General features: G+C 44.1%; 8 protein-coding genes and 1 long non-coding RNA gene across 18 annotated transcripts in view; 5 read left to right on the top strand and 4 right to left on the bottom strand.

The window, feature by feature from the left end:
• Positions 1-1,253, top strand: part of LOC124469987 (transcription factor 24-like) — a 2,351-nt gene extending 1,098 nt beyond the window's left edge. For both annotated transcript variants that reach the window (XM_047023601.1, XM_047023600.1), the window contains 2 exons: positions 1-196; positions 613-1,253. The exon at positions 1-196 is cut by the window's left edge and continues 238 nt beyond it. In XM_047023601.1, the coding sequence (XP_046879557.1) occupies positions 1-196; positions 613-720 (304 nt within the window). In that variant the 3' untranslated portion in view covers positions 721-1,253. The remainder of the gene's footprint in view (positions 197-612) is intronic.
• A 706-nt stretch (positions 1,254-1,959) lies between these two features.
• Positions 1,960-4,677, top strand: LOC124469993. Of its 6 annotated transcripts, none has more exons than XR_006956357.1 (7): positions 1,960-2,078; positions 3,112-3,148; positions 3,283-3,436; positions 3,650-3,692; positions 3,904-3,967; positions 4,196-4,226; positions 4,463-4,677. It is a non-coding gene; the product is annotated as an uncharacterized LOC124469993 (long non-coding RNA). The 6 variants fall into 6 exon arrangements; XR_006956354.1 differs by having other exon boundaries at positions 1,963-2,078; positions 3,351-3,436; XR_006956356.1 differs by lacking the exon at positions 3,112-3,148 and having other exon boundaries at positions 1,964-2,078; positions 3,283-3,350; positions 3,385-3,436.
• A 70-nt stretch (positions 4,678-4,747) lies between these two features.
• mcmdc2 (minichromosome maintenance domain containing 2) lies at positions 4,748-10,685 on the bottom strand. The gene is made up of 14 exons (XM_047023549.1): positions 10,589-10,685; positions 10,245-10,375; positions 10,091-10,150; positions 9,801-9,996; positions 9,414-9,536; positions 9,105-9,206; positions 8,253-8,381; positions 7,789-8,026; positions 7,453-7,658; positions 6,952-7,121; positions 6,537-6,716; positions 5,916-6,058; positions 5,262-5,371; positions 4,748-4,984 (listed from the first exon to the last, which is right to left on the bottom strand). The coding sequence occupies exons 1-14, from the start codon at positions 10,683-10,685 to the stop codon at positions 4,818-4,820; spliced, it is 2,052 nt and encodes a 683-aa protein (XP_046879505.1). The 3' UTR covers positions 4,748-4,817.
• Positions 10,686-10,916: 231 nt separating this feature from the next.
• On the bottom strand, positions 10,917-21,534 carry sgk3 (serum/glucocorticoid regulated kinase family member 3). Its single transcript, XM_047023556.1, has 17 exons — positions 21,334-21,534; positions 17,392-17,602; positions 17,140-17,223; positions 16,835-16,907; positions 16,673-16,748; positions 16,292-16,367; positions 16,076-16,125; positions 15,903-15,960; positions 15,508-15,591; positions 15,268-15,399; positions 14,241-14,353; positions 13,696-13,732; positions 13,251-13,337; positions 12,874-12,969; positions 12,543-12,698; positions 12,092-12,181; positions 10,917-11,910 (listed from the first exon to the last, which is right to left on the bottom strand). Exons 2-17 carry the CDS (start codon positions 17,467-17,469, stop codon positions 11,740-11,742), a joined length of 1,461 nt encoding a protein of 486 aa, XP_046879512.1. The 5' UTR covers positions 17,470-17,602; positions 21,334-21,534; the 3' UTR covers positions 10,917-11,739.
• Positions 17,508-21,414, top strand: LOC124470315 (epsin-1-like). Its single transcript, XM_047024154.1, has 2 exons — positions 17,508-17,535; positions 17,814-21,414. The coding sequence occupies exons 1-2, from the start codon at positions 17,508-17,510 to the stop codon at positions 18,761-18,763; spliced, it is 978 nt and encodes a 325-aa protein (XP_046880110.1). The 3' UTR covers positions 18,764-21,414.
• Positions 21,535-22,577: 1,043 nt separating the features above from the next.
• mybl1 (v-myb avian myeloblastosis viral oncogene homolog-like 1) lies at positions 22,578-33,985 on the top strand. 4 transcript variants are annotated; one of them, XM_047023544.1, is made up of 16 exons: positions 22,578-23,007; positions 25,554-25,653; positions 26,015-26,086; positions 26,220-26,312; positions 27,029-27,249; positions 27,381-27,579; positions 27,722-27,796; positions 28,092-28,202; positions 28,657-28,887; positions 29,104-29,460; positions 29,710-29,846; positions 30,016-30,130; positions 30,253-30,369; positions 30,561-30,665; positions 30,776-30,955; positions 31,237-33,985. In XM_047023544.1, the coding sequence occupies exons 1-16, from the start codon at positions 22,985-22,987 to the stop codon at positions 31,369-31,371; spliced, it is 2,271 nt and encodes a 756-aa protein (XP_046879500.1). In that variant the 5' UTR covers positions 22,578-22,984; the 3' UTR covers positions 31,372-33,985. The 4 variants fall into 4 exon arrangements, with proteins under 4 accessions (XP_046879500.1, XP_046879499.1, XP_046879498.1 ...); XM_047023543.1 differs by having other exon boundaries at positions 29,086-29,460; positions 30,564-30,665; XM_047023542.1 differs by having other exon boundaries at positions 29,086-29,460.
• Positions 33,986-42,370: 8,385 nt separating this feature from the next.
• Positions 42,371-43,819, bottom strand: rrs1 (ribosome biogenesis regulator 1 homolog). Its single transcript, XM_047023569.1, has one exon. It carries the CDS (start codon positions 43,784-43,786, stop codon positions 42,698-42,700), a length of 1,089 nt encoding a protein of 362 aa, XP_046879525.1. The 5' UTR covers positions 43,787-43,819; the 3' UTR covers positions 42,371-42,697.
• Positions 43,820-59,526: 15,707 nt separating this feature from the next.
• Positions 59,527-60,210, top strand: crhb (corticotropin releasing hormone b). Its single transcript, XM_047023604.1, has one exon. The coding sequence runs from the start codon at positions 59,542-59,544 to the stop codon at positions 60,040-60,042; it is 501 nt and encodes a 166-aa protein (XP_046879560.1). The 5' UTR covers positions 59,527-59,541; the 3' UTR covers positions 60,043-60,210.
• Positions 60,211-62,274: 2,064 nt separating this feature from the next.
• Positions 62,275-67,412, bottom strand: trim55b (tripartite motif containing 55b). Its single transcript, XM_047023568.1, has 8 exons — positions 67,106-67,412; positions 66,651-66,820; positions 65,126-65,315; positions 64,749-64,844; positions 63,885-64,118; positions 63,574-63,596; positions 63,344-63,468; positions 62,275-62,831 (listed from the first exon to the last, which is right to left on the bottom strand). Exons 1-8 carry the CDS (start codon positions 67,223-67,225, stop codon positions 62,701-62,703), a joined length of 1,089 nt encoding a protein of 362 aa, XP_046879524.1. The 5' UTR covers positions 67,226-67,412; the 3' UTR covers positions 62,275-62,700.
• Positions 67,413-69,015: the final 1,603 nt, after the last annotated feature.

Here is a 69,015-nt window from a genome sequence, read left to right as displayed (position 1 = left end):
GGAACTACAGCGGACGCTTCCATCGGTACCACCGGATACCAAACTATCTAAACTCGATGTGTTGATTTTGGCTACCACGTACATTGCCCATCTCACCCGAACACTGCAAGAAGAGGGCATGGAGGAGGGAGAGAGCACAAAACAAACAGAAGCATTAAAGTCCCTGAAAGGTGATGGATACCTGCATCCTGTCAAAGTAAGTAGCCTTACATGACCTGATAGCCAACATGCCACGAAACTGACATTAAACATCCATAGGCAATATAGGCCTATACCTCTACCGTTTGGCTATTGACTTAGGCCGATGAATTGTCTTAATTAGCCTAAGCATAATATTATTAAATAGTGATGATTGCAACGAATTGTATATTCTATGTGATTTCAATAGATTTGAAAAGTGTTTTCCTTCACATATGAATTACCTACAAACACATCAAACTGATTAGAAAATGCTAATGTTGATTCATCTCATTTTTGCAGATGCTATAGGCGGCCAACACGTCACAATAAATAGGCCAAAAAAACTACATTTTTAACAAGTAGGCTAGGCCTAGCCCTAATGTGCACGATTTAGCCGCATTAATTTATATTTTCCCCGTTTTGTTTTTACAGAAGTGGCCAATGAGATCCAGATTATACATCGGCGCAACCGGTCAGTTCTTGAACAATTCAAATCAATCGGAGAATCAAGGAGCATCATCGTCGACCTCTCACTCATAGATATTCGAAAAATCTCATCTCATCTAAGGCTTTTTTATGAATGGGCTTTTCCGCATAGCCTCTGGTAATAAAGCAACTGGAGATCTGTCCAATAATTAAAGTAGCCTACCATTACTTTTCAATAGAACGATGGCCACATTCTGTAAACTGTGGTTAATGCATTTCCCAACTCTAGAACACGTTGTAAATTAATATATTATGTGATTATGTAGATATAATTATAAAATGATTGTTGTGTTTCTCTGCATTTTGGCCGGTACATTTCTTCTCTGCATTGTGTAGTTCTATAGCCTATACTTGTTCGAGGTATTACTTTTAGAAATTCGTTGGGTAATGACCCGTCATGCTTGAGTTGATGGCTATGCACTTTTTTTGTTAAAACATTTGCACTAAATGCATGTGTGAATAACTTAACATCTGTCATGTGAAGTGGTCTGTCAGAATTTCAACAATGGTAGTCTCTTCATCTCCTGTTCTCTATGTGGATGGTTGTTGACGTGTTTGTGGAAATAAAGACTTCTGTTGTACATGAACACGTGGAGACGTAGCCTACATCTATAGCCTGAATATGTTCTCATTGCAGAATAGATTTACTAAGCATCTATTTAACTTAAATATATTATATAGACGCCAAATTAGCAACGCTAAGGAAATAGGTTTAGTGGTCTTCATTTGCATAAATAGGTTGTGGAATGGTCATGTTGGATTTGAAATAAAACTATTAAATAGAGGGGCTTATCCTAAAAGCATTATACCACCAGATGCTTTATTGTTAAATAAAAGCTTTCAATTGAAAGAAAATCAGACTAGTATAACGTTTGCTTGACCCTTTGAAATTCTGACATTGGTCATTTAGGCCTAGGCTGTCTACGTTGACAATATAACTCTAAAACTCAACAACAACAAAAAGTTTAATTAACTACTAAATTAGGCTACATAGGCTACAACTAGCCTTGACAGTAGACCAACTTTAGTCTAGGCCTTTAACATATTGTATAATATCTCAAATATAAATGTATTCTCAATCTGCCAATCTTTTCTTGATGGAAAAAAAAAAATTGCTCGTAAAAGGAAAGGTCCTATACAGTAAAAAAAATAGTTTAAAATGTATTCAAAAATGATTCCATCCAAATATTTTGGGAAAACATTTATTTTACAGATCGAGTAGACAGCCCATGTTGCAATTTTAGATCAGGCAATAGTCAAGCACGTCCGAGAGCAGTGCGCATGACAACAAAATCAGGAACGCTACATCTTTTCCTTCTCTCTGTCCATGCTGTTGAAGGGTGAAGACATGCGCGTCCTCTCTGATCACGATTACTTTTCTAACCATAATGCAGAGTTCTCATTTACAAATGGTAGGTTAACATATAATAAGTGTGCTGTGTAGGCCTTTGTGGCGTATTATAGATACTTTTTTGCACATTTGCAACGTTCTTGAAAAGATGAGTGAAAACGAAAGCCTTTGGTAAATAGCTACAATAGCGTTACGATTTAACACTAAACCAGCTCGCTAACTGGTATCATGTTTGTGTTTTACTTGTAGTTTGAATGGTACGTAGCTAATCTTTCAGCCTTTGTTTGCCATATGTTAATTAGTACCTCTGTTGTCCAAGAACTTATAAGGCCAGGAAATGCAGCCAACGAGCTAATTAGCTAGCTAGCACGTAACACGTGGTATGTCCTGATAGCCGAATCGAATGCTGCATTATTTGTAGTCAGTTTTCGATGCAGCTAAAGGGCTAAATTAATCAATTACAACAACGTGTATTTACGCAAATGATAGGAATGCAATTGCCATTCAATATGATAAAACCAGAACTCGTTTAATCTATGTTTTGCTAAACGTCCCCCCCGTAATGTCATAAATCATGTTTGGCAGATTCTTGTCACTACTTACCGATGATAAATTACATTGTCCTTTTACCGAGCTTGCTAGAATCATTGCTGTGTTCAGATCAGGGCTAACTAGTTATCAAAGGTGATAGTGGTTAGGGAATTGTCTTCCCAATTACTTACATGAGCAAACCAGGGCGTCGAGCCCCTCAAGAGTAAAGGCCATGGTATAGGTCGTGACCTGATGTTGAACCTGGTTGAAGAGACTGCAGCAGTGTCGACAGTGCCTCCAAGCTGTGTCGCATGTGCCCTCTGCTGACCTCAACTTAATCAGTCATCCTCAGTGGACACATTGGTGAACCCTTCAGTACAGCTTATTCATGCGACATGGAAATCAATAGATCCATGCTTCAATGGTCAATCAGTTGGATACAGGCTGCTGACGCGAAGCACTTATAAGCATCTATCACTTTGTGAAGGGTTGAACATGTACCGTGAAAATTATTCCTAACTTTGCTTTTATGTGATTTATCTTCTGATTGCAATGGCTAAAAGTGATCTCAACAAGGATTCCTGATGTGGTTCTATCAAGGTATGATCTGAAAAACCAAAAAGTGTTCATGGTGAATGAATTCCAACATATTCAGGGAAATTAGTATTAAATTAGAATTGTGAGCAAAGCCTCTTATTTGGTCTTGTGAATAACTGAAACCTTCCCCTCTGCAGGTTTGATGAATAACTGAAACCTTCCCCTCTGCAGGTTTGATGAATAACTGAAACCTTCCCCTCTGCAGGTTTGATGAATAACTGAAACCTTCCCCTCTGCAGGTTTGATGGACTGAAAATGAGAAGGTGAAGATGTACACATCTTCTGTACCAAGTGAGTAATTGCACAGTGCTCTGCCAGTCATTGACAATAGTGGAGTAGTGATGATACACGTTAAAGCCGTTTACCCATCAGACTATTATGGGATGCTGAGACTGTGACTAACTGAATCTCCAACTGTAGATACTGACTATCTAGTGTTCTCAGCCAGACCCTACTGATTACACTGGCCTTTTTCATGTTGAATAATTTTCTTCCCCTTCACAGGTCTTGTGAGTCCAGCAGGGATGGGTGGTGCTGTATCTACGAGGTCAGTACACCCCAACCAGTCATGTCGTCTGTTAGTGCTGTTCCTACTGACTGCTGGATCAATGATGATCTCACATTTGCCGTTTACCCGTCTGATTAAAACAAGGTGTTGAGACTGTGACTACCTGAATGACCAGCGTCATGGCAACCAGGCACTAACATCGCGATCTCTTAAGTAGCCAAAGATAGTTACCAAGTGTACTTTCTTCTAGACGCGAGTAGTGGTTGCATCACGGAGGTCTTCATCACGGAGGTTCTGATGCGACATCCAGTCTGGTGAGTGCACCTGAAGTTTGGTGACTGATGTATTATTAACTCTGGTGATGTAAGACTAGTGTTCCTTGAGTTATGATGATTTCACATTTGCCGTTTACCCATCTGACCAAAAATTGGGGTGCTGAGATTGTGACTACCTGAACTAACTGCTAAACTACTGGCAAAGGTCTGTGGTTGTATTATCCTGAAACTATGTTCAATGTATTATTATTTTTTTCTCTCTCCAAGGTTGGAACTGACTAAGGAAACTTTAACCATGGTGAGTGCATATTTTTCGTTAGGTCATTCCTACAGATGTACACTTAAGTGTGATCATTATGACCACAGCATGTGTCCACTGTTCTGGAACAATGATGAGATCATTTTTGCCGTTTACCCATCAGACTGCAAGTGCTGAGAATGTGACTTCCTGAGATTCCAATTGACCGCTTCATGTACATTCTTTTTGCATTAGAATTCCAAAGGTAATTTCCCCCCCCCTTTTATTCCACACAGGACAATCTAGCCTGAAGTGAAGCTATCCATATGGCAATCCCCCTGGTCACCCCTATCGATGTTACTGGCAGCTTGAAGGAACGACCTGGAAGTTACAATCTGCTAATTTCTTCTCCCTTTATATTTGCTGGTCAATTACACTAATGTACAATTATGTTTCTCACACAACCACTATAATGAACTTGTATGAGTAAATAAAAGACTTGCTAAAGCCACAACTACATTGTCTACTTTACTCTAGATTTGTGTTGAAAATGGTTTTCTATCGTGCATTGAGCTTGGCCTGTCCAGCCTGGGGTTTGAACCTGCCTGCCGTGGTCCTGCTGTCGTATGACGGCACACCTACAGGAGCCTGCTACTCCTCTGTGATGTAGCTGTCGGCCCCGGGGGCGTGGGCGTAGATGAAGTGCAGGATGTCCTGGTGGAGCTGCTGCAAGGCTGCGTCTCTCTGCTGCAGGGCCTCCAGATCACCCAGGTCACAGGGAAAGGCTGCGTCAGGTGGGATAACGAGCGCTGAGGTCCCTGTGGGAGACCTCCAAGGTTACGGTACTGGCCTATAAGCCAAATGACCTTGTGTGCCCTTTGCAGTGGTACAGTATGATTGGTAGTGGTGGTGGTACAATTGTTGACTAGTTAACTACTCTTGCCATCGAACACTTATCACTCAGTAAAGGTATGAACCCCAGAACATGTTTGAACATTTTGAAGTGGTTACAAAGGGTAAAATGATGCAAAACCATGAGATCCAAAGTCTAATCTACCAGTGTCTTATGTTTTATAGATTCACTATATTAACTACCATGCCGAAGGATGATGGCGTTTTCACAGAGCAGGACAGCGATCACAGCATCCTCCTCCAACACGCTGCTTCTCAGAGACAGTTTACTGTGGGCCTCAGCCAGAGAGATCCTGGGGAAGAAATGTAGGTTATTATTGAGAATGGACAGTGAAGGCACTGGATGAAAAGTAAAGGCACTGAATTGTAATTATTTTACTGGTGGGTCCTCCAAATGTGTCTCCCATGTTAACATCTAATATGTTAAATTAGTAAGAAAAAGTCTACTTTGTAACATTTCTATTGCAGTAAGGAACATAAGAGTTGTATTTTAAAAGCACATTTAATTGAGAGGCAGAGTTGACTGTATATAGGACTGGCACAGCTCCTTCATCTGTCTCTGTTACACCGTAGTATAGAGTCAATTTGCCTTTTAAATGTTGTGGCCTAATGTTTATTTTAACAGTTCATTGTGACACCACATTTGACACTACACTGAAAGGATTTCTTAAACATTTGGACAAACGACATGACTAATTGTCTTCTGGGGTAAGGTTTGCAGTTACAGTGATAAATCAGGAAGTGTGCGCCACCTTGTGGTCAAAATAATATTACTTCTCCAGTTGCATGACATCCGTTTGGATGAGTGGTTTCAAGGTAGTGTGCTGGAGCTCTTACAGGAGTTTCATGGAGGCCACAGACACCTTGGCCCCGTGGGCAGTGTCTGAGCGGACCCTGCGGCTGGCCATGTAGTACCCATGAATCATCTTCTCAGCTCCAGGGCTCATCTCCACCTGCAAGGTCTGCGCATGGGCCAGGAGCTGGGGGAGGAAGGGGAATCATCGCCATGGCTACGACAAACATTCTCATGTCCGTATAAGCATTTCCCAAATGATGTAAACAAGTTTGAAAGCTCGGGATTTTCCCCCCAGGATCACAATGATTCTTATTGAGAGACTTGTTGCTCTGGTTGGTTTGTTGTAATTATCTTAAAATTATTGTACTCGCTGTGAAATATATTATAGTTGCCTGCTTTTTCCACAGGTACACTATTGCACTTTTGAGGTTCTTGCTGTTTAATTTTAACTTGTCCAACTACATGCTCTTATTGCTCTTCCCTTTGGGACTTATTTGGTTTCACAATGTAGGCTTCATGTTTGGCTATCCACAATGTTTGGGGCTATCTCGTTGTTATGATCAGTGACCTGTGCTCTTTTGTAAACCTCTCTCTTGGAAGTCGCTTTGGATAAAAAGCGTCTGCTAAATGCATAAATGTAAATGTAAGTTTGCGGCGTGTACCTCTTGGTAGTCCTGTGTGGTGAACTGCATGCAGGAAGGGTAGAGGGGCTCTCCAGGCTGCACCGCCTGCCTCAGAGTGTGCACCGTCTGGGCCAGCAGGGCTTGTTCCCCCCCTGCCTCCCTACACTGGATCACCAGGCCAAAGGCCTCCGCTAGCTGCATGGGGACTGGGCCCATCTCCTGCCCTCGTGGTTAACAGACACAGCAGCTGACATTATGAGGCATGAGGTGTTTTCTCCAGAGAGATAAAACTGGATATTAATACTATATTTCCGTTCATAAAATATTTTTATAGGTTGTCATTATGCCGCCTATGTGCACAAAATGAAAACAGTCCAGTCCATTAACATAAGGTCTGAACCACGTGACAACAGTGAGTCTGAATAGTTCCAGAAGCTGCTGTATATGAACCCACCACTGTCCCCAACAGCACAGCACTGTCCCCCCTGGTGGGCTTCCTGGAGGGGGCCGTGGAGTCGGCCAGGGCCCAGAAGCTGCACTGAAGCGGGAATGAGAGTGTCTGGGGGGCGTCCTCTCCGTACTTCTTCCCCGGTACAAACACAGACACCACCCGGCTCTCCAGGGCTGAGGGAGAATGTCAGGTGGCTGAGCGGTTAGGGAATCGGGCTATTAATTAGAAGGTTGCCGGTTTGATTCCTGGCCGTGCTAAATGACGTTGTGTCCTACTTGCCTCGGGGGGAATGTCCCTGTACTTACTGTTCTGGATAAGAGCATCTGCTAAATGACTAAATGTAAGTAGAGCGAAGCAGCTTATATAAACACTGAGAACTCCGCGCTACGGCCGACACACAAACAATTCTGTGTCATATTATTCTAGTATGGATATCAGTGAGGTCAGGCAGCTAAAATAAGTAGGTGGTTATCCGATAACAAGACTAGGATCCTTACTGCTCACCTGACTGAACGGCGTCCATCTTGTCTCTCCTGTAGCCCCCCAGGTCTCCCAGCATGCAGATTCCCCCTGTGGCCAGCAGGGCGGAGCCAGCATGGACGTTGGCGGTGCCTGCCCCGTGCTCGTCTCGGGACAGGGATGCAAACATCTCCCCCGTGGCCTGGTGTCTGACGCCACGTCCAGCCAGGCCCAGGCTGTAGGTCATCAACCTAACACACACACACATAACCCAGACCATGTGGGTGTACTCAGATAAACTGTGTTCACTAGGATTTAGTGAGGACTTTAAATAACCCAAACAATCCATACTAATGCTCCATTGTGAAGCTGACGATGTACCTTTCTATAATGAGTGTGTCTGTGGTCAGGGACAACAGGTCCAGACACTGCAGGGAGTCTGGTTCCTCTGACCTGGTCTGGACCAAGCTGAGGAGCAGGCCCAGCTTTAGGGTGCTGTACAGGCCTGGGGGAACCACGGCCGACCCAAACGAGTTAGCAACAACGGCCGAGAACCTCCAGGGAGAGCAGGCTGTGGCCGTCAGCAGCGCCTGGAAGTTAGTGCTGATTTGATGTGAATCTGTGGAAGTGGAGAGTAGGCCTTTGTGTTGATAATCTGGTGATGTATTAACTCTTCCCCATGTAGGAGTGACACACAGTCTGTATTCAAGCTAGACTCAGAAAGAACAAAAGATTGTGTACATAGTGTACAGTTGAACATCCTGTTCAGTGTGATTCCAGAAAACTGCTGTAAAAAAAGCCTGATAGGCAAGTTAGATCAGAGGTAGGATTGATTGCGTCCTTACACGCTGGCTTCCATGGTTGAACACTGTTGGCTTCCACGCTCCAAGTGACTTTAGGCCACTGGTGCACATGCGCAGGTATGCCCAGAACCCTGTACAGCCGGCCAATCCTCATCGAGTTACACAGTTCATCTAAACGCTCGGGAAATAAAACAATAACACTTAAGAAAGGTTGTTCTCTCCTGTCTGCTGATTACTGAAGAAAACATGCATGCCACCTACAGGGCACGGCCAAGAGCAACACAGAGCAAGACCTGCAGAACAAAGCTCCTAGTGTTAGTGTACCGTGTGACCAGCTAATGAGTGTTCCTTACACATATTAACATATATGTTTAGTAACCAGAGCCCAGTGTATGGAATTCCTCTGTAAGACTGGGTCAACAGAATATGCTAATGCTGGCACTGAGAATCACTGGTGTCTCAGGGGGTAATGGGTGAACAATGTTATTGAAGGGGACAGGAACAGCTAATATCGCACCTGGGGGAACAGTGCATGGCAGACTACTAGAAACTCTGTTTATTTGAACTCTCCCCCATTGACTTGGTTCTCCAAAATGTTTCATTACAAAAGTAAGGAGAAAATGTCAAACTTTGAATACCTATATGATTGGATATTTTCTAAACATAGATCACATTGGGGTATTGGTATTAAGGGCCTTAGCCTACTTTATTAAATTATCCCAAGTAACTATGTGAAGTGTGTAAGACAGTATTATTTCCAAAAGATCCCATTTGAACTACAGTTCCGTATACCAGTTCAAGCTTTTTGGTTAAACGGTTTCTGGGGCCTGTTTCCTCTTAGAGCTTGAATGTTAAAGTTATAATTGTATTTGCAAATCACAGATGTGAGCTTACCTCTGAGAAACAGGCTGACAGACTGGTATCTGAGGGAGCTGTGTGGATGAACACTCAGCACAGCGAGAGCTCTGACATGAATCAGCTCCACCAGCTGCTTGTCTGTTTCAGTGAAGTTACAACACACACACACACACACACACACACAAAGACACACAAACGCACATACCACTTGTTGGTGTCAAAAGGACCCTTTAACTGTATTGTTCAATAGATCTAACTTACATACATCCTCTGTGATCATAAGTGGTCTTAGCTGAGCCGAGCAACGTGTTGTCGTCAGCGACGGCCCAGGCAGGCTTCACTCACCTCCAAGCACTCTGAATTTGACGTCCTCTATGAGGGGAGAGGAACAGAGAGGGCAGGTGAAGTCTCTCCTCACTGTGGCAGACTCAGTGGCCCCGGGGGCGTGTACTCTGATATGATGGAACCCTGGAGGACACATCATAGAACTACATGGAGTTCTGATCATAGAACTAGATCTTGTAGTTCTATGATCAGAATCTATATATCACTATAACTCTACTAGTGAGGAGTCTCCTCACTCTACTGAGTGAGGAGACTGGGTGTAGGGGATTCTAGAATCTTGTTAAAAGCCAAAACGAACCAGCACACTGGATGCTTTGAAAACGAAGGGAAGGCAAAACTAACAGAGAGGAGGGAAAGTTAACCTTGCTGTTGACGTGGTAACAGTACCTGTTGAGCAGGGGCAGCCGTCCTCCGTACAGAGGAATCTGGCCCCCTGAGTGTACTTGGTGACCCTCGTCATGGCAATGACGAGGCCCTCCATGGCAACGGGCCTCATGGGGCCATACCCACGGGGGAACTCACAGAGGTCCAGACAGTATTCAGGAAATGGAGGCAGGTGAGTCAGCTTCAGGATCACATTAACCTCAAGGAGACCAGAGATTACAGTCTAAAACAAACGATATTTCCCTAAGGGTGAGTAATAGGACACATGAACAAACCACTAGTGATATTCATACCTGATTCTCTGTGTGTATCTTCTCTATCAGGGAAAGGGTCTTTATTGATAGAAAACAAACCTGATATAGGCATAACAAAACAAACATATTATCTTATTTCATTCAGACACCTTGGGAAACTGGAACTGGAGACCTGATGATTATTTGGACTCACAGACTGAAAGAGGGCGGTCGCTTTCAGCGGGCTGTGTAGAATACAGTCGCCCAACACGGGGTCCAGCTCTACCAGGTCAGAAGGATTCACACTAATGCAAAACCTATACACTGCCTCACTCTGCTGGGGGTCTGGAGATAGAATCAGTCACTATCCAAGGTAGTTTAAGCCTCCACAAAAGTGTTAGCAACTAGTGTTGTCAAAATGAAAGAAATTCATACTTGTCATCCCTGTAGGCTACTTTTAACGTTCTTGGGTGTAGGCCTATCCTCAACTCCTTAGGCATGTTCTAACCTACTTACGACCACTTTCACTTGGGAAGTTTCATCACTTTAAAAACTTACCATTGAAAGTCTTGCAGTCTTCGGCGAGTTTAAGAAGACCACCACTTCTGTCTAAATAATATAATACGGATTCTTTTAGCGATAAAACATCGTCCATTTTGAGAACGTTAATTTAAAGGAACCATACAAGCGCGCCAACTTTGTAACACTTGACCGCGCGCCAAACATTGGAATGCGTTCGTGCCAGCTGCCTCAAGAATAAAGTTGGTTTGTGCGACACAGAATCCCCTTTTCTATCTCCAAAGTATGATATTACTGTATGTTGCCTCATAGCCGGCAACGTCGATTAATGATTGTAATTATTATAAGGTATAAAAACACACATGGGTTTGTTCAAAGTTCAACGAATTTATATTTTTGCTTTTATTTTACAGTACAGTACTGATACAATGTTGAGCCGGGGCATTATACAGTTGAGTGGAGTCTGTAAAAGATACATTTTAAGTTTTTCTGTTAAAACTATATTTGTGTTAATTAAGGCACGAGAGAGAATAAGCAAATATACATGCAGGAAAACTAACAAATATGCAAACATTTTTTTCTGACATAACCATACAGAAAATCTGTATCACAAAGTATAGACGCATTAAAATGACCTGTCGACATATGGCGATTGTAAGTGACCTCAAGTATTTCCAATTTCAACTCCCCAGCAAAAGACACTAATTCACCACTGAAAGTTGAATCAATGATCGTAGTGGGAAAACAGAACTAGTCCACATATTATAATTCTGGGCAAATGAGGAAAATAATAACGTTTCAGTGTTTTTAGTTCAACTTTTGAAGTACACAACTTTGTAAACCTTGTCTACTGCAAAGAGGAATGTTCTTTTATAAGCATTAGCTCATTTTTCTGTTATCAATAAATACATTTTGGGTCAGTTTTTCCAGGATAAACAAGGGAGCGGAAACCAAAATGCATATCACGAATGATGGCACACATTTCTTAAAAATAGAATCTGTTATATAAATAGAATAAGGTAAAAATAAAGGTTACTGGACACCCAAAATCACCCATCAAATGCGAACTCATCTTAAATTCTTGCTTTGGCTTCTCATAATGGGTTCATCCACATGATGAATTCTTCCCTTTTATTCAAACGAATCAAGACAGGATAAGGCAAGGTGATAGATCGCTGGAACCGTGTGTTTTACAAGAATGAGTCATCTGAAGGCGGGGCATAAGAGAATCCCAGGAATGCATCGTCGGCCTCCATGACGCTGGCATTGACTATGGAATAGTCAGTAGAGTGGCAAACTGAGTTTGGAACAGTTTCATCCGTGAACTCTGGATCAAAGTTTGTAATGTCATAAGGAGAATTCTGCAAGACAAGGAAACAAATTCATGACATGACAACCATAGCAACGCCATATCAAACATTCCAATTACATGACGGTGTTTATATACCAGGGGTTTGGGTTTGTATGATATTGTGAAATACAACACGATGCATAAAACGTGTGTACCAGCTTTAACAACCAGAATCCCCAACATATATTTACCACGTTGGGTGTGAAGGGAGGTGGAATCTTCCTCTGTTCCAGGTCGTCCCAGTTGATGGAAAAAAAGAAGTCATGCGCTTTGATCTCAATCTGCAAAAATGAAAATATAGTTTGCTCAACATGAACATATTTAGGTACAGTGAGTTTAAAGAGGGGTTTACTGCTTGCGAAGAAGAGACTTCATGTGACTTGAACCAAACAGAAACACCGTTTGTCCACCAGAGGGAGTCTAAACGTTGACGAGCTGTTCTGCTGTGCTTATGTAAAAAGAATGGTGTCTGAACAGTTTCTACAGTGATATGAATACTCATGCTGCATGTTGTCGCTAAAACAACAGTCAAAAGCTCAAAATAACAATTTTATCCTGTATTGTACTACCTGGAAAGAGATATAGGACTGTTCTGGACCCAGTAACACTCACTGATACCCAAAAAAACAAACAGCCACTTACAAAGTCATCTCTGGAGCCCAGTCTCTTGGCACCATCCTTCTCTAGCAGGGCCTGTAGCAGGGACCAAGCGGTGTTTGAAGCCCCAGGGCGCATCAACAGAGGCTTGTGGAGGATGTTATCGTACATCTCGTGTGTATCTCTGCTATAGAATGGCGGCTGTGACAGAGAGGAAAGTAAGTTAGCTCTTCCGCTCTCAATATAACGCACGAGAAAAGAGAAGTCTGTCTCTAATTATCGTCCGTAAATAGACACTTGTAGGCGCTGTATGCTTTATCCTGTAAAAAGATCAATAACAATCTGGCAACTGCTGTACAGCAAATGATAAACTCACCAGGCCAAAAAGCATCTCATACAGCACCGAGCCCAAACACCACCAGTCCACGGTGTTATCATACGGCTGCTTCCTCAGTACCTCTGGAGCCAGATACTGAACACACAAAACCACGGGGTAAACCTTTAGCAAACAAGTTCATTTCAAACTTCAAGAAGACAGTGACTAGAAGGACTACAGTACTTGACACTCGCCTTGACAACCTGACCCTGAGCCTAGACTTGCCAAATGATTAACCACCTCATTTAGACACTTTCACACTGCAAATCCTCCCGTGGTTACTGATTAGGAGCTGGACACAGGATATCTCTCAGGATTCACCACATGGGTGCAGGGGAACAGAACGACGTAATGCTTAACTGCTGCGCACACATTACCTCGGGTGTCCCGCAGAAGGTGGATGTGGTCTCGGCTTGGGAGATGCCCTCCTTGCACAGACCAAAGTCTGTCAACACAATGTGTCCCTTTAAAGAGCGGAGACAGAGACATGTTTAGACGGTGTGCACTGCACACAAGCAGCTCATTATCCTATATCAGGACTGAGGAATCTATTGTTGCTCTGGAATGCCTAGTAGTGCCCACTACCCCGATTCAGTAAACTCACAATTTCCTCACTTTCTCAATAAAGCCAGACAGGAAACGCATGTGTAAAACATAACTCAATAACTGGCAGTCTCTTTGGTTAGGATTGCACAGTCTATGGGATATTGGAAAAGTAGGAAGTTTATGGAACCTAAGAATCAGGTCTGGATAATTTGTGGACAGTTCTAGGAAACCAAATTTAGAACTTAAAAGTACATTTTATGAATTGGTCAGACTTACTTCAAAGTCAAGAAGGATATTTTCTGGCTTCAAATCCCTGCAAGAAACAATAATATCATTATAAAGTTGCTAATTGGAAAATGTAATTGTCCTAAAAACTAGTTGGTTCGTCACGGTCAGTAGTAGAATGTGGTGAAACAATGAGCTACTGAGTTAAGATTGTCTCATGTCTCAATCTAAATTTAATTGGGATCTATTCCCCCAAGTCCATTTGACACACTAAGGTTTTAGCTAACATCATATGAAGCAGCACAGTCTAGTAAAGAAAATTGCACTCACATGTCAGTTAATCTACAATTATACACAAGCAAGCATGACCGCACTAAAAACTTAACTTGAAAGCTGCAAATAGAAAGTGTTTATTATACACCAAGCTTTGAACATTCTTGGACCGTCACAAAAATCCCATGTTTAGTGGGACTTTCCAACCAATTGAGATGCGCTCAACAAATAAGAAATGCCTAATGAACGTACATGAAAACAGGTATCCAAACTCTACCACCAACCCAGACAACCACCAATCTGGATTCCTCTACACACATTACCTGTAAACAATGTCAAGTGAATGCAGGTATCCCAGTGCACTGGCCATTTCAGCAATGTAGAATTTCACCCTGGGTTCTGTGAAAGTCCGCTCTTTTTGAAGATGAAAGAAAAGCTAAGATTGAACAGAACACAGAGAGTGTGAAAGTTACTGGATATTGTTGAAGGGGCCAACACTTCAAACTCTCACAGCTAAAAAATGCAAACTCCCATTTCCTGATTTAAATTCATTCATGCATGCTGAAGAGACTAAACACACAATTCCAGCAGTAGTATCAGAACAATCTTAGGAGATAAAAGAAAAACAGGTGAGGAAATCAAGTCTTGATATGTTCATAGTACCATTGGCTTATGCTGCACAAGCGGTCAGGATGCATTAATTCTACAAAGAAGGAATCCAGCCCCGAGCCATCGTTTTCACCATGGTAACAACGCGATGTTTTAAATAGATCTAGTAGTGAACTTTGCCACCACCATTATACCCCACAAAAGCCTTTTGATATAGCTCTTTATGCGTTACACAATTGATTGAGAAAAAACGACAGCATCATGACCAACTCATCTACACAAACGAGGAAAATCCTCAACTTCTTTACCAGGAACAGAAATCTAGCTCACAAAAGATTGGTGTGAGTGAGGTCACACTGTGTCCAGATAGAGCTGACCCAGACCGGCAAACACTGGGATTGGTGTTGGGGAAAATCAGTATAAGCAGCCTGTATGTAGAAATGTTTAGAAGTATACAATATATGGTTTCAAAAACATGTTTTAAACCATATATTTTAAACCTGAAATCAGGCATTCATCGTGACCGTGGTATAATGGTTGTTCATTCATGGACACAGCCTTAAGTGGCTTCATTGTGTTTCCAAGGTCAACAGAGATACGAGAGAGAGAGAGAGAGAGAGAGAGAGAGAGAGAGAGAGAGTATACAGTGTAGCACACTTGCTGTGCCAATACTATCCTGGGTTCCAATTGGCCCACTGACTCAGCACTAGGAACTATATTCATAACAGTGATCCTACTCACTTCTCCACCATTGACAAAATCCAAGACAAAGTACAGCTTGTCTGTCGTCTGAAAGGAATAATGAAGCCCGACTAGGAAGGGGTGTCTCACGTTCTTCAGCAGCACGTTGCGCTCGGCCATGATGTGTTTTTGCTGGTAACAAACACAAGAGGTGTTTCAGTGCAGTAAACCCCCTAAACATACAGTGCTTCTTTAAAGACCAAAGGGGATCTGATATGATAAAATCGCAGCCAGAACTACCTCTCTCCTGTTGAGAATGACTCTTTTCTGCAGGACCTTGATTGCGTAATACTTCCCGTCCAGGGTCCGTTTAGCCAGAAGAACCTTAACAAGGGAGAGAAAGTATGTTAGCTAGCCTCAAGCTCCATCTCTGAGACAATAGTAACCAACACAATGAGGCAGTGAAATTCCAGTGGAACTGAGAGACTCTCACTTCCTATGTGTAAAGGCCACTCGGTGTTCCATGCAGAAGTAAAACTGTATCCTTTACTACACAGAGTAGCTGTTTCAAAAGATGATGTGGTGGCCAGTTTCTCATTTTTGAAGGACTGACTAAACCACAAAACATACAATGTGTCTTAAAGACACATAGCATATGACTATTATAAATGTCGTTTTTTCTTCTGATGACATACCTTTCCAAAGCTCCCTTTGCCTATGACTTTCAGGAAGTCAAAGTCTGTGGGTTTCGCCCTGGGGAAAAAACAAAACAAGTAAATTACATTTACATCAATGACTCATGTACATTTTCACTACAAGTGTTATAAAAAAAATATTTTCCTATATGTGAATAATTTGTGGAACGCACTGTGGATTTCCAGATGGTCCCAGGTTAATATTTCTGGAGCCAGAGCTGTTCTGTAAACCAATGAGAAAACACGTCATCTCAACTAACCAAACAGAAAACACGTCATCTCAACTAACCAATGAGAAAACACCATCATCTCAACTGGGGTGAATGTTTAAATGAAGCCATGGTCTCATACAACGGCCTGTCTGTTAAAGACCATCACCAGGGGCTAACCTTGTCATCCTCATCCTCAGAAGCATCAGAGAAGTTCTGTGATTTGTCCATCTGCAGGAACGCTCTGACATCAGGGCTGTGTGACAGAGAGGGCCAGGGCATCGAAGGGTTAAATAAACACACAATGACACTGTTGTTAGGGGAATCTACTTCCTCCATTTTATAACCCATGGGTCAGGAGATGTCACCATGACAAAACAGGGTGAAAAATGGGAAAGCATGACAAATGGAAAAAGGCTGATATCCATTTCCCTCCTGAACTTGTAATGATGAAGATAAAGATATATGGCACGTGCAACAAGCATCAATCGATTAAAATAATACTTTCATTCTTAGCAACACAGTAACTTAAACACATACTGTAATATTAGTGCTACTCACTGGTTGCTGAGTTGAGTGTGGGAGACAAGTCTCTGGATGAACTCGTGTAACCCTGTTCTTCGTTGCTTAATAAACTCTAGAGAAGGAATGAAAATAACCTTAGTTAAATTAGTAGACTGGAGACTCGTGATGTAATATAGCATGCCCAGCACAATACCTTACCTGGATCAAAATTATCTCCGAATATTCTCTTAGCAGGGATTTTCAAGTTTAATGATGGAAACTGTTTCCGCAGCTGTATTAAAAGAGAAGATATGATATAAGCATTTGAAGCATTGATATTTAATGTAGGCTGGCAGTTCATTTACTTATGTACTTATTACTCAGAAGGACAGTCACAAGAGCTGAATCATCTGAATTTGGAAATGTCAACTTTGCTTTACATAAATGTCCAGCCTAAATATAGACTAGCCTGCATATTGAATAAGGTGATTCAGCATGCGTATCTCATTGTGGCACACACTCACCGTATTGTAGAGCTTGTCAAACTCAGCATACCGTCTAAAGACAAACCACTCATGTCTTCCAACGCTGACCATCACTTTGTATACCTGGAAGAACACGATCTAGTTCAGTTTGAGATCCACACGGCTAATGCTGCGAATGTAACAATGCTTTGGCACTGCAACGATGACACTGCACACAAAACTGTCTCCAAGGAATGCTAGCCCCAGTCACTTCCTGTTGACCAGCTGTCACCATGGCGACGGTTTACTCACGGTGTAGCGTTTCTTCTTGTCCCTCTGCTCGTTGTAGCAGGGGATGCTGACGTTTGGGCAACTGGACTGCTCCTCCATCCTGACGCCACGACGACGACGGGGGGGGGGGGGTTGAGATGTTGGTCAGAGATCAAGTTTTGAAGTGCAACCTTCAGAGGGACCAAGAAACACTTCAGGTCAACAGCTGACCCTTCCCCATCCTGATTCACTGCTGTGGAGGAGAAACAAACAGATATACATAAATAAAATAAAAAAAGCAATTGTAATATTTAGAAACTCTCAGGAATAGAAGTTCTTGTACTTAAAAATAGTATAGTAGTGTCCGTTGTCTACCAGACACTTTTATCTGACAAGTGCACATTTTTTCTTAGCTAACGTTTAAGGTGTAGCCATCTTAGAGTTGCTTCCAACCCTTTGTGGAGATTTTGTTTTTGGAGTGGGGGGTTGTGCTGCAACAGCAGAAACCCCCACTGGGGTCAGTGATCTACCCCACACTGGGGTCAGTGAGCTGCCCCACACTGGGGTCAGTGAGCCGCCCCACACTGGGGTCAGTGATCTGCCTCACACTGGGGTCAGTGAGCCGCCCCACACTGGGGTCAGTGATCTGCCTCACACTGGGGTCAATGAGCCGCCCCACACTGGGGTCAGTGAGCCGCCCCACACTGGGGTCAGTGATCTGCCCCACACTGGGGTCAGTGATCTTCCCCACACTGGGGTCAGTGAGCTGCCTCACACTGGGGTCAGTGAGCCGCCCCACACTGGGGTCAGTGATCCGCCTCACACTGGGGTCAATGAGCCGCCCCACACTGGGGTCAGTGAGCCGCCCCACACTGGGGTCAGTGAGCCGCCCCACACTGGGGTCAGTGATCTGCCCCACACTGGGGTCAGTGATCTTCCCCACACTGGGGTCAGTGAGCTGCCTCACACTGGGGTCAGTGAGCCGCCCCACACTGGGGTCAGTGAGCTGCCTCACACTGGGGTCAATGAGCCGCCCCACACTGGGGTCAGTGAGCCGCCCCACACTGGGGTCAGTGATCTGCCCCACACTGGGGTCAGTGATCTGCCCCACACTGGGGTAAGTGAGCCGCCCCACACTGGGGTCAGTGATCTGCCCCACACTGGGGTCAGTGATCTGCCTCACACTGAGGTCAATGAGCCGCCCCACACTGGGGTCAGTGAGCCGCCCCACTCATCCCTCCATCCAAGCCCTCCACACTCCTCTGCCCCCCCCCCCCTGGTGTGTCCATCCATTGTGCCCACAGTGCTCCAACACCCACTCTCTGTGATCTTTCCATACATAACATCTATCTCTCTTCTATCTTTCCGTACAGTACCTTTTCACTACACGTCTCTCTTCAAACCACAACCTTGACTGAACATCCTTTCCTTTCTTCCCCGTTCACTCCATGGCATCTACCATCTCCTAACAGGACCATTTGTGTTTATGCTATCCTTTCCTTTTCATACGTCACGCCACTGTCCTTACAAATGAGTCTTTCCTGTCCACACCTCACCCCTCACCCCTCTTGCCACAACCCTCACCCCTCTCGACACATTCCCAACAGGAGGGCAGTCTCCAACCATCTCCTCTTCCTCCATCTCACCCATCCAGGTCACTCTCTCACCCACACGCTGGGCCTCTGACATTCTGCCTGGCTTCTGTCAATGTGGGGGTATTTTTAGATAACCTTCCGTAGTTCTTTGAAGTAGCAGGAACACATACACATACAGTTCTTTCTGATGCTTGTGTTGACAAGTGCTCGGCTAATGTTTTACACAGTTAGGCCAATAAAAAGTCACTGAACCCTCTTGAGCAAGCAAACTACAACCAAACTAGCAGACCTATCCTTTTCTCATGCTAATGACAGAACATTTATCCAGTGGTTATGTCATGTCTGTTTTTTTGTGTGTTTTTTTTCATGCTATAACAAAGCTCTTTGTCCACTGCAAAAGCTTGTCCATTGTGTTTGATTGTGAGGTCAGCCAGCATGTTAAGTCATTTCTTTCAGACCATGCCACGGCTCTCTGCTCAGCGCACTCAGTTAACGGTGGAGACCTGAATGTCCTGACAGCCATCTCTCATTCAACTCACGTCATGGTAAAGGAAACATCAAGAAAGACAGAGCCTTTTTAAAATGCAGGAGTGCAATCTGAGGGACTATCAGCCCCCCAATGCCCACCCCTTTCAACCAAACACACTTCACCTCCTGTCTACACACATACACACTCTTGTGCTTTACTGGACACTAAACCTTATAAAAACACAGTCTACCACATTATCCATATGCTTGTTTCACAAATAACTGAGTCATTAGTAGAACTCACTTGTTAACATTCCAGAAATACTTTTGTCAAAAGAGAAATAAACGATAGTACTATAGCAACTGACACTTTTAAACTAGGCAACTCCTTCACATGGAATGTTGAACATCCTAAATGTTGGCCAAATCTACTAAACTAAAAAATTAAAGTAAAAGTAGCCTTTTTTAGAGGGAGAGAGTATTAAATGAACTCATTGAAACCAGGAGGATCATGTAACAACATGTTGAAAAGACACACATAGATCACAGTAGATTCCAACATACTGTATGGCACAGGGCTTGTGTCGACTCGACAGGCACAACAATTCTACAACACAGAATCAAAAATAGCAGCTCTTCCTGGTTTGTTCAAACACATCTACATCCTTGCCGGCAGACTGAACTTCCTCTGAGGATATTCCAGTTTTTCTTCAAGGTAGCACTTGTAGCAGAGCTGTGTCTGTTTTTGACCATCACGGAAGTGAAAGCTCACACTGATAAATTGCCTCACTGGTAAACAAGAAGAACCCCAAAACGGCTACACGAAACAGACCATGAGTGGAGATCACCTTCCGTAGGCTAGCTTACTTATTTATGAATGAATGCGCTTCCACTACGCCCAATCTAAAAGTAAAAACGAGCTCAACTTGATATCAATAGGTTTGATAAGTAGCCATACGAAGATAAGCATTATTACCCTAAACAATGGGGGGAAAAGATAGGGTTTGTAATGAACTCAGTCACCCAAACGTGTACGAGGAAATGTGCATCTGGAATAATGGTTAACACAGAATACAGATGACTGCGAACTCCCCGGTTTGTACACACAACACGGGCTGGAGCCTAGCTGAAGTAGCGACCGCTGTTTCTCTGTTTCTTGCTACGCTGCTTCTCATACACAGGACACCTAGTCTGGGCCGAGAGAAAGTTGTCTGGAGAGTCTGTATGTACCACAGGTACCTGATTATTGGCATAGTACAGACATTTTCTGAATCTCCTGGTCCTAATATTGGTGTGATTAGAACGCAGGATATGTCACAAGTTTTGACAGCTGTATAATGAATCGTCAATGAGCCATAATGGGGTCATTCAGACTTATCTTGACATAAGTCTGTGACACAGACTGTGTTATTGTAGAGCTAATTTGTGCTCTTCTCACAGTTGCTGGTAATAATCATCTTTAACGGTAAAATAACCAGTTTCAGCAATAGGCTTAATAATCATAATTTACAGTGCGAAAAATATTTATCACAGCAATTGCCTTCTCTGCACATTCCAGAAAGCAAGTGGATACAGTCCCCTGAATTTGAACTGTGGCAGTAGGTAGCACCCCTTACAATCCTTAGAGAAACTGATGTCTTGGTCGAGGATCACGAGTACAAGGGCTTGCCTTTCAAAGTCACTGAACAAAATGTATATGAATGTATACATTCAGAGGTCTAAGCCAAGCCAAACAAAACTTGGTTACGTAATTTCGCGATTCTTTAAAAGTTGAGAAATGAATTACTTCTAATATACCTAATCAAATGACTATAGGCAACATAACTCGCGGATGTAACATTATCTTTACGAACGCAGTTAGCAACTATATTAACTAGCAGTAGCAATTCAGCCAGAACTTCCACAGAATGTACGAATTTACCTTGAATGTTGTTGGGTTTCTCATCCAATTAGATCCAATAAGGTGTTGGTATGAAAGAATAATGAACGTTGGTTGCAAAAATGAAACAAATCCAGCCTTCTAACTAGAGTAATGTGTTATGTTTTCAAAAGTCACAGTCTGTACTTTCTACCACCACGGTCTTCTGACAAGTGGCAGTGCAAAGCAGGAAAAACCGAAACATAGTCCTGCAAGTTCAAATGAAATATCACGGGACTACACCACACTTTCAGGAAGCATGACTGACATGGAAAAAATGAGACAACACTACCACCTAGCGGTAGACAGAAGATTAGCCCAAAATGGCAACTGGAAACGTCCACAAGTAAAACATTTGTTTTATTAAGGTATTTAAATGTGTTTACAAACTTTGTACGCAGAGGTAGACTATACAAAACCAAGAACAATGACCAAAGGCTTCACATATTGTATATTTCGGGTTTGTTTCGCTTTACAATTGTTTTTAATTTTGCAGACCAAATGTAATTTGGTTCTACTTTAAGTATCACAAAACGCACACGTTTCTTCAATGTCAGCGACCGATCTGGACTGGACGGAACCAGGTTAACAGGATCAATGACATCAAATCCTTAAAGACACATCCTGAACAATGTTGACCATATCATACTTTTTCCTTAAACTCCCCACTCATCCATATTTAGGCTTGCAGTGTCTATTTCTGAACTTTCAACTCTTGTTACCGATGTAAATATTAGTGCATTTTATTTATTAAATGATTATTAATAAATTATCATTGTGGATGGTGGTCCGCAAGTGCTGCTCACCCACTAAATACGTCCATTCAATCGTTTGTTAAAAATATTTGTCCACCAGATGTCAGCATAACACTACTCAGGTACATTGGGTATGTTGTGTTGTTATGTAGCATACTTGAAAAACAATGATTTGTCTTTCCACCCTGTAAGAAAATAAAAACACCTAAAATCAAATTAACTAGCTTTAAATCCATGTTATTTATTGGTTATCATAGGTTATCGTTCATAACCATAATAAGACATTATTCTAATATCTAATCATTTTCTTCTTTGAAACAGTGTGAACTAGTTGGCCATGATGACTCCACGACCCTGCCCATACTGCAGCAGCAGTGTGCACGGGCGCTCATACTGTACATGCGCTTTATCTGTATGAGGGACTGAGCTTCCACATTTCTGACCTATCAGGCGCGAGGCCGCCTGCGCAGATTCAAACACCCTTCTGGAAGGAGGCTGGGCGCGAGATTCGGCGGGATGGACAAAAATCGGACTGCCAAAATAATAAAATAGAGGTGCTGGGGAGTGTGGGACGTAACGGACAGTTAGAGACACACCAATAGTATGTTCTTTTCTGCAGGATAAGGCATTGACATTGTATTTAACTACGCAACCAGCTAAATAAGTCGCCGGTATTGTACCAGTTGTATGATTACGTTGTTGAATTTACAACACAGCGGAGCATGACGTGAAACCATACCTTGGGAACTGCAAGACAAGACTGCCTGTATTTTGCGCTAAATACTGGACTATGGCTGGAAGCGGCTTACATAAATAACTGTTTACAGCTGACCAAATTGAATGGATTCTAGAGCAACAAATTATTTTGTGAAGCATTGATCAACTTGCCAGCTGTCATTATGGACAACATGAAGTCGCGCAGGTGGGTGATGGTTCTATTGTAGCAAGCTAGCTACTTGCTAAAATTAGACTACAGTAAGGGTAGCTAATGACTAGCTACCTAGCTTTTTTAAATATTGAGAAAATATGTATGCTATTTACTAAACTTAAAGTAACCAGACGGTACTGTTAAGATAGCAAGATATCTAGGCTGCTTGATCTTTGACACAACATGTGCACCTGCTCACTATCACACACTGGATTAACGCTACTCGGTGAATGAATAGCTACAATAATTTGAACAGTAGAGTAAAAAGCAGACTATATAGTTCTATTTGAAGGAAAGAAAAAACAGAGAAGCACTTGAATTTGGAATGAATAAGAATATAACTATATCGGTATGCTAATAACCAAACTATCAAAGCGCTTTAGCGTCTCACTTTTTTGCAAGTTTCAAATTCGATTTGGCTTCTTCCGTACTCTGCACTGATGACGGAGGGGGCTATGGCATTGTGTGTCAAATTGTATATGATATTTGGCAATAATAATGTGAGGATTTGCTCTTATGATCACCGCGCGGAACCTTATGCTTACAAACTCCTCGGTCAGTGATGTCAATTTGCTTCCTTTGACAGTGGACCTGATCTGTACAGGGTCCTTTCCGATTATGTGAGCAATGCCTTAGTGTGATCTCATCCAAGTCCCATGCATGGAAAATAAACGTGATATATGGGTCTATGTGTCACTTTTGTAAAATAACAGTAGATTTTGTTCTGTATTTCGCAAGTAATCAATGCATAGATAGACAAACCAACTGTATTGCCTTAATTTAGAATTCATCCGAATGGTTTAGCATTCATAAATTCTCCATGTGAAAGCGCAAATTAAGTATTGACTGGTGGGCTGACTGGTGGCAGATGATTGCCCACAAACATGACAGTGATGTAACTTCCGTGAGATGAACAGCTCAGTGGTGTGTGTCCCCTACTCCGCACCCACCCACTCCCCCTCTGTGTGCCCCATCTGTGTTGAGCTGGAGGGGGATGAAGGGGGGGGGGGGCGACAGGGGGGCAGAGCGGGAGAAGAGGGGGTTCTTGGTGATTTTCACTTACCACATGCAAAAGTGAACTTGTGGACTGGAAATGTGGAGCAAGAGAACGCCTGACTAGGTTATCGATGTTCAGAACCGCCTTACTCATTCTTTTTTTTTATAAGTGAGAAATCTTGGGATGATGAAAGCTATGTTTACATTGGCTTTTCTAGTATGTCTTTTGTTTTTAACCAGTGATCCATAAAACATCATCGGTTCTGTTATTAATTAATTTGGAAGTTGTCCTACGCTTCCAAAAGTTTGCCTGTATTTGAATGTTCAGCGGTTGACCGTTAGGGTCTTGTCATTAGCTTGGCCACACCCCGGTACACTTCCTACTCCTGCCCAGCGACACACAGACACACACACACCTCCACTGCTCCTGAAGAGAAAGAGCTTGTTGATGAGAGTGTAACCCTCACCCCCTCATCCCCCCCTCCTCACCCCCACACACAGTCTCCCTCCCAGCTGAAGGCCCACAGCCCTCCTCTACCTCTTTCCCTTACTGGACTCGGGGATTTAGCTGCACTGAAATTCAATTGGTGTGTCCCAGTCACTGCTGAAGAGCCTCTTTCATCACAGGTTAGATGTACAGAAGAACCCGGGGAGGGCCTGTTTTCCCTGCGTGTGTTTGTGTGTGTGTGTAAGGTTAGCTTTTAGCTTTTATTGAAACTCCCTAGAATGGGTCTGTTCATGGTTTTTTGCAGTGTAGACATAGACCCTCAGGTTTGCTCTACGGTAACCCTTGGCAACAGCGATCTTCAATCCTCCACCCTGTTTATTAAATGTTCTATCCTGGCACAGCGTGACCCCATGGAGGAAGTGTTGCCCAGCAACAAGACATTTCTATAGACAGAGAATCGCACAACCGCACTTTTCCATGCATAGCACAGACTGGGGAAGGCTAACTGTGAGTTTGTGTGGAATGGAATTCAGACTAGACCAGTGAGTCTTGATTTACTTACACAAGACTACTTTTTGTGGAATGTGGAAGTGGACCCAGGAAGGCCATTACAACCTTGCCCACCTTTTGTGCATGAAGGCACAGACTGACCAGCAAAGCAAGATTTGAAGGAAAAGCTAGTCTAATTATGGTCAGGAATGTCCTGTTTAGTACCAAGACTTCCCTCTGCAATCACTGATGGTGGCTTCATCTTGTGCCAGTGCTGTCTGACAATCTATTCACCATTCATTCATTACAGTAATTATAATATCATGCCAGTCAAGATACTTACTGTGGGCTGTGAGGGATTCTGGTCTAGTCCTTTTTAGGTCTGAATGCCTCTCTCTCTCTCTCTTTTTTTTTCTTCTTTTTTTGCAATGATCTCATGATTCCATGAGTCAACTCTGAATTACTACTTGCTCATAATGTCAACATTCAGCTTACAGTAAGCTTTTGATACCTGAATAAAAGATAATTTGTCTCATTTGCAATAGGCCTCACTTTAGTCTTATTTGTCAAAAAACCAATGTTCTCCCTCCCTCTCTCCTATGTTCAGTGAAGACGAAGATGAAGAACTACATTCTACAGACCCAGAGAATAAGGATAGAAGCAAAGACAAGAAGACTCTGTTCAAGGTCAAGTGGTCTCGGGATGAGGTAAGTTAATAATTGGCACGAGATTGAGTCATTTAAAAAAAGTTAAAGTCTTTGTCTTTAACGCATGGCTCTTGAACGCATGGCTTTTTGTATGCTTCAAAGAGTTTTTTACCCCCCATAACTCCTATTATCACAGTGTCATAAAACATTATCAGTTGGAACTACTGTAACCTTTGCTGTGTACAGTTTACTTCTTTTAAAAGCTGGAAAGGTCTGACGTGTCATTTGTGAAAAGAAAGTGCTTAATGACTCAACCTCCTTATATAAAGAAAGCTTGTCAAGAAGGTTGGCTCCTCACTGTCTGTCTTTTTCTCTCTCTCTTTCTCTCTCTTTTTCTCTCTCTCTTTTACTCTGTTTTTAGGATGAGAGGCTGAAAAAGTTAGTTGAGCAGCATGGAACAGACTCCTGGAAGTCAGTTGCCAATTACTTCCCTGTAAGTACAACATGCACCCCCTCGCTAAACATGCTGCACAGCAACACTCATCCTAGTAATGAACGTGTGTGAGAGGAGTGTGATGGGTGTGTAAAGGTGTGGTGTTGTAATGAGGTGTGTGTGTGTGTCGCAGGGGAGGACAGATGGCCAGTGCCAGCACCGCTGGCAGAAGGTGCTCAACCCGGAGCTGGTGAAAGGACCCTGGACAAAAGAGGAGGATCAGAAGGTAAGAAGAGACGGCCGTCCCCCGTCCTGGGGGGAGCGGGGAGGGCGGGAGCGGGAAATAAAGATGGAGGGGGGGTGTGGAGGGAGAGAGAGAAAGGACATGTGGAGGTGTTCAGAACCAGGGATTGGCCAGGTGTGTGTGTAGACTAGAGGGATGGTTTGTGTGCAAACCGGCAAAAAAAAATATATAATCCCAATCCTTATTAAACCCCGTCATTACATCTGATATTAACTCCAGTGTTGCTGCTTTGATGATTACGTCTACAGCGCAGAAGGAGAACTCATATATTGACTATCACTGGTCGTGCTTTTGACTGCAGACTTCTCCCCTAAAATAGCCTGAACCTTCCCCACCTCCCTGGCTCTGCGCCCAGCGTCTCCTCAGACCTCCTGCAAAGACTGCTAATCTTTCTCCTCGCTGAAACACCAACAATGCATTCCTCACATACAGCTTACATGATGTCTTGACTGCAGGGATGGCAGGAATGTGGCCCCAGCCTTCCAAAATATTGCTTTTCCGACTCCTATCTAGAGTCGGATTGTTCTGGTTACCCACGGAGACATAACAGAGATGACATTACTAGATTTCTGCCTGAAACAGCCGAACAGCTTTACTCGTAAAGCTGCATTCTGAACATTCAGGACCTTTAGGAATCTTGGCTCTAATGCCCCTTATGTGTGTGTGTGTGTCTGTGTGTGTGTGTGTGTGTAATGCAGGTTATCGACCTCGTACACAAGTACGGTCCCAAGCGATGGTCGGTGATCGCTAAGCACCTGCAGGGCCGGATCGGTAAGCAGTGCCGCGAGCGCTGGCACAACCACCTGAACCCCGAGGTCAAGAAGTCATCCTGGACGCAGGAGGAAGACCGCATCATCTACGATGCACACAAGCGTCTGGGGAACCGCTGGGCCGAGATCTCCAAACTGCTGCCGGGAAGGTAAGACCCACACGCACGGCATTCTGGGAGCTTTCTAGAGAGGAGGCGGAACGGCAACAACTGCTGTGACTGCTCACTGACCCAACCAGCTGTTTGGGATTGTCATTCCCCTTTCCCCTCCCCCACAACAGGACAGACAACTCCATCAAGAACCACTGGAACTCCACCATGAGGAGGAAGGTGGAGCACGAGGGCTACCTCCAGGACAGCTGCAGGGCCTTTGGCTCTGCGTCCGGCGGGGTGAGGAGACGGCACCATAGGACCTGTGCTCCCCCCCCAGAATCCCCCCACCCTGACCACAGCCCCCTGGCCCTGACCACACCGGCGCAGGTCAGTGGGATTTGATAACACACAAACAGACCTTTTGGGGGGTATTATTTCAGGGACCAAAACCATTAGGTCATGCTTTTTTTGTTCTGGTGAGACTTTTGCCGTGATATATACTTCTTGGTTCTTTCCTGTGTGTTTTCAGCTTGGTGGCTACAGGCATTACGGCCCTTCCAGTGGACACCTCATTGACAGCCTTCATGACTCCAGCTTCTTATCAGTGAGTGAAGTGATTCTCCTCCCCGCCTTCCGTTTCGTCCTCTTCCTAAACTCCTCTCTGATCTCCGGTTAATCACTTTCTAAATCAAAGAACTGAACGACTTTCTTTTATATCAACTAACATGTGGGTCTGAATGAGGTGTTTTCTGGGCCAGGGCAAAGGGTCCACCTTCAGTAATTTGTGAGTTAAACATTTGTCTCTCCTTCTTTCCCTACCTTCCTTCCCACACTCCCTCCGTCCTCTCCCGGTCTCCTCTTCTCCTCCTCTCTTCCTCCCTGATGTGCGTCTCCTCCAGCCGTCCGGCCCTGACGACCCAGACAAAGAGCAGAGAATTAAGGAGCTTGAATTGCTGCTTATGTCAGCAGAGAGCGAAGTCCGAAGACAGGCGCAGTGCAGAGGCCCATGTGTAAGGAGAACACACCGTAGGAGTGTGTTTTGTGTTAGCCCGTAGCATAGCCCACATGTATGTGCGAGGGCCATCCCACATACATGTGTGATTGTGTTTTCGTGAGCGTAGGCCGCGGATATGAATGTGCGTGAGCATGCTTTCCAGTTTGACCTGCTGCAGTAGCTTCCATCTCATCCCCCTCCTCTAGTTCCTCTCATCGCCTCACTGCCCATCAGCTGTGCTTCATTGACCCCCCACCCCTACTCCTGCCCCTAAGCACCTCACCTCATTCAAATGTTTGGTGTGGAACAACCTTTGCCCCCCCTCCCGCCCGCCCGCCCTGTTTTTGTACCTCGTATGGTACCACATGTCTTCCTCACTTCTCTGTATTCATCCCGTTGCTCCACCTCTGTGGTGTCCCCTCCTGGTGTCCCGCTGGACCCGCCTAACGCCCCGTCTCCTGTCCCTGCAGAGCGCCGACCGCTACGCCAGCTGGTCCGCCAGCGTGTCCGACGACACCCTGACCACCAGCAGCAGCAGCCTGGAGGAGCAGGAGGGCTGGAGGGGGCCCGAGGAGGCAGAGGGGTCCCAGGGCCAGCTCGACGTCTCCCCCAGTAAGTTCCTGGCTGTGGAGGCCAGCACCGTGCTCTCCGCCCTGCAGACCATCCCCGAGTTTGCTGAGACGATGGAACTCATCGATTCGGTGAGTGGGGTGTGAAAATGCAGTCCGTGTGCATGTAACTGTTTGTTGTTTTTGCCTGAGTTCATTTTTTGTTGCTGTAGCGTGTGATGAAGAGAAGGATTCACTGGCGTGAGTGTGCGCCAGTGAATCCACGTACTACCACGCAAACTGGTGGTAGTACCAGACCTAGAACATGGATGTATTGAAAATCTACTGTAGATGTGTTTGGCTTTGCAGGACCCTGTAGCATGGAGCGAGATGGCCAGCTTCGACCTGTCTGAAGTAGGGACCCCCCAGAAGCACAGCCAGGGGGGCTACGCCCTCCCGGAGAGGACAATTGAGGGGCTGGGTTACCATGTGAACCCGCCCAACGCCATCTCTGGCCTGGGTAAACACTGTGCCCCGTTTGGTCTGGGCAAGCCCAGCCCCCCTCATCAGACCAGTGCGCCCAGACCCAGCCTTCCGTCTGTGGGGAGGAGGAAGAGGAGAAACAGGGTGGAGTCGTCTCATGTGTGCGGACAATCCTTCATAGACACCAGCACCGACTCTCCCAAGAAGACCCCCTCGAAAACGCTGCCCTTCTCACCGTCTCGGGTACATCACACAATCATCCCTATGGAAGCAAATCAGTGACACAATGTTTAAAAGGAGAGCCGAATGTTTCCCCAAAAAAATCTCCCTCATATTTTATCGCCTCAAATATTTTCACCATTTCCCATTTTTTGGGATCAGAATTTCAAAAAGAATTTAGAGATTTTTTCGGTTCTATTTTTACTCAAAATCAGCACTCCAGATGTCGTGTGGAGCTTGATCGCCCCTCTGATGGTTGGTCTTCTGTTTTAGTTCTTCAACGTGTCAGGGGGCGAGCACCTGAGCCTGGACACCCCCGCCCTCACCTCCACCCCTGTGTGTGGACACAAGTTCTTCAACACGCCTCTGCAGAAGGAGACCACACCCAAGCACCAGAAGGAGAACGCTGGGTAAGGTTACCACAGCTACGCTAGTGCTGCTACTTCTGCTCAGGTCATATTCATGTCTGTTTGGATTGTTTGTTTGACAAATTTGACCTATAAATGTTTTGTTTTTGTTTTTATTTTATACCTCCTCTTTTATGTTCTCTTTCACTCCGGCTGTTTTTCCGTTGTGCAGTTTCAGGACTCCTAAGATCCGTAAGGCCATCTTGGGCCCAACGCCAAGGACTCCAACACCTTTTAAAAACGCTCTCGCCTTCCAGGAGAAGATGCATGGCCCTCTAAAGATGGTGGTCAGTGTGTTTTCAGGCTTTACCTGCTTTTACGTTGTGTGTGTGTGTGTGTGCTCACGGGTGTGTGTGTGTGTGTGCTCACGGGTGTGTGTGTGTGCTCACGGGTGTGTTGTCTGTTCCAGTCCCAGCCCCTGGCTTATCTAGAGGAGGACATCAGGGAGGTGTTGAAGGAGGAGACGGGAGCTGACATCTTCACCAGAGCAGACCACCAACCAGACTTCAGGACCTGGAAACATGACGTACGTCTGCTTGAGAACATGATCCAAAGTTCTTTTGGCAACCTCTGGAGAAGCCTTGGGTTTTTTATCCAGAACCATATTGCCTCTTGGCTTCAAAAACGACTTGTATACTTCTCAGCAAGCAAAAGTAACAAACAAAATCTCCCTCGAACATGTCATGTTGATCATGGTTGTTCGTTGGTGGCCCACAGCAGGATGGCCCTGCCAGAAAGGTGCGCAAGTCTCTGGTCCTGGACCCCTGGGAGAAAGACTGCCTCAACGTCCAGCACTTCCAGGATCAGCTCAACAACGCACAGGTGGGTTGCTCTGGCAACACTCCTAATATGAAGGAACGCTGCTCACATGAACATGCCAGTGATCGGTTTCCCCCCCCCCCCCCCATCTCCCTCCACCTCTGTCCCCGTAGGTCCAAGATGACAGCCTCCTGACCAGCTCCCTGCTGATGACCCCCATCCCCGAACGGGAGGAGCGCGACCGCCGCCTGTCACCAGAGCCCTCCTGCCCCCCCCACCGACACCTCCCCAGCCCCCGCAAGAAAAAGCCTCACCCCCCTCTGAGGACGCTACCTCACCCCGCACCTGGTCAGGTACACGTAGACCTCTCCTTCACACAACCACACGCCGTTTGTGGCTATTCCAGTAGGCTCCGATGAAATGGATGATAAAACCCCCTCTCCTGTACCTGAAGGGAGGCTGACCCCCCTCTCCTGGGAGGCTAACCCCCTCTCCTTGGAGGCTAACCAGCTCTGCTTGGAGGCTAACCCCCTCTCCTTGGAGGCTAACCCTCTCTCCTTGGAGGCTAACCCCCTCTCCTTGGAGGCTAACCCCCCTCTCCTTGGAGGCTGACCCCCTCTCCTGTACCCTACAGGTGAAGAACGAGTGGGAAACAGTGGTTTATGGGAAGACGGAGGACCAGATGCTCATGACAGAGCAGGCGCGCCAGTACCTCAGCACCACCACCTACCCCTCCTCCAGCTCCTCCTCCAGGGCTCTCGTCCTTTGAATGGCCCCCCTCACTCCTCCATCCATCCCTCCATGCCTCCATCCATCCCTCCATGCCTCCATCCATCACTCCCTCCCAGAAACACACTACACCCGACCTGTTTAAGGGGGTTGCCAAGGTAACCAAGATTGCCTGAGACTCGATTGATATTTTTAAGTTGACCGTCTGGCGTACGCAACAACAACAAAAAAAGCTGTGTGAATTAAAAATAATGACTGAACTCTGCCTAAAGAGTAAGATGTGACTGCTGTTCTGGTTGTCATGGTATTTCTTGGACACTGCCTTAGTTCTTACTTGATATTCACACTATTTTTTTTTAACCATTGGCTTGGTTTGTCTTTTTGAATTCATGAGATGTTGTACTAGCCATGTAGCTGACAGTTTTGTACCGATGAGAAATGCTAGATTCTGCACTAGATAATAATGTTGGAACGGCCTGCACATACAGGACACTGTACAAATAGAATGTTTATTATTACAGGCAGTGGCTGCTTCTGAGTTACATATTGTTAATATATATTGCTTAAACAAAAGGAAACAAAAAATATGTTTTATGAAGTATTGTAACTTTACTCATATACAGTATGTATAATCTTCATCTTGTTTGTAGACCTGCCCTCTTATCATTGACAAAGCATAACCTTTTGATGATAAGTTTTAAGAGTATCTGTGAGAAAGCTGTCAGTATTGCACTACTGAGTTTGGTTTGCTACAGGGGGATATGTAGTGTTATGGGGTCACTGGATAGCACTTGCGGCATCATGACGGCATAAAGTTGCAGTTCCTAGGCCATACTTTACCATTAACAGTTTCAAGTTGAAACAATTATTGAATGTATTTTGTAGCATAAAACTGCAAAGAAACTGAAAACGGAAGGTACCTTTTTGTTCATTTATTATTTTTTTCGTATTTATTTTTTGCTCTAAAACTTAGATATTAATATAAATGTCAATCGCACAGCATGAAAGGTTCAGTGAGACTGTCGACTATACAGCTGTTTCACTTAAGCTTTGATCTACAGTCAGTTCAACTGTTTTCTTTTTTCGAGTGAAACGTAGTCAAGAAAACAACACATGACAAATGACTATCATTATTGATTTATAACATACAGCTCTGGCAATAAACTGTATCAAAATACACAATATAAATTCAGTATGTATGGCTCTTGAGCTGACTACAATTCCAATTTCTCGAGTGTTCTAGAACAAGCGTGTAGTTGAGAAGGATGTGCTGTTTGTGTGAAAGCTGTAGGTTCTATTTATTAAATATCTACTAATTTATTTATTTCTAAAAAACAATTTAATGACATTATTGAACAATTATATTTTCTTTCTATCAACAAGGATTTGGCTACCTTTCACATTCATGTCTACAGATCAGAAGTAAACAGACTGCCAGAAATGTCATTCATTCATCATATTTCGTTTTTTGGATCAGATGAGAACTGTCCAATTGTGTAGCAATGTTGATAATGTTAGGCCAATCTTCCTCGGAATGAGAGTTAGTTCATTAGGTAGCTGGATTCCATCCAACCTCTAATCATAGACAAATTGCACTTTTCTCATTGTGTAAGTGTTGGTTCGTTTGTTTTGTGTGTCCTGATGAAGATGTAGATTTTGTTTATCTTTATTTCGAAAGCTTCAGTGCCGTTAAATGAATGTGTCACTACATGTGACAACAGAACACGCTGATAGAAGAAGAAGAAGAAGGCTCTATGTTTGGTTTCTTGGCCTCTGATGATGTTGAGTGCTGGTGAATGGCTAGCTGCTACTTGTACCAGGCAGAAGCAGAGAAGTGAGGCCAGACACAAGAGCACTGCAATAACAATCTACACATGGTTTTGGAAGCCAAAGGACTGTTGTTCTATTGAACTGTAAATATAAACTGTGCCCCATTCCTAAACAATCGCATGTTTGAGTGACCAGGTTTATGAATACTACATTTGTTATGAAGGAATTTGAACTGAATTTGTGATCATCATTTGTAATTTTCTTAATTGCTTTGGTATTTTAACTCTCTGCAAACCCTTAAATATTAATACTATTGTATAGAACACCAGTGGTGTGTCAATGATGTCACTTGTGGGTTTTCCATAATCTGGATTATCCAGCATTAAGCATGTATGTGAGACTAAGAAGGGAATCTTGTCAGGAGATCAAGTGGAAAGATCAGACGTGTTGGTGTCGCTCAGTCCCAGAGCTACAACGATCATGCTATGGTTCACTGCATACATTGTCAAACCGACTGGTCTTATCCAACAGCTAAATCTGTAAATATGTTTGTTCCGTGTTCCGTTTGGTTTTTTTTTAGAATCTTTGGAGTGTATGTTTTGTTTGTAGGTTGTGATATGTAACACATGCATGTTAACATTTTGCTATCTAACCCATAGGTTTTGAGGGAATTAAGTACAAGCGTAGGAGCAGGTGTTTTCATCTTTACACGACACAATACGATGTGCTGTCATGTTCAAGCAAAACTCATAGCATAATTCACTGGTGTATCACAATGCTTTATTTTACAATATTTCTCTGCTGATGTCATATCTAAGGTACCATAGAACTCCTACCTATTGGTTTTGTAGCCATTTACTTAATATGGAATAATAAAATGCTATCGCATTGAATTTCTGAAGCCTTTTGTGTTTTGTTTTTCTGTATTGATTTAAACAATACCCAATCTTTACTATGCTTTCAGAGTGACACACACCCACCCCAGTCTCCAACTGCTGTCTTAGCATATGGAGCCTTTAACATGAGATCTTGGGTCCCCACCTAATTCATGTCCTCCGGTACCTACTACAGTGTAAACGTCCTGCCTGCAGATCCTGCATGTCTCTTCAGGCGTGTGAAGCCGGCCAGGTGGATGTGGCAGTGAGGCAGGTGGTTCTGTAGGGTAGGGATGGAGACTGACTATCTGGGGTTGAATACAGGGGGCTGACCTGACCCCCATTTCTTGTCACATTGTGTGAGACGCGTGGGGGTGTGTGTGGAGTCAGGTGGCTGAGCGGTTAGGGAATCGGGCTAGTAATCTGAAGGTCGCCAGTTCGAATCCCGGCTGAGCCAAATGACGTTGTGTCCTTGGGCAAGGCACTTCACCCTACTTGCCTCGGGGGAATGTCCCTGTACTTACTGTAAGTCGCTCTGGATAAGAGCGTCTGCTAAATAACTAAATGTAAATGTGTGTGACGCTTGTGTGTGTGTGTGAGACGCATGTGTGTGTGTGACGCGCGTGTGTGTGTGACACGTGTGTGACGCATGTGTGTGTGTGACGCGTGTGTGTATGTGACGCGTGTGTGTGACGCATGTGTGTGTGTGTTGGGTCTTGTCAGCTTGGCCTGGGCTCTGCGGACACGAGCCCCCTGCTCCAGAACAAGTGGCCTCTCCACAGGGTCAGCTGCTGCCCCTAAAGGGACCCACTCACCCATGACTTAATGCCCCCAGGCCCTATTGTCCCAGGGGCTGTTGGTTTCATGGGCCCATTCACTCAATTGCCCCTGGGTGCAATGTCCCAGTGACTTGCCTTCTGCTGGAGAAACAGCAGCACGAACACACACACACACATGCACTACATCAATCTGTTTCCCTTCCCTCTCACTCTTGGACTGTGCTTTAGCTATTGTTGTGGAGTGGTCCGCACTCAGGCTTGAAAGATGTCAAAGGCCCATTACCTCTTAATTGTGTATTGGCATTGGGCCTGCAGCCTTAAGGGTTCTGTTGGGTTTGTTTTGGTCTGGCAGTGAACAGTAATTATTGACTGAAGTTGTCTTCGGGTCACACAGCTGTTTGTGTGCAAGAGAACTGTTATATACAGCAGTATGGGCACTGTTGAGCTTTTGTAGTGGTGTAGTTATAAATCAACTTGATTCATTTAGTTGAGTTCATATAGTTGAGTTAATGGACCTAACGGATGTTAATGCACACCCCCTGAATCACACTGGAAAGTGTGCTATTTCCCAAAGCTGTAGTTTTGATGTGTGTATTTGGAGAGGGTTGTTTTATTGCCCTGTACTGTATGTGTTCACGACACAAGGCTCCCTTTTGCCCCCCCCCCCTTTTTCCATGCCTGCACACACACGCACACACACACACACTCTGCCTTTGTGTATGCCAGACAGCAGATGGCAGCCCATTATAAGGCTGACAGGGCAGTCATCTGGCAAGCACCCTGTTAGGCTCCCCCTGATCAGCCACCCCAACAGAAGAGCAATGACAGGACACTTTAGGCGGGAAAGAGGAGTCCTGAGCATGTGTGTTTGTGTGTGTGATCATAGATGTGTGTTTAGAAAGGGGCTGACAAACCCTTTTATGTTGTTGCTGGAAGTAAGTAGAAATAGGTCACAATTTATACAGCCGTGTTTGTTAGTGCTGTGGAATAAACTGTAAACATTCACTTGAACGCTTTATTGCAGATTTTCAAATAGAAGGAGGATGTCAGGGATTATGTATCGGATCACAGATTAAAGGAAAGGTGGGATGTTTGTGTTCAGTTATTCTGTCATCCACATTCTCTACTGGAAATGTTTTCCCACAAACGGTATCTAAGCTGTTACTGAAGCCCACACAAACCATTCGTACGTGTGTGTCTGTGTGTGCGCATGCATTTGTAAGTGTGTGTGTGTGTGCATGTTTGCTTGCTTGTGAATAGATCTAAGGGTGTTGAGGGGCCCTGGTTGAATAGTCAATGAAGACAGAATTCACAGGAAGGGGCACCGAGTGTGCCCCCCTTGGGGGGCCAGGCTCATCTCACCCCAGTCTAGCATCTGTCGCTCTACAGGTGAGAGGGCGGTGCGAGGTGTCAGGTACACATCAAGCCCCACATCCCCCAAACTGACACACACACACACACACAGATACACAACCTAACCCTAAAAGCCACCTACAGTACAGCCTCACAAGACTCAGCCTCAGCATTCTCTTCTCTAGACCTTATAAACAACATTGCAAATCCTTATTTACAGAGTGTGGTCGTTGCAGGGTATTTGTCTCATGGATCATGGATGATTACTGATATAAAAGAAGCTGGTGAACGAGAGGGTGTTCATAGGGAGAAAGCTGCTGCTCTCTCAGGTCTAAGCAGGTGGCGGTGGCGTATTCTTTTATAACATCCTATCCCCATTTCAGCCACAGATGCACTCTAAGATAACAGAAATATGGAAGTAGCTGTGGAGAAAGATAAAGTGTTTATGTGGCCAGCTGGATAGGCTCGTCCTGCTAAAATACAGAAGACAGAAGACCTCCCCCAGTAAGTTCCCTGTTGACAGAGGTATGTCACTCTGGGCCCCCAGGCCCCCAGGCCCCCAGGCCCCCAGCCCCTCAGCCCCCATACCAGAGTGGCCTCCCAACAGAGATGGCCCCCATTTGACGGCCTCACAGACAGATCCTTTTAAAGGACACATCATAGCAGTGGTGGGTGGCAGTATGACGGGTTCTCAGTCCCCCCGGAGGTCAAGGTTGGGCAGAGTATTATGGGGTGGCGCCTGTGTCCTTAGAAAGGATACATTCTAGAGCTCAGGCCTGCTGCGTTCCTGCTGGGAGGCACCAAGGAGGACGAGACGGAACTACTGAGAGCTGCCTCAGCGTTGCTGTGGCAACCCTCACAATAATGATGCCATTTCCTTTGGCAGGGCTTTCAGCATGCCTCAATCACACTTCCTTTCGCTTGAGAAAGCTATTTTTTTCTTTCCCCAATGTAGAACGAGAGGTTTTGCAAACTCCATGGACATTCCATAGGGACTGTAGACTAAGCTAATGTTGATAATCAGAGGAGAACAGTCGTAGCTTTGATGTTTGTTTGTTTTTATCTCATAAACACATCTCATCAAAACAAAACATCATCAATATAATGCAGATTATGACAGTAACTAAGGAGATTGACCAATGAGTGACAGCATGGAACAAAATAATCTGAGGTATATTCGTGGAACATGGCAGGACATGAGTTGGCTAGAGTAAGCTAGTACATTATAGTTACCTTTGCAAATAGTTATGTACATCTCTCTATGATTATTATGGAACTGTGGCTTTATATATTCACCCCCATTTCTATTCACACTGGCTTGCATTTTCACACATTGGCCACAAAAGCACCTTCCTGATAGACCTGCTTAACAGTCCAGACTCCAGTGAACTCCTGTATGGGTGGCTCCAGGATCCACAGTCAGAGAGAACCACCCATACCTACAGCATGAGTGACAGGGTAACACCTTCCCCCAGTGATAACCAGCTTTAACGTGATTTCCTCTTTCTACCACGGGGACACCTTCTCCTCCATATTGTCCTCCCCCCCCCACCACCACCACCACGCCTCAGGCTACTGGATGGAGCAGGCCGAGCTGCCCGTAGAAGAGGCCCTCCCAGTCAGCTTCGAAGGCTCCGTTGGTAGCCCCCTGGTTCTCGCTCCTTTTCCGGGACTTCGACAGGATCCTTTGGAGCAGACCTGGGGCACTGGGTGCTGGGGGTTTAGGGGCCTGTGGGAGTTGGGTCTGGTTCTGGGGCCTCAGCACTAGTATGGGGCCCTGCTTCTCCCCCCTAGCCCCCTCCAGGAGCCCCCTAGCCCCCTCCAGCGGCCCCTAGCCCCCTCCAGCGGCCCCCTAGCCCCCTCCAGCGGCCCCCTAGCCCCCTCCAGCAGCCCCCCTCTCCTGTTGCCCCCTCTTGGGGCCTGCATCCAGTGTCCACTGGGGGACAGAGGGGAAACAACAAACACAAAGGCCCTGTTTATTCCCTGTGACCCAAATTCCACCTCTCACAGACAAGACAAGCGCTGTTCTGGGGCTGTGTGTGTGTGTAGGTGTGTGTGTGTGTGTGTGTGTGAGTCTGTGTGACACATCTCAGGATTCACCTTGACATACAACCACTGTCTATGCTGCATAGAGATTATAAAAATAAAAATAAAAGTACATTTTATAAGTACATAAAAACATTACAAAAAACATAAGGAACAATAAATAAAAAAACAAAAGGAACAATACTGTAGTTTTTCCACACACCTCATATAATCTTTTTAGAAACATCGAAGCAAGTTTCTCTCTAAAATCAACAGAACTTGTTGCCCTACCCATGGTCTTAGACACTGATGAATAATTACAGTGAATGTGTGTGTGTGAGCTGGCCCGGAGACAGCCTCTGGTGGGGTGTGCCTTAGGGAGCAGCAGTGCACTGAGAGGGAATTGATCAGGGAGGGGTGGGGGTAATCTGTGTGCTTTGTCAACTAATGAGGGACGAGAGAGGCCACCTGTTCAGGGGCGCTGGGCGGAGTGGAATGGTGTTGGGGCTGGGGCTGGGGCTGGGGCCGGGGGTGGGGGTGGGGGAGAATGATGATGGAGCAGCTGCTGGGTGGTGATGTGTGTGCGTGTGCACAAACCTGTGGGATGTGTGTGTGTGTGTGTGCGTGTGAGTGTGCATAATGTGGTTGTGCTGCAATGCCTGCACTCACCTAGCAAAGCCAGCCCGCACCCACCAAACAAGGTCTGGCGCTGAGTGTGGTCCTGAAAGTGATCTACGGAGATCTCGGGACGGCTCATCCCCCTGGGAACACAAGCAACAGTGGAGATTACCTCAGTCCTGTTACCCTGCTGTCCTCACAAAACCACAGGCTGACCCTGTAAGATAGTCTTACCTGACATGCTGTAAGATAGTCTTACCTGACATGCTGTACTGACACTCTACTGAGCTATTACCGACAAGCTGCACACAACCACACTGTGTTGCTGGTGTGTGGGTCTGTTTTTGGCCCAAAAGCCTTAAAGTCAAGAATTAGAAATAGAATAATTGAAAGACACTGTTTAAAGTGCTGTAAACTGAGTCATGATGATGCACACAGCCACCAACCTGGCTAAGCTCCATCACACAGGAGTTGGGAACATTTCCCTGCTGGACACTCTGCAGGCGCCCAAACCCCCTCGCCCCCTCATGTTTGGACACGACTTGCATGACATCACCCTGCGAGAGCTCAAGTTCGTCGGGCCAATGGGGCTTGTAACTGTGCGATACCGCCATCTGCAGGACAAAACAGGAAACGCATCGTCAAACAACATCAAGATCTGGAGTAATATGGCAAACGTGCGGTGCCATATGTTATGCTATTGTTTTGAAGTGAATGCTTGGTAATGTCGTAATATTAGCTTTCTCCTGTGTGCTTGTCCTGACAGGAGTCTTACTGACTGAGTGAATGGACGGGATTAAGTGTGTTAAGAAGCGTCATAGATTATTTCCTTTGCAGTTAAAAAGAAACTTTAAATCTTCTGCCCTAATTGAGCTGTTCTATTTGTTTGTTTTCATTACAGATTACTTGCCATGTAGAGGGCTTTGCAAGAAGTTAGAAATGTTGAAAACCAAAGACGCTCATAAAAAAATGAAGCAAAATGTTGCACAAAAGATGAAAATCCCTATTTAAACTTTTTTATGGCTATTAGTATTTGTTAGTTTTTTTCATTATCAATTTAGCAGCGTCCTTTATCCAAAGCTGAATTGCTTCTTTACTGTTTAAACACAGGAACAACTTACCCTCTCAGCTTCTTCATGTTTGTACCAAAGTCTCCCCCTGTTGATTGCAAACCAGCAAGAGATCAGTCATGTGGGTGCATATACAGTAAATACAGTTTAAACAATAAATTTCATAACACAAGCAGAATGCATAACTGTTTATGATAACTGTATCTTATCTATTACCCCTTCACATTGCACCATCATAACAGGACAAAACAAGAGATAGCAACTAGTCTATTGGATTAGACACGATGCATCATCTTTCTGATGGCAGTTGCAGTCTAATATGCTGCCGACATGTTCACTCACCTTGAGAGGAGAGGACAGTGGTGAAGACCTGAAGGTGCTCGTCACTCTGCATGTAAATGTGTCGCATCCTTACAGCCTGGGTTCCACAGCCTCCAGCCTCGCTGAGACTTCCCTCCAGCCTCTCTGAGACTTCCCTCCAGCCTCTCTGAGACTTCCCTCCAGCCTCGCTGAGACTTCCCTCCAGCCTCGCTGAGACTTCCCTTCAGCCTCGCTGAGACTTCCCTCCAGCCTCGCTGAGACTTCCCTCCAGCCTCACTGAGACTTCCCTCCAGCCTCTCTGAGACTTCCCTCCAGCCTCGCTTTGGCTTCCCTCCAGCCTCTCTGAGACTTCCCTCCAGCCTCTCTGAGACTTCCCTCCAGCCTCGCTTTGGCTTCCCTCCAGCCTCTCTGAGACTTCCCTCCAGCCTCTCTGAGGCTTCCCTCCAGCCTCTCTGAGACTTCCCTCCAGCCTCTCTGAGACTTCCCTCCAGCCTCTCTGAGACTTCCCTCCAGCCTCGCTTTGGCTTCCCTCCAGCCTCTCTGAGACTTCCCTCCAGCCTCGCTGAGGTTTCCCTCCAGCCTCTCTGCCTGCCTGTAATAAACATCCAGGTGACTAATCCACTGCAGACCTACTGGAAGCTCTGAACACACACACTTGTTCAGGCTGAATACGTACACACACACACACACTTGTTCAGGCTGAATACATACACACACACACACACACACACACACACACTAGTTCAGGCTGAATACGTACACACACACACTTGTTTAGGCTGAATACGTAGACACACACACGCTCGAATTAAGGCTCAATACGTACACACAAACACTACTGTATCACAAAATGTATTCATGGTGGGTGGTCATTGGACTTCTGCAGACTAAGAGTACTACTTTTCGAGTAATACATTTGTAACTTAAAAATTACAATTATGATGTAATAAAATCCTGCATGAATGGTGAATTTATTATCCCTCCCCCCCCCTTCCCATGCCCTTACTGTGCTCTGAGAGAATACAAGTGTCATGTGTATCATCATGTTCAACCATGCCAGCCTGTAATGCCTTTGTCTCCATCTGGTCAGACCAATGCATGAGGTGGAGTCAGGGAGACCGCAACCTTCGCCCGCCAAACAAGGACCAGAATTCATAAATCTCACGTCAAGAGTGGTTGATTAATGTGGGCTATTGACAGTGTCCCATTCATCAGTGTCAGTGGAGGGGATTAGACAGAGATGAACAGTTTTTGACTGGGAATGAACCACTCAACAGATGGTGGTCTGACTGAGTGCATCTGGGCTTTGCTGGGGTGGGGCTTGAGCTGTAGTCAAACATCATCCATCAAGAATGTGGGAGATTATGCAGTCAGGTGGATTAAATGTTTAAAAAAAATCAAAGATCAGTCTTCTTGATGGATAGAATTCAAACACATCAAATGTATTAAATATGATTTGTCTTGTAATATTATTTTACCCTTTGTCTTCATTATAAACATGTAAAAAATATGATTATTTATTTTAGACCAAACTGTCTTGGCTGTATTTGTATGATGACCCAGATTTTTTTTAAGGTGACTGGATCAACAAGTGACCAGAAAGTTACAAACAAGATAAACATGTAAACGTGGTTCAGTGTCTAAACCAAGTCTTTACATAACCATTCAGGACTAAGCTCATTAGACTGGTAATTCATGTAACTAGTTCTGAGAAAGGCCTCTATTCCTCAGATACGGGAATATCCAAAGTGCCTTACGCGGACATGGCGGTAATCCTTGAAATACTCAACAATTTAGCCTATTCCTAAAAGCTCTAGAAAATGGTTAATGTTTTACTGAAGGGGGCCAGGTTTCCCAGAATCGTTAAGAAGCTCTAAGAACGCTCTAGAATGCTCCTAAGAATCTCTGAGCGTTAAGAGTTTCTTAACGAATCTGGGAAACCCGGCCAAGATTAATAATTGATGTCCTAAAGCATGTGCCACTCACCCTCCCATCAGTCTTGTACTGTCTCTTGCACTGTCCACAGTGCTATATCTCCTATCAAACTTCCTGAATAGTCTATATAGAGGTGTACTATAGGCATATTCCTACAGTGTGTTGACCGTGAAGAAAGGAACATGTTTTAGATGTTTTATTGTTAGATTTACGTCTTCAGACACAAGCTAGCCTTACCTCTGGAGATGCAGCTGAATACTTATTCTACTATGAGACAAAAATGAGGATATCAATTTAGGAAGTTACACTTTTAATATGAATATCCAAACGTATATCCATGTCTTGCACATTAAGAAATATATAAGATATTAATCCCCGACTGATGAAACAACCAATCAAAAACAACTTGCACAGAAATGTGTAATATATTTACAATATTCACTGACAATTCACCATGTACAATGCAACCCACCCGAATACAGGGGGAGACAGAGGCATAATAACATTAGCTTGTCACTTCTTATGGTTGTTGTCTGGGCCAGGTTGCATTTATTTTCTAATGATCAACGCAATAGTGGCACTTAGGAGTACCTCCAAGTCACATTTAAAGGCTTTCCTGCTCAATGCTTCCCAGGCCTAGCCCGACTGTTCCCCCCAGCTCCTTTACCCCCAGTAGGTTTACCTCCTTTGCCTCTACCTTTCCCACCCTTGCCGCCTCCACCTTTCCCACCCTTGCCCCCTCCTCCACCACCTTTCCCCTTCCCAGAGAAGCTGCCTCGTCCCTTCTTTCCAGAGCCCTTTCTAAACTTGGACGCCGCCTCTCTGTCCTCCTCGCGCATTTGCTTATTGGCAGCTTTGTTGACGTCAAGTCGTGGTTTCTTAGTGTCCATTACTCTTAGAAGTTCCAGGTGTCTTTCCTTTTCACTTTTAAAGTCGCCAATGTTCGGTTGGAATTTCCTCTTCTTGCCTGTGTTTTTAGGAGCTTTTTCCTTGGGTAAGCGGTCTTGAAACTTCCCAACTGATGCGGTGGACGCCTTGGCCACATTGACAGCTCTAGTCAAGTCAGTTTGAGACTGCTGAAGTGTTGGTGTGAGTCCAACGCCGGGCACTTTAATTTTCTGTGCCCTGGCTATGTTCCTCAGTCGGTGCAACTCGTTCTTTGCCACTCTCTCTTTCTTGGCTTTGTTGCGTTTTGCAAATTGGTCCTCATTCGGGTCGGCAGTCACGGGAACCTCAATCATCCATTCCTTGGTGTCGTCGTTGGCCCTCTTGTAGCCCCAACGCCGCTTCCAATCCTTCGCAACATCATCCCATACCAGATTTGTTTTCTTTTTCTTCTGAATTCCTTTCAGCTTTGCAAATTCTTCCCATTTGGTAGGGGCTTTGGGCTTGGGAGCAGGTTTTTCTCTGGGAAGTCGAGTAGTCGGTTCAGGTAGTTTGACTACGATCACCTCCTGAACCCTCTCAGTTGGTTGCTTCCATATCTCATTTACAAGAAGCTGCGTGTTGTCACGAGCTAGAGAACATAGGAACTCCTCTTTCTTCTGCGTACGAAACACTTGGACTTCAATACGGTTCTTGTCGTATGCCAGCAGATTGCCTATGTCGAATTCGAGATCCAGTTCTTTCTGAACAGAGATACTTTTGAGTTTTTCAGCTTCGTCTCTTTCGGCTTTCGCCAGTACATCTTCTATGTTGCACGCTGCCATGCTGAATTCCCAGCGTGTTTTCCGTACTTCCGCCTCGTGCTTTTAGTGACGTTACAGTTCATACTACTGTTTCCGGGTTACTCCTCTCACGCGCCTCAAACACTTTCTAAAATGTCCGAGCGATGGCGTTGTTGTTCCACTAGCTACATAAAGAAACGATAAAAAAGAAATAAAAAAACTGGCAACTCAATGGTGACAAAGAATTGCATTTGAATGTTAATGCAGACAGTAATATGTGACACATGGGCGTTGTTTTCCCAGTCGGTACATATTTGTCTAAACTTAACTATGCCCGAGCAAGACAACGTGATGGCAACTCATGGCCCCTTTATTATTATTATTATTTATTTATTTATTACAATTAATGAACGTTTTTACCTCGAAGGTGAACGTACAACATGCAGAAAATGGCACAGAAGTCTTAAATTACCACCACCTTGTACAGATTCTAGAATAGTCTGCTTTCAGTCAGACAACACAATCTATTAAGACCACTCTTACAGTGCATATTATGACTTCAACCTCGAATGGAGATACAAGGTGCATTGAAGAGTGACAATGTGTTTGCCTTGAGTGTGTGTGTGTGTGTGAGAGACAGAGAGAGAGAGAGAGAGAGAGAGAGAGAGAGAGAGAGAGAGAGAGAGAGAGAGAGAGAGAGAGAGAGAGAGAGAGAGAGAGAGAGAGAGAGAGAGAGAGAGAGAGAGAGAGAGAGAGAATTTGTATTTTCTCTCAATATTCTCAATGTTCTCTCTTTTAGGTTGTGGATGCCTGGTCACCCCTCATCAATGCAATGTAATGTTCTCCCTTTGCTCTATTGTCAAGTACGTTCATCCAAAATTTGAAGAAATGACGACCATAATCAGTGTCTGAAAGATGATGACAATCATCATGCAGGGTAGTTTGGGGGCTTTTTAGAAGGACAAGAGCCTCTCACTGCGTCATCTGTGAATTTCCGTTTGCATCAAAACCCACTCAGCAGGCACATTATCATTCTGCACAACAGCCACCAGTTCACCAAGGTTATTGTCTGTTTTTATCCACAAAACTGTGGGATAGGCTTAATGGGGGTCATTGGTCATTCCATGTCATAGCCAGTAACATCTTTACCTAAAACCGATGTCACAGTATTAAGAACTCTTCTTTCAGGTGGCTACGTCAATCCATGAAGTGGAGTGACTAACAAACAGCCAACTGCTTCACTTCCACATCTTGATTGATTAACTGCATGGGGCTATACCACTTATGAAAGACTTGCTAGAACCTTTTCAACCCGGACTGACAAGAATGTCACCACAGTGATGTACTTGGTTAGCTTAAGGAACAGCAGTTTACCAGATATCCTTAAAGGACAGTCTCTTTGTCTTGTCTTGTGTCTCTGTCTTTCCTGAGTCGGGGTGTGGGCAGTGCAGCCAATGCACACCAGGACAAGGCCTCTTTGCAGATCATATCTGGGATATTGAGCATGGACATCCAATAACACAAAAGTAAATGTCAGGAGAAAGAACGCAAAGAGAGCAGAGTTATGAAACACTGCAGAGCAAATGTTCATAGCCTGTAGATCAATGTGACGCTAGCTGCTACTGCCTGGTTCAATGGTTGAACTTGAGTGTGTGTACATATGGGTGTAGGTATGGTTAGATTTCTTTTATACATCCTGCTAACTCCAACACTGATTACCCTACCAGCCCTGACACTGTCCTTCACATAAACTGAAATAGCCTCTGGGGATAGTTCACTAATAGTAGCAAAGTTGTGTATTTTGAAAAAAACAATCTCCTGTCTAAAATCACAGTGGGATATTAGGGTTTCATCAAAAGTATAACCAGAGAGTTGCATCTCATTCAAGTTAATACACTTCGCTGACTTCAGTGGTTCGCCTGAGTGTTCAAAGTGTGGTGAAATCACACAATTGTTATGTAATTATAACAGTTACATCAATGGGCATGTCCTTATTGTCCACCCAAAAGATTAATGCCTATTTGTACCAAAGATCCCGTATGTAGAGAGACAGTGTTCAAAGTTTTGGGGCTATCACTAGATGTGTAATATACACATGCTGTTAAAGTATCGTTTCGCCAATGCCGTACTTGAGGAGTCCAGCCAAAAACGAACAACTTGCCTTGATTGCCACTCAAACTGTAAGTGATACATCATGAGGATGCAAATTCTTTGATCAATATTTATGTTAACAGGAGGGCAATACTGTTGCGATGTTGAGACGGTGGAGTGCTATGCTATAAGTGAGTAACCCTGCAGTGACAATTATGTTGTTGCCTTGTAAATGTCGTGGTTATTTTGGTCCTTAGTAATTATATTCCTTGTCAGACACCCTTAAAACTAGGTGTCTTGACAGCTATGCAGATGAACCCAGTGGTGACGTTGCTATATGTAGACTATAGCAGGTAGTGTCAGGATGAATGTCTTAATTAGATGTTTATGTGACACAAACACACAAACAAACTCAAGTCATGTAATACAGTACCTAGTCCCATCATATTTTTCTGTGTATGTACCCTGGTAATTTCTTTCAAAGTATATTCTATAAAAGTAATAATAGACACCTGGTTCATTTAGGTGTCATGAGTGAGATCTCCTGGTTCAAATTTCAACAGGGTTAGCCTTTGACAATGAGGACGGGGAGCACAATTATGAGCCTGGCACACCAGATAGTTATGTACTGCAGGGAAGGTGCAGTGCTGAGTGTTTTTGATACAACCTATGAGGTCACACTGACACGTGTAGCTCATAGCAAGGATGCTTCAATCTCTTACCCAAACATATTCTGACTGGTGGCACCTTGCATGAGCATCAGCCCCTCAGATCCCTGAGTCACGGCAGAGCACGTGAAGCACGCCGGACTGTGCTGAAATGAGCCCCCTGCTTCAACCTCCTCCTTATTGCTGCGTTTGACTTACTATCACCTGAGGGGGTGATGAGGATAGAGAGAAACAGGGAGAAGGAGGAGGGGAAGGGGGAGAGAGAGAGAGAGAGAGAGAGGGGGGGGGGGAGAGAGAGAGAGAGAGAGAGAGAGAGAGAGAGAGAGAGAGAGAGAGAGAGGAGAGAGAGAGAGAGAGAGAGAGAGAGAGGGAGAGAGAGAGAGAGACAGGGAGAAGGAGGAGGGGGGAGAGAAAGATAGCGAAGGGAGGAAAACATGGAATGGAAGTTGAACTCACCTCATCATCACCTTTCACACTAAATCGAAATGACCAGCTGTTGACGGAACCACACAAAAAACTGTTCTTTATGTGTAAGCGCACATATTTATAGTTTCGGTGGATCTTACATAAACGTCCGTGACCCACTTAGCTGGGAGATCCTGATGAAACTCAAACAGAGCATGCAGGTCCAGGTTTTGTCATGATAGTCACCAGATTCGTTGGCCTTCCTTATTGTGTATGAGTTGTGCTTGATGAGAACCTCTATTCCCGTTGCTTACTGATTCTGGTCTGTTTTTTTCCCCGCCTGTACCATTCAGAACCAGCCCCTTGACCCAGACTAAAGGTGTAGATAGTGGATGGGAAAACAGATACTCTAGGTGGAGGTCGACACAATGTGAGAGTTCATAACAGTTGAGCACTGATGAGGGGATTAAGCCAATTCCCAAGTCATGCAAGGGTAAGCATGCTGAGCTATTGATCCAGCAACGCTCTGCATCTTGTACCCTGAACCATCACACGCGTGACAAGATTTTACACAGCAAAAGAATCAACAGAACCTTTTGTTTGATTAATCAACTCCTGGCCGTTTTACTTTGCCCGGAATAACACGTACAACCTTTTTGTGGTGGATTGTCCATGTGTTGCTGCGATATATACACAACAATTTTAGCATTCGAGTGTATTTGATTTGTTTTTTATTGTGTACTGTATGAGGCCTGTCAATTGTGAAGCAGAAGAGCATTTGCTGGCTGACAGTTGAGGTCAGAGCCTTTATGGAAGTGTACTGACTGGCACAGACTCACCATTTGGTCCAAGGCAATGCCTCATGTTGGCACCTGCTGTTACCAAACAACCACCTGCTCAGCAGGACCAGAAAAGGACAAGCAAGAAGGCAAGCCACCTCAAATTTTTTCATGGATTATCAAAGCCAGCTGACATTAAAACACATTCTCCATTTATGTAACCAAACTCTGACCCTATACATGACACGATACAAAATGAAAAGGCGAGTTTGTTTGTCGTGCGCTCGTGCACTCTTTCTTTCCTCACAGCAGGGACGAACCATATCCAGAGTGAGATCCCTGTGAATGTGTTGTGATTCTGCTGTTCCAGGATGATTGGGGAGTACTGGGAAACGCAGCTTGGGTCTCCCTTAAGCACCGTGCTGGCCAGAACCACAAAAGAAGCAGCCCAGTTTCTCACGATCCTGGCCTCGGTCCTAGAAACCACACAGCATGTGATGGAGAGTCCTTGAGATATCATTCCAAGTTTTTTTTGTGTTTTCTGTGTGTGTTTGTTTATGTGTGTGTGTGTATGTGTGTATGCGTGTATGTGTGTGTGTGTATGTGTGTGTGTGTGTATGTGTGTGTGTGTATGTGTGTGTGTGTATGTGTGTGTGTGTATGTGTGTGTGTATGTGTGTGTGATGGGGAGGGTGGGTGGGGGGGGTTATGTGTCCGGATGATATCATCCTCTGACCCCATGCTGGGGTTTGGATGCTAAGAGAGAGAGTTGGTCACTGACTGTTTCACCTTTGCTTGTAGAGGTCATCAACTCTGTGTTGGCACATCTCAGTGACATCATAGGGCGGCCATGCCGACTTGAGTCAAAGCATCAACTGCTGTCCTCATCACCACAAAACACCTTACACAACCTCATATTTAGAAAACGCACACTGCAAATATTATCTAAATTCTGAGTTTGCATGACAGTTTCCCCAGTATTTCTCACGTACAGCAAAACCACACCCTTTCAATTCATAATTATACTCCATGTGTATGCGACACACAGCCGACCATCCTTCAGTTCGGTTCATGTTCGTCACAAATCCCTCCAGGGTTTCACTTCATAAACCTGGTAAATCTGACAGCATGACAAATCTGTGTGCTTTTGAAGAGTCCGTAAATATACCATTCTCCCGAGTGGGCCCGGAGGTGCTGCTCCTTTCTCACACTCATAATCAGATTCAGAACACAAAAAGAAAGCGAGGGAAGGAAATGCAAACTTTGCCGAAACCTTCAGTTTGTCATCGGAGCTCTGCCGGGGATAGCCTGCAGAAATCCCTTTTGAAGCCTGAGCAGAAGGCCAATAATAGGAGAGCCTGGGATACGTCCAAACGCGAGGAGCATCCAGGTCTTTTATTGATCGTCGCTTAATTAGCTCATAGGTGCACTTCGGTGCATAATCAGAGTGATGCCGGGCCATAATGTGATGGGGGGAAACGACCTCTGGAGCCGCCGGGGAAATGGTTCCAAAATTCAAAAGGTACTTTGAAGGTTGATTGCACTGCAAACATGTTTGTTAAGTAGAAATATAGGCCTATGTGACAGATAGAGCCAAGGAAACGTGTTGGGTTCAGCATAAATGCATCAAAACCGGACGAAGGCCTTGCGATTAATAGAACCAATTAACCCTTTTAATAGGGTGTGCGTAAAAAAAGCATCACAAAAGACCTGGTTTACATAACCTTCGTTCAAAGACAGGAGAGCTTTTAGCATCAAACGCAGCTCTATTTGACGCCTTTTGATTTGGACCATTGGGGAATCAACGAAGAAAAAGAAAAAACAAACGCACATAGAGGAAACCTGGTTCACACTAAATCTACATTCTGACAAGTGACAAATGAGTCTTTTGAGAGATGAACTACAGACACGACAAAGGTTCCTGCTCTCCCCTGGGCGACGGCTCTCCGTCTATCTGGCGTTCTGGAAGCCGTTGGCGACCGTTTTGATGTTCGCGTGAAGACGAGGCGGACGCTGAAACACTCAATCATTCATAATAGACTGGAACAATAAATGCCTGTGGGATTTACTTTTGAGGATTAAAAACGCACAGACTTTTCATCAAAGTAATTTCACTTTAAAACGTCCAGTCTGTCTTTAATACCAAGTGAAACACGAATTTAATGTGAGTGGTTTTGTAATTATTAATGAAATAAGAAAAAGACTCAGGCAAGTTAACAAATATTGGGGTTTAAAGAGGACTGGAGATCTATTCCAGGCTATGTCTATCAATGAAAGAACACGTTCTTTTGGATGGAGAGGTTACATGGGTCATGGGACCAATTGTCTACCTTGTCTCTATGGCCACACATTTTGAAAGGCCCCCTCCCAACCCTTTTTATCCTCCTTGGTCCTCCCTATTAGTCTTGCAGAGCTAGGCTATTTGGGGGGGAGGGGGCGGGGGGGGGGGGGGGGGGGGGGTCTTGGTCTTTCCATTATGTGTGTGGGGGTTTGTGTTAGATATGTTGTCTTTATATAGCTGTTTGAGCATTGGGGCTTAGTGGGGAAAGAGACCCCACACCTGGGATCAAAGTTTGTGTCACATCTAACAACTCGTGACACGTCAGTCAGTGTGTTGAGAGGCTTGTTAGCCAAAGGGCAGAAGTCACCTTGCTCCGGCCATCATCGAGGATCACGCCAGCATCTCTGTCACTCCTGTCCTAACTGGGTGTCAGTATTGTTCTGGGCACTGCGGCACGGCGCGCAGCGTAATGCTAAATGAGTCTGTGTTGTGGTCAGAGCTGGGCTGCAAGCGGAGAACAAACAGAATCTCTGTCCTCCTTGGGGAGGGGGGGGGGGGAAGGACACTTCACATGGTTGGTTTCAGTGACAAACACACTTTTCCTGCCCTAATGACTGTGTCTGGTGCTCCCTCACTGGTTCCTGCATCCCCCACACACCCCCTAACCCCTGTCTGGGACGGTTGATTCCCAGAGTTGACAAGTCTGACTGTGGTGCGATCAATAATACTCTGTGATTAATGCTCGGCACGCACCTCTGACACAACCCTCGGGTGGGACTTGCTGCCTCATTTACTAATTGCCGGCTGCACTTACCAAACTGTCTATTCCAGAAGCATGAAAGATGCCCAACTGCTATGAGACCCAGAGACACTCTAGGTGGTCACTATAAATAACACTGGCTACCGTACATATAGGCATCTTTGAGGATCCTCTAGCAATAGATAGTTAGCTTTGTTATGCTAATTTTAGATTCTATACCCTTGAGGTACAAGATGTAACTACTCGGTTGAATGGAACAATATGGACCTTTACAATACATAGGCTTTACAGCTTGTGCTTGGTTGGTTTACGCAGGCTTGTTTAAGACATAGGTATTTTTAGTCATATGTTTTAATCACAACCTGTTTTCCAGCCTGTAATTTCATCGCTGTGTATCAAGGCCTATGCTTTCTACATGCCCCAGATGGGATGAGGAGAACCATCTAAAGGCTGTTCTCTCTGATATGCAGTGTAACAGTCCACACGCTGAACAGTGTTTTGGAATTTGGTCCCGGGGGTTCGAAACCATCCATTGCGGACTTCACACCATGGGGATGGAATGAACCTTCACTCACGTCAAAAGAGGGATAGAGAGAGAAAGTCAGAGAAAGCAAAGTAAGAGAGGGCTTCCCTGTGAGAAGATTGCAGTTATAAAGAGCTGGGTCAGTGGCAGTGCTCAGTGGATGCCCAATTGGATTGTGTGTGGTTGGGGAGCAGTGATGGTGAACTGGGGCAGGAGGAAATAAGTCATCTTCACAGAGCCTCTGCTTTACCTTCACTTTAATTGGATTCCAAACAAACACACACACAAAAACAGACACAAACATACACACACACACACACACACACACACAGTAACAGTTTGGTGGCAACTGCCAAAACGGCAGGATATTCAGAGACGCTAAAACACAGATTTCTTTTTGTGCATTTTTCCCAATTTCGGTCACAAGTATAAGATCCATTCCCTCTCCTGTTCTCTGTTGTGGAAACACGCACTTCACCATTCAAGCTGTGGCTGTTGTTGGTGCTAATTCACTGGTCTATTTATGCTCTGTCCAACTGTCAATCCAGAAGCCGCAGCATTTATGGTTGTTCACACTATCTGTGAGTGACGTGATTAATTTCCTCATCGCCTGAATAAAGAGTTGCAGGGGGGAGAATGCACAGCGATGGCCACAGGCCCTCATTTACATATTTAGCTCCAAATAAAAGCTGATGATTCATGGGTACAGACGAGTGGGGACAGACAGTTGTTGCTAGTTTCCCTTTTTGGCTTCATACAAACAATTACAGGAGTGTGACGGGGCAGCATCTTGATCCCTGTTGTCGTTGGGTTGGCTGAAGGCTATGTACCCATGGTGAGATGGTTCATCTGTTTGAAAGCAGACAGTTATTGCTTACCCCAGTCAAATACAAAAAAAACAAAAAATGCTACCCCTGGGGCTGCTGTTGCTGTTATATCACAATACTCTCACAAAATGGCATCAATGCATGGTATTTGGGCAGTTGAGAGGACTGTCACGCACGCGCATGCACACCATAAATATGACAGGAGGTGTTCGGTGCTGTGATACAATGAATGTGTGCCTAAGTGTAGCTAATGTAATCCATGCCAGCAGCAGCGGAGGAAGGTCAAGAAGGGCAGGGGAAGCCCTCCTGTGTTGACCAATCACCTGGTGGTGTTCCTTGTGTGGGCGTTCTGTACACAGACCAGTGAACTGAACACAATCAGGAGGGATTGAAAAACTATACTTTAATTACAATAAAATGACTCTCCACTTTCAGGCTGTTGTGTTGCTTAAAGTTATAGTCTGCAGTCTAATCCCATTACAAGTAGCTCTGTGCTGCCTGTCCATCTGAGAATCTTCTAGGCACAATTAAAAAGTCGCTGCAATTGGGGAGTCAGGAGTCAGTCGCTGCAATTGCAGTCGCTGCAGTGGGAGTCAGGTGGCTGAGCGGTGAGAGAGTCAGGAGTCAGTCGCTGCAATTGCAGTCGCTGCAGTGGGAGTCAGGTGGCTGAGCGGTGAGAGAATCGGGCTAGTAATCAGAAGGTTGCCAGTTCGATTCCCGGCTGTGCCAAATGACATTGTGTCCTTGGGCAAGGCACTTCACCCTACTTGCCTCGGGGGTAATGTCCCTGTACTTACTGTGAGTCGCTCTGGATAAGAGCGTCTGCTAAATGACTAAATGTAAATGTAAATGTAAATTGTTTATCAACCCCATTCGCCTGTTCCTCAGTCAGAACAGAGATCTGCAACTACAGTGAGTCCCATATTAATCACCCTATCAATTTAACTTGACTGACAAAATTATGCTGGCTCTTAAAACAATATTGTGACAGTCATTGTAACCAAAACAAAATGCTAATTTTGGAAAAGTGTTCATTATTACTTACCTGCACACATTGCTTTTATGCTGTGGCCAATTAGTGTGTGCTTGGTATCACTAATTTGAGTGTTTTTTAATATAAAAATAAGTTAATTAATAACAATTCGTTTTAATTAAAGTAAAGGGTTAGTAAGAAGCTACATGCAGGTAATTTTTATGACCAATATACTTGGTTGTTAGCATACTGTTTTAATAACAAATAAACAATCAAGATGATTGTTGACTTACACCAAGTTAAATTGCATGGGGGGTTCTTCATGTGCAGAACTACATGTCTTTCTTTGTGAGTAATTTGACATCATCGTGCTCCTGAATAGGTCCGTTGGAATCACGTAATTGGATCGACTGGGCAGGCATAGCCACCTCTTGTTCCAGACGTCTACAACTGACTGCTGCTGATGCTTGATGAGAGTGTCCCTCTTTCTCTATCTCTCTCTTTCTATCTCTTTTGCGTCATGTTATCCTCCCCATCATCTCCTCCTGTCTCAGATGTCAGGTCCAGTGCAGAGGGGAGCGCTGACACAAGGCTTTCACATTGAGATTCATATCTGTGCCTGCAAGTGATTACATTAGTTTTATTTTGCTCATTTAAGTGATTGATGTCGAGCTCTGACACCCTTTAGATCACAGAGGTTCAATCAAATCAAATATCAGCTGCTTCAATCAAGACCTTTACGGAGATCTTCTGAGACGGTTGAACTTAAATTTATCTCAGGAATTTGTAACTGGGCATATTTATAGATTTATTTTAGATAACATAGTTCTGATTGTGCTAATGATATGACTGTTCTTGGTAAAACCTTATTTCATTTATGAGGCAAGATATTTTATTTTTGTGTGTGATGTTTGAATGCCTGACCATCTAAAAATGTTAGATTTTAAATGTAAGATAATCTCACATTCTCCCCAGGGTACATTTTATCTGCCTGAAAAAGGAAGAACAACAATGTGCCATCAATTCTGTTTAATTTACAGGAAGAAAGCAAAGGAACATCTGCAGCACCGCATGTATCAGAGTCATAATTCTAAGAATACAATGTAAGTAACACTGTGTAGTCTTGTGTAACATCAAAGATGAAAACTTTTCACACTGACCGTGAACTGACTTTGTTTTTGAGTGTGATTATATTTGACATACTCAAACGTAGTCACATACAACTGACTCTGAATATTATTCACCAAAGTCCGATGATGAAATTATCAACAAGTCTCAATAGAGTTTCAAACTCCACACAAACAGACATTCGTGTCAAGATCATTTGACAGACCTATTCCAGAGTCAGGTCAACAGCAAAGCACACAGCCCTAATACCAAGAAACAAAAAATAGTCCATCTCAATGCATCTTCATTGGCCAGAATCTAGTGTAATGTGGTGAGGGAGATTACACGCACCGTGGGACAAATATTCACAGCGATCTTCTGCAAAGCATGATGGGGATTATTCAAATGGTCTGTTAGCAAAGAGGACAGGAAGTATTCCTGTTAGTCTTGTGTTCCTGGATTTGGACCTCACATCACTTTGATGAGCCCTGAGCTGCTCCAATCCTGATACTTACGTAACCATCACTGACCCATGACAAGAAACTATTTGCGGCATATGAACCTCACTGATCTGGCATCAGTTTAGTCTATTTAGGCACGTATAGTTTAGAGGAACAGGGAAGCGGGATGCTGACCCTACATCTGTAGATGGGTATCCCTATGACGATGGCCACCTCCATGCCAGTGTTGTTGAAGTAGCTTTACACTCCAGTGAATCAGCCTATTCATCGATGGGTATACTAACATAGCTACTGTGACATATATAGCTGACACAAATGCCCAAGCTGGGTGAAGATAAGTCATTGACAGCATGTGAAACTCTACGATGAACTGTCATACAGCATTGCCTCCCATCTACACACACGAGCAACACGCGACGAGAGCATTTTCTTAATGCAACAGTGACATTTTTATATGTTCACAACTTCAAGGTGTTTCACATTCTCTGCAACATTTGGTTGGTTGGTAAAAAGTTTGTGAGTGAAGAGAAATGAACGTGATGCTGGAAACCCTGGCTGAGACGTGATGGGGAAGCAGGCGAGGGAGGAGACTGATCAGCATTATCGTTCCAGTTCATGTCAACATCTTGAAGACCAACTGTAAGTCACTAGTTAGGACCCAGCCAACAGACTTACAGTGGAAACAGCTCAGCTGAATGAGGTGGCTATGTCCATTCCTTTATAAAAAAAAAATACTGTTACATGGAAATAAACAAGTCAGATTTAATAAAAAACAAACATAAAATACATTAAAAACATAGTAGATTTATATCTGTTGGAAGACATTCGATTGAAAACATCTTGATCATTTTTTTTTCCGGTCATGACATCAGGAGCAGAATAAGACCACAATATGTTGTTGTTGTGTCCCGGTTGAGAAGGTGATGGAGCCCTATAAATCATTGTTGTCACTTTTTACAATGTAAAAGGTTTTGGCTGGCAACAATTTTTCTACAATGATTGTGACCCAGTTTTTGTTTCGTTTTGTAGAAAATAGAAAGGGGACTAAAGTCAGAGGTATGTAGACCCACACAGTCCCACATCTATCACAAGTACCACAAACACCACACAAACAGAAATCCATACATTTAACTTTTGTTCGTCATTTCTGCCACTGAACTTGTGTTTTGCTTTTATCCCTCTCATGACATGATGGTTATGTCGTTGTTCAAATCACTGGAGACCTCAAGCAGTCCCTAGGCGGGGGAAAGCAGAACTGAGAAGACATCTGATCCATGCTGATCCTGGTTTCCAAAAGTAGATCTAAGATTTCCTTTATATTCTCCCATCATAACAATATAAACAAACTGGAAATACACTCAATTTCTAAAACATAGGAGAATAGAAATATGTCTAGGGACAGAACTTCATCAGTGGAATACAGAATGTAATTTATATGTATGGTTAATCAAAAACTGGTATTCTCTCAAATCTATGGTCACATGTTTGATGTATAATGCTTATTTTGGGATGTGGATAAAGTGTATGTTCAATAGATCCCAAGTAATGCAGTGCCCTTCTGGTCTTAGATTATCTGCTGTACATGCACTGTTTGACTTTGGTTAAAATCATTTACTACATTTATTTAAACATGATATACAATAAGGGGGAAACGCCATTTCAACAGGTTGGCAAACTAAATGTGTTTGAACTGTTTCTCAGAGTGGGTGATGTCACAATCATTCTCTGCTGTGTCCCTGCTTGTAACAGCTTGTTAACATGGAACAATGTATTCAAATGCACTCTAAACCCAATAAAAGCCCTCATTTTACCAGGTCCTTCGGCTGGTCCTGCCTTCCTGCAGGGAGATACGAGGTTATGCTTCTAAGGTCGGGGTTTTGTCCCTGGACCCATCCAATGTGCTGTGGAGTCGACCAGACCCTGTTAACACTCATTTATAAGGCCACAGACACCTTGTATATGGAGATGTGGTAGTCAAAGCTGAAAACAACCCCTGCAGAATAATTGGGAAAATTCTCTGTGTGTGTGGCTGGATACACAGGGCCAACAGGGGTCAACCCAATGAAGAACGTGGAAGCTCTTCACAAAGTGTACAAAGAAAGCACAAGCTTATACCACCTCAAAGTGACATGTTGCGATTAGGAGAGAGAGGAATTAAAGAAGACGTGTCATCTGTTGGCATGGATTGTTTTCTGTTTTTTAAGTGTTGTAAATAGCTTTTCCTCTGATTTCCTTCTTTTCACTTGAAAGGGTAAGACAACATTCTGTCTTTGTCGTAATGCTGCAGCTGATGCTGTCTGAGATAACTATTCCTGGTCAGTGTCTATCTCACAATCACAGTCCATTATGTGGCGTAAACTTCTAATTACACTAAAAAAAGGGACTGGAGTGCTTCTATAATGTGGGCCTGGAGCTATTCCGCTGTTGCATCACACTGCGGGCCAGTTCCTCTTTGAGTGATCAGTTTAGGGACAGTGATTGGAAAATGAGGTGATATGGATGACCAGGAGCTGTGGTTCCTTCATCTGCTGGTGTGTTCTATTCGTGGCGGAGAGCATGTGCTTCCCATGATGGGACCTGACACCTCCCCTGAAGGAGATGGGAGAGGAGCCCAGATGGAAGGACTTGTACATGCACAGCACTGGCAGGAACACATGTGACAGATTGTAAACGGATGTGCTGATACATTTACATTTAGTCATTTAGCAGACGCTCTTATCCAGAGCGACTTACAGTAAGTACAGGGACATTCTCCCCAAGGCAAGTAGGGTGAAGTGCCTTGCCCAAGGACACAACGTCATGTGCACCGGCCGGGGAATCAAACTGGCAACCTTCAGATTACTAGCCCGATGCTCTACCCGCTCAGCCACCTGACTCCCTTGATGATAAAACGAATCAAAACCTGGACTGTATACACCATATTTTAGGGAAAGCAGCAACAACAAAATCATGATGATAATAACACAGGCTGTTTAAAATCCCCCGTTCTTCCATACTCTCCCACTCTATAGGTACACTGTCAAATTGCCTCAGTCCAAAAGATGGATGTTGTTATTACATTTAATAGCATTGGGCTTTTCTTGGGAAGGATCCCCCTTTTTGAATCACCTGACAACATGATCTCTTTAGGTTCTCCAAGAGTACAGGAGTTTGAAATCTGATTTCCTCTGCCTTTTTATACCACAATCAGTTTCAGTTAGGGGAAAGAACCATCGCAGTTTTTTGAAAAACTAAACAAAGTTGACTTGACTCATCGACTTCTGGGATCAAACGGTGAAAAACAGAAAACATTTTTCTGAATGGATTTTAAAAAGAGTGAGATAACTGTAAAGATGAACAGAAACAGAGAGAGAAAATTGGGAGAACTTTTCACACATCGACACAGAGAGAGAAAGACTGAAACAAAGAGTGAAAGAGAGAGAGAGAGACCTGAATCAAAAGAATCAGACTCAGACTGTTTGGGATTCTGATGGTGGTGTGTTGCTGGAATCAAGGTCTCCATCATGGTGTCTGTCTACAGGGGCAAGGGGGAGGACGTCAACGACAGGGTTAGTGACGTACGTCTGTGCAGCAACTCAGCCAGCAAGAATGAATCACTGGAAGCCACGAGCAGATCAGGTGAATGTATCTTGCTTCGACTGTTCAGAAGTGCATCCCTGTAGTTGTACGACAGTTAGGAAGACCAGAGAGAAGGTTTTCCAAACTCTGACTCTAATCATGTTCAATATACAGAAACACCTGTATTTTGGGTCCCATCTGCCATATTCAGGTTTGAGACAGAAATATGGGTGTGAGGGGAACCATCTGTGCTGATTCAACTTGAGAATTATGTTAATGTAGGATGTATTCTGAGAGATAATGTGTTGTACCTGTACATCTTAAGTCAGGATCAACAATATCGACTCATTCCAATTTTTACTGAATGATGTAAGTGATTGAATTTGACTGCAAACTGTGTCTTTTCTGGACGAATATCTGACATGCATTTGATCAATGAACTGGTCTCCTCACTTTCAAACAGGGATGCAATTGAAATGTGCTACAAGGCCAAACTCCCTGTCAAGTGTTTTTGCAAGAGGCTATAATCAGAATACATATGCACACACGCACGCACGCACGCACGCACGCAGGGAAGCGCAAGCGCAAGCGCAATCACACACACATCGCCACCTTTATGACTCATCCCATCCAAACTACTCTAGACTTTCTCAGATTCGTTCATTCAAGTTACACCCATGCAACTTTGCGCAGACGCAATCTCTGAGCTCAGAGCGTGACACTTGTAGCAGGTCTTGGCTATATAAGTCCATTCTTTCAAGAACTGCTTTGACTAATTTCTTGATACTACACTGGAAGAGGGAGACATCTCAACTGAAACCTTCTATTGGCAAAAGAATAACGGTTTAAGGTGAGACTAGTTCTACTTGATTCAGTCCCCTCGCGCTTCATATTTACTTATTTTTATTGTGCAGACAGGTGTCATAAGATATGTTCATACCTTCTTGCATTACAATAACTTAATGGATATATTCTCTCTCCTGGAAATAGAGCATAAGTGGTCATTATGTCGATTTGCTTTTGTGGACGTTTCACCAAATCCTGGATTTATGGACCCTTAAATGGATTACTTTACATAGACCTAAGATTTAGTCTGTTATTCTAGTAGGCTACATTTCTTGTGTGACCATGGACAAGAGACAGGAACTATTAGTCCTCATTGAAACTTTTTATGAAATGTATTACAGTGTTTCATGCAACTTCGCCATACCAAAATGCTTCTGTGCATAAAATGGTCAAAATCCATGTGAAAATGCCTGGGTGCGCATTTTGAAAATTGATAACTTTAAAGTAATTATAGTAATGGCGACAAAAGGTGAAGTTAATTCACTCTTTTCTTTCTCAGATTCCTGTTGATCCTCTGACATGAAGCTCAATTTATTTGTCACCACCGTGGTTCTGCTCGTTGCCTTCTTACCACGCTATGAATGTAGGGCTGTTGAAAGCCCTGGCGCTATCCAGCGCGCGCTGGCGCCGCAGACCGACCCTCAGCATCAATCTCTTCCCATCCTAGCTCGTGTAGGAGAGGAAAACTTCATCCGGATGGGAAACAGGAACCCAAACTCAGCTGGGACCGCGTCGAAAATGTTCTCCGAGGGATCACCGGCAATCTACAACAGAGCCTTACAACTCCAACTGACGCAGCGTCTTCTACAAGGCAAAGTTGGGAACATCAACCGGCCCATCAGCGGTTTAGCAAACCAACTCGACGACTCGATGGAGAGGGAGAGAAGATCCGAGGACCCGCCGATATCGCTGGATCTGACGTTCCACCTGCTCCGAGAGATGATGGAAATGTCCAGAGCCGAACAGTTAGCCCAACAAGCGCATAACAACAGAAAAATGATGGAGATCTTCGGAAAATAAATAATCACCATTCCATCCACCAAAGATTTTTTTTTACATTTAGCACAAACATGATATTCTGTACCATAGTGCTGCTTTTACATCATTGTTCTAAAAGTATTTATTTTATAGCTTTAACTTAAATTGACGGAGAGTAAATGGGCTTGTAGTCTAATCAGATTGTATCATGCAAAGAAAAACTATCAATTTCTATTCTTGTGTAAGTGTTCAAAACTGTAGCATACACCATTCTTTCACTGTTAAAAGGAAATATTTTGGGTTGATTATAGGCTATAGGAATGATATTCTTAGTAACGCATTTAGAAATTGATACTTTATCTGAAATGGAGTTCCATTGTACTATATGTTATTTAAGTTTGTTAATAAACTTATGAGCAACCAGTAATTTTTTGTTGTGCAAGAGAATGTCTTATATTTATATTTTTCAATAAAATCTGAAAAGCAAGTTTTTACACTTCTTTGTGGATATTATTAAACTCACAGGTCGAACACAAAGCATAGCCATACATTTGATTTTATAATCTTGAGTTAAACTGTAAGGATTTCACAAAGGGACCTAAATGCTTATCGAATCTCGGAAATATAGTTTTTTGCAAAAACATAGCATTACTGGTCTGTCTTTTGTTAATTGATTATTTAAAACGCAACTGCTCCACTACAGGAATATGGTGAAATCTACCATTACCCAACTTCAATTTTAAGTATGTAGGCCTATCCAATTGAATATACTTGTTATTCAATTAATTCTGCAAGTCATTATTACCATAACACTTCTTCACATATTCTTAAATCAATGTAAATGTAGTACAACAATAAGGCGTAATGTGACCTGGGGAATAAAAGTCACTTACAATCCTTAAATAGTTACTCAAGTAACCATCAGCCATTATGTTTCAAAGAACTAGATCCATGAGAGTAGACCTAATTACACTGGCATTCAATGAATGAGACAATCTGCCAAAAGGAACAGAGATGAAGTGTGTGTGTGTGTCTCGATCCTTGACCCTCGCAGTCAGGATAAACCAAACAAAACAAGTGCACAGTCTGTGTGGGTGTGTGTGTGTGAGTGAGTCATCACATACTGTTCAACCTGACAGTCACAGAGAGCTTATTACAGCCTGGAAACAACATTGTGCAGGCATTGAAAGATGCTCTCAAGTGATTGGATAGGAGTCAATGGCAGATTCTGCATCCAGTTGTTGCCAGCCAAGTCACCTTCAGTGAGACATGAAGAAGACTGCAGGGTGTAAGCTCAGCAGGCTGAAGTATAACCTATGGTAAGAGGTTGACTGCCATCCAGCCCAGAGAGCAGATTATTAAACACACATTTCATACACCACGGTTTTGTTTCTTGTGAAACTGGTGTCAAATGAATTAGAAACAGCTTTTGAAGAGATGAGCTGGCATACATCGCAGTACGTGAGAAAGGGTGGGACAATGCGTTTTCACATCATGTATCATAACACAGAATAGCCTGGGCATCTAAACAATCTTTAGTCGTCTGATTCTTTGTGTGTGTGTGTCCAGTGTGTGTGAAGTGTAATGAGGCCCCACGAGCAGGGTCCATCTCACACACACACAGACACCCTCCGCTGATCTGGAAGGAGAAGGTGAAGAGGATTATTACACAGTCCCACTCACATTGTTATCTCATCTTAGGCACTGAGACATGTGAAATAGGCCTGTCCACTGTCAGCCAAGAAGAAGAGACGGAAGGGAAGGAGTAAGTCATGGATAAAGGGGACTGGAGCCCACAGGAAATGACTTCTTGTCAGCCTAATGACCTCAAAAATGGTTTGGATTACAAGTACAAGACCTGAAGGTAGAGGGGGTGTCAATGGAGGAAGGATTATTGTTTCAATTTGGAAACATAAAATGTATGGTACATTTCTGTATTAAGAGACACTTCCTGATTCCCGCGTTAATTAGAACGGTGGGGGTGACGTCAACTATCTGTCTTCACACGTTAGAATAATTATTTGTTCTATCCTAATGACTTGTATGATCTGATCAGCTTTCATTACAAAATCACACAAAAAAGCTGAGGACGTGGAGCAAGTTGAAAAGCTCTACTTCAATCATTCTCTAACGATGTGGATCCGAAGACGGTGGCATGCCTACTATATAAAAAGACATGGAAAGATTCACAACAGTACTGCCTGTGTAGGTGAAGACCTGAAATAAAAATCTAGGAAGAAATACACAAATTGCTGTGTTTGGTTCAAAGAAAAACATTTAGGCATAGAAAAAATAATTGTTCTGTATAAAGCATCTAAAAGAAAACCAAAAGTGGGTAATGAATGATTCATACATGCTTTAATTACCCCAAATAAGTACTCCATTCGTGAAGTTGACCAGGTTAATAGTTGCAATTGGGTAAACAATCTAGTCCAACCCTGTTCCACCTAATCAGACTCATTGAAGTGAGACCCAGGAAAACTTCTGTCCAGACTTTCCCATCTCTCCCCATGTTCACTCTCTGATCCAGGTAGAAAATGACCGCAGGTGGGTATCACCCCTCCAGCGCTCAAGAGGTAAACCATAGAGATTCACCTGTGCTGATCCCCCCAAAGAAAATCTCCTCAGAACTGAACTCAGATCAGAGGCTACAGGTCACGTTCTCCTAGGTGGGTTTAGCTCCGCCTGGGTGCATGGGTGCTAGGGCGGGGCAGCACTCCTGGAAGCACTCTGTGGGGAGGTGACCAGAGGTGCGGCCTGGGTCCCCAATCCAGCATTGGCACCTTCTTCTCCTTCATCCACAGCCTCTTCATCATCTTCATCATCATCATCTGCAGAAAAAAAGTGGGCAGTGAGAGAGCTAAACAATAACAACTAGTGTAATAAATGGCTACATCGTGCAAAAAGAGCGCTATTGTCTAGGAGTACTCTCATAAAAATGGTCAATTGGAACAATTTAGAAGTTCTTTGAAAGAGTATTCTTTACAGAGGACAAATTAATAGCAGGCCGACATAACTCTCAAGCTTTTATTTTGAATGTAATCTAATATTACAATGATTTGCCATGGGCTACACTTTGTTTGTATACTTTCTGCAATGGAGATTTTGTTACAGGCACAAATGGTTATGCAAAGCAATAGTTATTTTCTGAGAGTTTGATGCTAACTGGATTGAATATCTCACAACGTCGGGTTTGCAATAATAGCAAACCACATCACACATCAGTTAACATAACACTACTACTATTGGTTGCTGAATGTTGTGTGATTCAGTGAACTCCCACAGGAGCACAATGTTCTGATGACATCATCAGAATCTACAACTCATCCTGTCCAATCCCTACCTTCTATGAAGTCGATATTTTGTATAGCCAGTCCCTCCTTCTTAAAGTTGACTTTGTAATGATCCATGTTGTCATAGCCACGCTCCACCTTGTCCAGGTGAGATGTACTTGACACTTCCCCAATCCTAACAAAAGGACAAGAGGCAAATGACTCCTTGGAAATACGTTATGTTGTACTTTTACAGTATATTAGAATCCATCTTTGCAAATCACAAGCATCCAGGACTCACTTTTTGAGAAGAGGTTTAGCTGTCTGTAAAACACCAAAAAGAAGGTGATTTACTAACCAGTCATTCACTGCAAAAAATATATATATATAAAAAGAAAATGGTGGAACATGTATCCTCTAAGGCAGTGTGTGACTGGTGCCAATCTAGAGTAGTCCCTATGGTGGATGCAGGGCGAGTGACACCAATAGCACAGAACCTCCAGTTTAAAATGTGTTTGTCTTAGGGGTCACCTAAATCTTATAGGGGTTCTGGAACCCCCCTAGCCCCCCACCTAATTCCAACACAGCTCTCAAATCATCTGTCTGAGTCACCTGTAGAAACACTGCCATCTCAGGCTCCTCCATAGTCTGGATGCCTGTCTCCACAACCTTACAGCACTCCTCCAGGTGGTCGCCATACTTCCTGGTCAGACCGCGGATGTAGTTGAGCTTCTCCTCCTGCTCGCCCGTGACCTTCCCACTCATCTCTCTCTTCTTCTCCTCCAGGAGGGTGTACAGCTGGTCGAATCTCTCGCACACCTGGGACTTCTGCCTCCTACCATTCTCCTAGACACACACACATACATATACACTCAAAACCACTATTCAGCCTTCTCCCAATTCCCAATCTAAAGCAAGATAAGAAGTTATTCAGGATATTGGTGGGGGTCCAGGGCATTAAGCTCTTCAGGCTGGTATGCAGAGAGGGCAGTGCAGTTCAAGCAGCATGGCAGTCAGAAGTGACACCATGGTAGGGGACAGAGGGAGAGAGGGCTGGAGCCGCTCCAGCATCCTGTGCTGCACACAGTGCTGAAGGAGCCTCATCACCTCTAGAGTGAACACCACGGGATGAGTGTCTGCTCTCTTCGCATCAATTAGCTCCTTGGTTCCTATTGAGCGAGGAGATGAAATGTGACTATCAATCTCACTGTAAAAGTGTGCGTGCGATTGCGTGTGGGAGTTAATTCATGAATCCTCTTTGTTTGTGAAACCCTTCTTTGCTTCTGAAACCATCATTTATATGCGTGTGTGGCGCAGACAGAGGAGCTTAAGAGCATAGAAAAAGTTCAAAGAAAACACAACAAAAAGGGGAGGGGAAAAGAATAAATCATGCAATGCGTTTCAGTTGTGTGTGTGCATGTGACTGCTTGCTGTGTGAGTGAGGGGCCAGGTTCTCTCCACCACTGGGATTCTCACCTCTATGGTCCGGCAGGTCTCCTCTAACTGACTGATGATTCCCTGGATCCTGTCATTGTTCCCCACCATCATCGCTACGCCGTCTGACAGCTCTGTCTGGGGGCCATACACACAAACACACACACACAGACACACACACACACACACACAGTTTGATAATGGACAGGGATGCACAGATGCACTCGGGAACGCACAAAACGTCTACAGCAACAGACACACCAACTGAAAACTGGCAGGAAGTCCCTGGCCATTAGCCAATACATCCATACAGGAAGCATCAACGGGACATGTGACAGGACAGCAGCAAACGTCCTCTCCCTCATCGCTCAATCGGAGCACAGCTCAGCAGCTCCGTCCACAGTAACAGTGGGACTCACCTTCTGGGTCTGGAAGATGCTGGTGAGAGGAGCCACCTCGCAGTCCTTGTGAGCCCCAAACACCTTGCACATGGAGCAGGTGGGGACGCCGTGGGTCACACAGTAGATGTTGATCCTCTCCTCCTTGTGGACCTCACACATGGGCTGATCCTCCTGTCTTTCCGTGGTGGGCTTGCTGCTGCTGCTGCTGCTGCACCAGGGGAAACAGAACACGCATTTGAACGGGTGGCGTTTAGAAGTACATTGCCTCTGTTTTCTGTTTGTTAAATCCTACATTGAGCTGGATAGGTGGAGATTGACAATACTTGTGTGGCATTTTTGTAAATTATTCACACTAGCATGCTTGATTGTGTGTCTCAGATTTGTTCAGCAACACTGGTGAGGAGAGAAATATAATGAAATACCTACTATGAAGAACTGGGGAAAAAAGCAAACCAATGTTGTAAATGACCTAATCCTTCCAAAGGGATGCAGATATCTATGCTGTGGCTTGTGCAGAAGTTTTGTCACAGTTTGACAAAATGATTGTTGACACTGTTTGAGAACGATGCTTACTGCAGACGAGGAAGAAGTGACAAACCTGATCTTAATGGACTAGCAAGCAGGCCCCATCATGACGTCATAAGGTTAAACCAGGCAATGTCACATCCTGAATGTAGCGCATGGGTGGAAGTGCCGTGAAGTAGTGCCATACAGTGTAGCCCTGTGGCTGTACACCCACTCCAGACACGAGCTCCGAGTCGTTTAGAAGTGTAGCTACATCTGTGTGCAGAGTATTACTTGTAGCATCATCTCCTACAAGCTCCAGCTACATCACCCCTCTATGTTCACTTGGGCACCACTGTTTCACTGCTCCCTGTCTACACGACAAGAGACATGAAAGTAAGTAAGTGCCCGCACAAACACAGCCGGTCCACACGCCCAACCTTCACCTATCTCTCTCATTTTCCTTCCAAGCGGAAGAGAGCTTTGACTCATAAATTAAGTCTGAAGCTCAGAGCGTGATGTCGGGTGACAGGACAGTGCAGAGCTAGATTACATGGCCTAAGGGGAGTTCACTATTCTTAAAAGCACTGTGTTCAACTCCTGCATTTTCATGAGAGAAAATTGCTTGCAAATCCACAGATCAAAGACAAGATGGCACTCCCAAAGAATACAAAAATTGTTTTCAGGGAGGGTTTCTTTCAATAGAGTGATGTGCTCTCCTTCACCAAATACTGACAGCTGTTAATGTTTCTGCTACGGGACAGAGACCATATGGTTAAAAGACGTCACATACCGCGTCACTTGTCAAGTCCTATACAAGCCTATTTGAAGACCTGCATGTTCTTTATATAGTCTTTTCCATATTGGACAGTATTTAAACCTGGCATAAAGAGCGGAGGACACCGGAAGAAATCTCTGAACAGTTTTCATGAGTTGTTTGATAGCACTGTGAGGCTACCTTTGACCTTGGACCCTCTGTCCAAGTTCTAGGTAGAGCACACCAGTACTGAAAGGTGAGGATCCTTTCAGTAAGCCTCACCTGGTGGACTCCTGTTTGAACATGTCAATGATATTTTCCACCAGCAGGTTTCTCTGGAGCCCATAAACACCATGCCGGTCGAGCACTACCTCATGCCTACAGGAGGGGCATCGGAAGCGGCCACCGGAAGTTACCGACCCTCCTCTTGTTGGAAGATAGGGGTTGGAGGCCTTGACATCATCAGCAGAATGAAAAGTAATAAAAAATATATCAAAGTATAAATGTACAGGCTTTTGCTGGTAGCTAGGCAACAGTATGGTAACATGGTACAATGTAGACCTACAGTTACTGATAGAGACTGAAATGCTTGCTCAATCATCATAACAACTCTAAATAGATAGCCTATGTAGGCCAAGCCAGTATATCAAGTGAAGTGGGTTCTCAATTCCAAACCTGAAATCAGCATACTAGCTCTAGACATCTTAAGAGCTGGGCATGTCATTAAAGAAATGTACCTGGAATATATCATTGGCACACTTCCGACATAGGTTGTGCTGACATGGTAGAATGACCACAGGCTTCGTAAACATTTCCAGGCATATTGGACAGATCAGTTGCTTTTCCAAGTTGTCCATGACGAATCTTCTGATGAATCGAATATAATTTGACTGTAACAGTCAGCTTGAAATAACAGACAAATTGACTTAATCAATTCCGCATTGTCAAATCACAATTTCTTGCTTTACGTAACGCATGCTAAACGGCAATGCCCCCAATACATTCGCTCCGGTGCAAATTGTGTCTCAAACTGGATATCGCGCAGCCCCAATCTCACAGCAAGCTGGTGTCAGAGCTGTTTTTAGAACCTGTCACGTGAAAGGTTGCCATGTTTACTTGCCCATATTTGAAACTGATACTACTACTAACTTGGGGCAAGAGTTTGAGCAGCTGATGACTCCCTGCACGTCAACGCCATGACTAGGCCATGAAACCATAGACGACACAGTCTACAACATATGTATCAAATAAATAGCCTAATACTGCTGATACATATTAATATAAACAAATAGGGGGAATTCATTTGTCAAAGCATCGGCTTCCGTATGGCCCTCTAGGCCTGTGTTACCGCCAGGCCACCGTGAGTTAGCTTACACCGTCTAACTCACTCACTTAAGTGAATTGCACGACATTGTGAGAAATGGAGCCTACATTTCCGCATCGGTTTCGATGGTTTCATTATCAACATTTGTAAAGCTTCCGTTTTTACTCCGGGTAAGTTTACTAGATGCTGGTATTAGCCTGTTCTAGGCTACTGGAAGCCTTCTACGCTATGTTCAGCTAGCCAGGTAAGGAAAAAAAGATGTTGAATAACTATCCAATGGAATATAACAAGCTGGTCCAGTTCTTTTGGCCTGTTGTAGCTTAGACTACTGACAGGAAACTCTGAAAGTTGGTTAACGTCTCTAATTTTGACACGGGTAACATAGGCTACTTTGTCACTACGCCAACAGATAATGTTTATTTGATTTATCGTAGCCAAATGGGTGCATATGGATACACATGAGTTCAGTGGCGGTTTAGACTCATTCTAATGGGGGCAAATGGGAAACAAAACGGGGGAAAAAACGGAAACAAAGGATATTTAAATATTCAATACTTTAATTTTGCTTTACATTTAAATCATAAAAAATACTCTGGCTCTCCCTCTTCCAGCTCCTCAACTCTCTCAATACCTTGATATGTTTCTTTAACTTTTTTACTTACTGGGGCAAAAAAGGCTGCAATGTCCCTTCCTCGGTGTAGAAACGCCCCTGCTAGAGTTATTTTTAAAAAGGTTATTGGAGAATGCGGGCATCGATCCCGCTACCTCTCGCATGCTAAGCGAGCGCTCTACCATTTCCGCTAAAGCTGGGGAACAATCGCCTGTTTGAGGGGGGAAGAAGGGGGAGAAGGGAGGGGGAAGAAAAAAGGAGGAAAAAGGGAGAAAAAAGGAGGAAAAAGGGAGAAGAAGAGGAAAAAGAAAGAAAAGGGGAAAGTTGAAAGTCCCCATTCATAGTTTAAACATGTTTAACCCGTTACGTTTTAAGACAATTCGAAAAAACACCCGAAATTATGAATTTTACAGTGTTTGGGGAAGACGTAGAATGGAACCGAAGGTCCGCGGTTCGCGTCCCACCTACGGCACCTTTGACTATTTCTAATAAACACACACACTTGAGTCTCCAAGTGTGTATGTTATCAAAATGTAACAATATAAGATAGATGGAGATACGTTGCTAATTTAGTGTAATTTCAAAACCATTTGTATCCACTAGTGCATTATTTATATTTTATAGGGTTATCTATTGTACACTATTTGCCTTTATTTGTATTCACTCCACACAGGAGTACTGTTTTTGGTTAGTTTTAATTAGATCTATCTCTC

This window comes from Hypomesus transpacificus, chromosome 8 (assembly GCF_021917145.1).
Source record: "Hypomesus transpacificus isolate Combined female chromosome 8, fHypTra1, whole genome shotgun sequence".
Lineage (NCBI taxonomy): Eukaryota > Metazoa > Chordata > Actinopteri > Osmeriformes > Osmeridae > Hypomesus > Hypomesus transpacificus.
This window is presented reverse-complemented; position numbering and strand designations above follow the sequence as displayed.

Bases quoted from the DNA above. Each gene is read 5' to 3' on its own strand.
- sgk3 (XM_047023556.1), bottom strand. From the start codon at position 17,469: ATGGAGGAGCAGTCCAGTTGCCCAAACGTCAGCATCCCCTGCTACAAC. The intron at 16,908-17,139 runs GTGAGTGTGTGC...CTTTTAATACAG, and splicing joins TTGACAAGCTCTACAATACG to CTGCGGAAACAGTTTCCATC. The intron at 12,182-12,542 runs GTAAGTGGCTGT...TCATTTTTGCAG, and splicing joins TGGGCTCCAGAGATGACTTT to ATTGAGATCAAAGCGCATGA.
- rrs1 (XM_047023569.1), bottom strand. From the start codon at position 43,786: ATGGCAGCGTGCAACATAGAAGATGTACTGGCGAAAGCCGAAAGAGAC.
- trim55b (XM_047023568.1), bottom strand. From the start codon at position 67,225: ATGGACAACTTGGAAAAGCAACTGATCTGTCCAATATGCCTGGAAATG. The intron at 64,119-64,748 runs GTGAGAATCCCA...GTGTGTGTCTAG, and splicing joins AGACCTGCCGGACCATAGAG to GAGAATGGTAGGAGGCAGAA. The intron at 63,597-63,884 runs GTGACTCAGACA...GGTGTTTTACAG, and splicing joins AGATGGCAGTGTTTCTACAG to ACAGCTAAACCTCTTCTCAA.
- crhb (XM_047023604.1), top strand. From the start codon at position 59,542: ATGAAGCTCAATTTATTTGTCACCACCGTGGTTCTGCTCGTTGCCTTC.
- LOC124470315 (XM_047024154.1), top strand. From the start codon at position 17,508: ATGTTGGTCAGAGATCAAGTTTTGAAGT. The intron at 17,536-17,813 runs GCAACCTTCAGA...CCCTTTGTGGAG, and splicing joins CAGAGATCAAGTTTTGAAGT to ATTTTGTTTTTGGAGTGGGG.
- mcmdc2 (XM_047023549.1), bottom strand. From the start codon at position 10,685: ATGGACGATGTTTTATCGCTAAAAGAATCCGTATTATATTATTTAGAC. The intron at 8,027-8,252 runs GTAAGGACGCAA...CCACTTCCACAG, and splicing joins TCAACCATGGAAGCCAGCGT to ATTCACATCAAATCAGCACT. The intron at 5,372-5,915 runs GTAAGAGCTCCA...TTTCTTCCCCAG, and splicing joins GTGGCCTCCATGAAACTCCT to GATCTCTCTGGCTGAGGCCC.
- mybl1 (XM_047023542.1), top strand. From the start codon at position 22,985: ATGGACAACATGAAGTCGCGCAG. The intron at 26,313-27,028 runs GTAAGAAGAGAC...TGTGTAATGCAG, and splicing joins CAAAAGAGGAGGATCAGAAG to GTTATCGACCTCGTACACAA. The intron at 30,370-30,560 runs GTACGTCTGCTT...GGTGGCCCACAG, and splicing joins TCAGGACCTGGAAACATGAC to CAGGATGGCCCTGCCAGAAA.